General features: G+C 43.9%; 1 protein-coding gene and 1 pseudogene across 1 annotated transcript; one reads left to right on the forward strand and one right to left on the reverse strand.

The window, feature by feature from the left end:
• The first annotated feature begins 3,105 nt into the window (after positions 1-3,105).
• LOC121479504 (UL16-binding protein 3-like) lies at positions 3,106-10,583 on the forward strand. The gene is made up of 5 exons (XM_041735164.1): positions 3,106-3,494; positions 7,376-7,639; positions 7,874-8,149; positions 8,824-8,956; positions 10,208-10,583. Exons 1-4 carry the CDS (start codon positions 3,158-3,160, stop codon positions 8,946-8,948), a joined length of 1,002 nt encoding a protein of 333 aa, XP_041591098.1. The 5' UTR covers positions 3,106-3,157; the 3' UTR covers positions 8,949-8,956; positions 10,208-10,583.
• Positions 10,584-19,622: 9,039 nt separating this feature from the next.
• Positions 19,623-20,698, reverse strand: LOC121477906 (annotated as a pseudogene).
• Between the last annotated feature and the right edge of the window lie 48,669 nt (positions 20,699-69,367).

Here is a 69,367-nt window from a genome sequence, read left to right on the forward strand (position 1 = left end):
AGGATTTGGAGCAAGGCCCTGCCATTAACCATACATAACTAACTACTCTCCTTTTGAAAAACAAATCTTGGTCTGCAGGAAGCCTTATTGGGCCTGAAAGCTTGACAGTGGGCCACCTAGTCACCATGAGACCTGAGCCGCCCATCATGAGGTGGGTGTTTTCTGAGTCATAGAGCCATGGAGTTGGTCAAGCACAGCAGTATGTACATGGTCTGGCCTGATCAGGCCTTCAGGTACAAGCAAGTTACACGATGAAGTTGCCTAAATGCTCACGGTCCCTCCTCCTGCCTCACTGCCTCCTCTCTCCCAGCTTGTACCTCTGGCCTCATGGGAAGTTCCCTACTATCAGTTGACAGAGGAAGAGAAGACTCAGGCCTGGTTTTCAGATGTTTCTGTAAGATACTCGGGGTTGGGCCTTAGCATTATAGCCCTTTTCTGGATTATTCCTGAGTGTCAGTGGGTAAGGGAAATTTCATCAACGAGTACAACTTTAGGCAGTACACCTGGTTGTACACTTTGCTGGGAAGGAGAAATGGGCAGATGTGCAATTATATACCAATTTCAGTGGTTTGGGTGGATGGCCAGGGACTTGGAAAATCCAATTGGAAATTTGGTGAAATTGGAAATCCAAAAGGAAATCTGGGGGAGAGTTTTGTGGATAGTATTCTCTGAAAACATGAAGATATGTATGTTCCATTTGAATACTCACCAAAGTGTGGCCTCAGAATAGAATGATTTTAAGAATGAAGTGGCTAGGATGACCTGTTCTGGGGGTGCCGGTCAGCCTGTTTCCCCGGGCACAGCAAACTGCCCAGTGTGCTCATGAACAGAGTGGTTGTGGTGGCAGGAATGGATGTTATACGTGGGCTTAGATGCATGGAGTTCCATTCACTAAGGCTGACGTGGCTGTGCCCACTGCTCAGGACCCAGTCTGCCAGCAGCCAAGACTCACACTGAGTCCCTATATGGCACCACTGCCCAGGGTGATCTGCCAGCTGGCATGGTGATTATACCCAACCACCTCCAGCCTAGTAGGCATAGCATTCATCTTTTTTGAAATAGATACATATTGTGGATATTGATTTGCCTTCTTTGCATGCAGTGCTTTTGCCAAAAGTCACATCCACGGACTTACATAGTTCCTTATCCACTGTCACTGCATTCTATACCCTGTTGCTTCTGATAAAGGAACTCACTTGACAGGAAAAGAAATGTGGCGATGGGCCCATGCTCATGGAATGTACTGGCCTTAGCATGTTCCCCACCATTCTGAAGCAGCTGGCTTGACAGAATGGTACAACGGCCTTTAAAGAAAAAACAAAACAAAACAAAACACTTCACTTACAGTGCCGGCTAGGTGGTAATACCTTTAAGGTTGGGGCAAGCTTCTCCAGAAGGCTATGTATGCTATGAGTCTTGCTCCTCTCCTTGGGATGCCATTTCTGTCCTTGCTGCCAGAGGTTGCCAGTCACCAAACAAAGGACTCCAGACAGTGGAGGAGCCTGGGGAGGAGAACTAAGGAGGGGGTGGGGGCTCCCCCCAAGGAAGAATTCTGTAAATATGTCATACCCATAACTGTACCCCTCTTAATCTCACCCTCTCCCATGTCCCTGAAGAGTTGTGTCAGCAAAATCTGGCAGACTCTTCCCCAGAGGTTTTCAGAGGGGACCTAATCAGAATGGATATTTGTAAGGTGTTGAAACTAGAGTTCAGATTAATGATTATAAATAGATTATCTGGGCTTGAAAAGAGCATAGAAGACAGTAGAGAATTCCTTTCTGGGGAAATAAAAGAACCAAAATCAAATCAAGTTGTACTCAAAAAGACTTTCAATGAAATGGAATATAAAATGGAGGCTCCAGGGTCTCCTGGGTGGCTCAGCAGTTGAGCGCCTGACTTTGGCCCAGGGCCTGATCCTGGAGTCCTGGGAGCCAGGGCCGGGATGGACTCCGGCATCTGGCTCCCTACATGGAGCCTGCTTCTCTCTCAGCCTATGTCTCTACCTCTCTCTCACTGTGTCTCTCATGAACAAATAAGTAAAATCTTTAAAAAAAAAAAAAACCCAAAAAACAAAACTCAGTACAGTAAAAGGAATGCAGACATGGAGCGGGAATCTTTAAGGCATGTTACATGAAAACTATGATGGCTGATCATAGTTTTATGATTATAGTTTTATGATGGCTGATCCTACTTTATTAGTGATCACAATAAAGATAAAGTACTAAAAAACCCTCCAATTAAAGAACTGAAAGTCACAAGTTAGATTAAAAAATAATCCAGTGGGGATCCCTGGGTGGCGCAGCGGTTTGGCGCCTGCCTTTGGCCCAGGGCGCGATCCTGGAGACCCGGGATCGAATCCCACGTCGGGTTCCCGGTGCATGGAGCCTGCTTCTCCCTCTGCCTGTGTCTCTGCCTCTCTCCCTATCTCTCTGTGTGACTATCATAAATAAAGAAAAATTAAAAAAAAAATAATCCAGTGCACATACAATCACTTCCAAGAGCCCACCCTGAAAATGAAACGTAAAGATTAAAAATAAAAGGCCAGAGAATCAGGGTATTCTAGGTTCACTGCAGAACAACATTAAAAGTTGAGATAGGAGGGTGAGTCATTCCTCTAAGCCCCCCCCTTTTTTTCATTTTCCTTTGTCTTTTTAATTTAAAAAAATTTTTTTATTGGTGTTCTATTTGCCAACATACAGAATAACACCCAGTGCTCATCCCATCAAGTGCCCACCCCAGTGCCTGTCACCCAGTCACCCCCACCCCCTTCCACCACCCCTTGTTCGTTTCCCAGAGTTAGGAGTCTCTCATGTTCTGTCTCCCTTTCTGATATTTCCCACTCATTTTCTCTCCTTTCCCCTTTATTCCCTTTCACTATTTTTTATTTTCCCCAAATGAGTGAGACCATATAATGTTTGTCCTTCTCCGAGTGGCTTACTTCACTCAGCATATTACCCTCCAGTTCCACCCACGTCGAAGCAGACGGTTTTTGTCCTTTCTAATGGCTGAGTAATATTCCAAGCCCTTTTTTTAGAGAGCGGCAGACCGCAGGCCCCGGGTCACCTGACTGAGGCCCCGCCCATTTCCCCTGGGTGCTGCCGGGACTCGGCACCGCTGCGCGCCGCAGAGCCCGTAGCGCGCCGTGGGCAGCGGGTCGATGGGGTCCTTCAGCGGCCCGGCCGCCCGCCCTCGGACCTGCCCTGGCAGCCTGAGCAGGGCAGAGACAACTGGAAGAATCCTTAGCACTGAGTACGAGTCCCTCCCGGAGAAACCTGCAAGGAGCAGGACTTGCGCTCCGGCGCAACGCCCTGGGGCGCCCGCGGGCAGCCCGGCCCCGCTCGGCCCCCGAGCCCCGCGCCGCCGCGGCCGGGGAGTGCGCCGGCGCCCGCCCGGGAAGCCGCTGCCCGCGGCCCCCCGCATCCGGCCGCGCTTTGTGCCCTTCGGGCTCCTGGTCCTGCTGTGCTGGTCCCGGGGGGCGTCAGGCCAGGCGACAAGTGAGTCCCGGGGTTTCGGGAACCTTGGGGCGGGGGGTGGGGGGGGAAGGAGGATGGGGAGGGAGGTGGGGGAGAGGAGGGGGTGGGGGAGGGGAGGGGGGAGGGGAGGGGGGAGGGGCGTGGGGAGGAGAAAGGGGCGGGGAGGGGGTGGGGGAGGGGAGGGGCGTCGGAGAGGGGAGGAGGAGGGCGGGGGAGGGGCGTGGGGAGGGGGTGGGGGAGGGGCGTGGGGAGGAGAAAGGGGCGGGGGAGGAGGTGGGGGAAGGGGTGGGGGAGGGGAGGAGGAGGGGGAGGGGAGGGGGAGGGGCGTGGGGAGGAGGAGGGGGCGGGGGAGGGGTGGGGGAGGGGCGTGGGGGAGGGGAGGGGGGTGCAGCCGCCCGTCGGAGGGACCCCGGGCTCGGCGGCGGCCGCGGGCGCTCGTCGCCCTCCGGGACCTGAAAGAGGCGACGGGCGGCCAAGTCCGGCCAGGCTCTGGGCGCCCGAGGCCCGGGGGAGGGAGCAGGGCCGGCCCTGAGGGTCCGCGCTCGCCCCGGGCCCCCTCCTGCCCCGCGGGGAGCCGAGCCCGAGCCCGGAGCCGCCAGTTGGGGGCAGGACCGGGCGCTGGCGCAGGGCCTGGTCCCCACTCAGCCCCCCGGCCCTGCGCCACCCCGACGAGGTCTCGGGAGCCCCGTCCCCACTCCTGGCCACCCTTAGACTTCCCGGCGACTCTGGCAGCGCGTCCAGGCCTGTGCCGCGCCTGGCGCTCCTTCACCAGCCGCACGCCAGCCCCACGTCCCAGCTCAGGACCGCGGACCTCCGCGCTGCAGGTCCCTGGGCTGTACCTGCCAACTTGCATTTTTACTTTTTAAAGATTTTACTTAGTTTTTCATGTGAAGCGCAGAGAGAGAGGGGCAGAGACACAGCAGAGAGAAGCAGGCTCCGTGCAGGGAGCCCGACGTGGGGGACTCGATCCTGGGTCTCCAGGATCTCGCTCTGAGCCGAAAGCGGACCCTCAACCGCTGAGCAGCCCAGGCGTTCCACCTGCAAACTTTTGTATTTTAATTTTTTTAATTGGAGTTTGATTTTTCAGCATATCGTGTGACACCCAGTGCCCATCCCATCAGGTGCGCCCCTCAAGTGCCTGACACCCAGTCACCCCACCCCCCGCCCACCTTCCCTTCCACTACCCCTTGTTCGTTTCCCAGAGTTAGGAGTCTCTCATGTTTTGTCACCCTCTCTGATATTTCCCCACTCATTTTCTCTCCTTTCCCCTTTCACTATTTTTTATATTCCCTGAATGAGTGAGACCATATAATGTTTCTCCTCCGATTGACTTACTTCACTCAGCATAATACCCTCCAGTTCCATGCACGTCGAAGCAAATGGTGGGTATTTGTCGTTTCTAATGGCTGAGGAATATTAATATTCCATGTATACATAAACCACATCTTCTTTATCCATTCATCTTTCAATGAACACCGAGGTTCCTTCCACAGTTTGGCTATTTTGGACATTGCTGCTATAAACATTGGGGTGCAGATGTCTTTCACTGCATCTATATCTTTGGGGTAAATCCCCAACAGTGCAATTGCTGGGTTGTAGGGCAGGTCTATTTTTAACTCTTTGAGGAACCTCCACACAGTTTTCCAGAGGGGCTGCACCAGTTCACATTCTCACCAACAGTGCAAGAGTTCCCCTTTCTCCACATCCTCTCCAACATTGTGGTTTCCTGTCTTGTTGATTTTCCCCATTCTCACTGGGGTGAGGTGGTATCTCATGGTGGTTTTGATTTGTATTTCTCTGATGGGAAGTGATAAGGAGCAGTGCTTGTTGGCCATGTCTATGTCTTCCTCTGTGAGATTTCTGTTCATCTTTTGCCCATTTCATGATTGGATTGTTCCTTTGCTGTTGAGTTTAATAAGTTCTTTGTAGATCTTGGATACTAGCCCCTTATCTGATATGTCATTTGCAAATATCTTCTCCCATTCTGTAGGTTGTCTTTTAGTTTTGTTGACTGTTTCTTTTGCTGTGCAGAAGATTTTTATCTTAAGTCCCAGTAGTTCATTTTTGCTTTTGTTTCCCTTGCCTTCATAGATGTATCTTGTAAGCAGTCACTGTGGCCATACATACACAGAGATAAACTCAAAATGGATGAAAGATCTAAATGTGAGACAATCCATCAAAATCCTAGAGGAGAGAACACAGGCAACAACCTCTTTGAACTTGGCCACCTGCACACTTTTAAATGTCATTCCCAGCTGCCATCACTAGGGGTCTCTTCCTGACCTTGCATCAAGATGTAAAACTGCACTTAGCATGTTTGCTACTACAATACCTCTGTGTCACAGGGTCTACAGGGTCCTGTGGTCCAAGAAGCAGGTCCAGGCCACACACTCACCCGTGTATGCCTATGGCTGCTTCCCTGCTGGCAGCAGACATGAGTAGTTACAACAGGCCTATGCCCTATTTAATATCTGCAGAGAATCTGTGCACCAGGTTCACACCCTTGAATCCTCAGCTTTTAAGGTCAATATTCAACTCTGTCATTTGATCCAGGAAAGGGCCCTCTTTTACATTGTACTTGGAGAAAAGAGAAGACACCATAAGAATTTCGCACTTGAAATTCCCTACTGCACAGCCCTCAACCCAAACAACTGCAAAGATTTCTCATTACTGCTACAAATAATAATCACTGTGGGTACTTGAACCAAATGACATCAAGTGAAGTGTACCTGGGACACCTGTGTTTTCATGACCTGACCCTCACCCCTCACCATGTACAACACACACATTACCCTGCACTACAGCAGTTACATGAGGCTATATTGACACTTGGATCCCTGATGATGATGTCAACTCACACACTAGGTCGCACTCTGAATGTCCGGATGGCCTCTGCTTCCCACTGTGTACCTACACCTTTAACGAGCACGTGGCTTTTTGGGGAAGGTGAGCAGGAAGCATTGCTCTAGCTGCAGACCTGAAGGGTCCCTACTCATCGGCGCTGGCTTCTGCTTCTACTAAAGGGTTCCAGCTCTGAGAAGCGGCTCAGCTCTGAGACCTGGGCAAAAGACCCAGACTTGCTGTTGGGTAGCTGCCTTCAGCCTCATCCTCATGACCTCTGGGGCTTGGTCTTTGTTTTTATGAAATCCAGTGACCCCTGGGTTGGCTGTCTAGCTATTTTGCCTCTCCAGTCACAGTGTTCTTTGAGTCAAAGGGATGGAGAGCAGTTTGTGGGGCAGGGCCAGGGCTGGCATTCCACCCTCTAGGGTCATTTCAATCATTGCTGTCTCCCTGCTCTGACACTTGAGCACCTGTATCCCAAATCTCTTATTTCAGGATTTATCTCCCCAAATACATGCTACTGGGCATCTATCTCTGCAAAACCGTCTCCTACTGCCAAGCTTGGCCATCAACTACAACCATAACTGAGCTCCTTGACAATGCTGGTGCCTGTCTCACCATGCATTCTTTATGAGCTTAATATAGAAAGTCTTTCAGACCTGTCCATGAGTATAGTTGGTGGATATATTTTTAGTTTTGTTTTTGGATCTCTTACCATATGTTATCTGTCATATGCATGTCTCTGAACCTTATAATCCTTTCTTCTGCTGTCTTCCTTGGCAATTCCTGATATTCGAGACTGTGCAGTGAGGACAACCTTTTTTTAAAGCTTCCAGGTCAATCGTAATGGCAGATGGTCACCATCTCCACAGCTATAGTAAATCCTGTGACCCATCATCGTGACCTCTCACTTATCAAAGAAGGTGCGGTTTTGCAGGGGCAGGCCGTGCCTTGACAGCCCAGCGCTACAGAGATGATGCTATGCTGACGCATGGATGGGACAGAGGTCCTGCCACTCTCCTCTTCCAACTCCAACCACTACCTGCGTTTTTACTTCACAGATGCTACTTCTCTTTTTTGTGAATTCTCCATCAAACCTCAGTCCAGTGCTGGACAACCATGGTGTCAGGTTCGAGGCTACGTCAAAAGAAACCTGTTTCTTTCCTACAACTGTCAGAGCAAGGAGATCACACTTGTTGGTCCTATGAGGATGAGGATGAATGATACAGGGTTTAGGGAGACACAGAAAGAAACTCTGAACGACCTGATGGAAGAGCTCCAAAAGAAAGTGCGTGACATCAAAGCAGAGATTTACCCTAAGAATGGTAAGTGAAAGGCCCAGGATGGAAGCGGAGCAGTTTGGTAGGCCCAGGGAGCTATGGTGTTCATGGAAACCTTGGAAGTTGGGCCTACACGAGCAGCCCAACAGCCAGGCAGACAAGGAGAACAGAATAGGACTGGGAGGATTGGAGGGGAACTGAGGAGAGGAAAGCACAGGTGCAAAGAAAGGATTGTTTAAGACCAGAGGCTGACTTCTTTCCTGTGGGGGGGCGGGGTAGGTTCTCTCGACCTGCATGGTGAGATGAAGTGTGTTCGTGGGGCCAGCAGATACACCAGTGCATCCTGGAAGTTTACCTTCAATGGGCAGGTAACCCATTACTTTGACTCCGAGAATGGAAACTGGACAGTGGTTCAACCTGCAGGCCGACAGTTTCAGGGAACATTGGACAGTGACAGAGATGTGACCAACTTCCTCATGAAGGTCTCCAAAGGAGATTGTAAGAGCTGGATGGAATACGTAATGAACCACTGGGATGAGAAGCTGGAGACAACAGGTAACTCAGAAGATTGGATGGAATGGTGTTCTCTTGAAACGGGTTTGACCTACCCCACTCAGTGTGCCTGTGTGTGAGTGAGAGAGAGAGAGAAAGGAAGAGAGAGAGATTAATCCATCCATGGTGACTTTTCTTGGTGGAATAATGGCCCCAGGTCTGTTCTAGCATCCTTTCTTTCCTTTCTCCTCTCCTGGAATCACCTCCTGGCTGTACCCACCTGTACTCCTCTGGTATTTCTTAGATTTCCTGCTGGCCTCAAACAAGGGGGTGTCAGTCTGGCTCCAGAGATTGTCTTCTTACTGTTCCCTTTTCTGAGAATCACTGATCTTTTCTCGTCACCTGGGGCATTGCTGGAAGTCTGTTAGTGCCACCTGGGCTGTCAGCTCCTGAGAGGTGGTCGCTGTCAGCATCCTCATCCTCCAGCACTTCTGGTCCTGTCACAATGGAACAACTTACATGGCCACCCCTGTTTTCCCTAAGGCTATAGGAGCCCCTAGGAGACAGGATGTGTCCCTTCCCTCCCTCCAGACAGCAGGACTTATCACCCCAGCTGCCACAATGGGATGATAGACACTGTCTGCCTGGTAGGATGGCCTTGGGGCTGCGGGCACTGAGGAAGCTTCTCCCAGTCTGGGTACCGGACTGGGGCTCTCATTCTTGTGTTTTCATTTCAGTGCCACAAAGCAGGCCTCAAGACATGGCCCGATCTGGGGCCTCAGGCAGCACACCCAGCACCTGGATCTTCCTCCTGTTCCTCTACTGTGCCATCCTCCTTGGCATCCATGTCGGGGTCCTTTAAAGGGACAGGTACCGGCAGCACAATGGGAGGGAAGGGAGGGCCCCATGGCCTGGGGCGGGGACAGGGACGGGAATCCCCGGGCTGCACCTGCTCACTCGCCGAACCTTCTCACAGAGCAACGAGACCAAGTGAAAGAGGTCTCACATCACTTGTTAGCAATAACCTGGATATGCTCAGCCCTGAGTGCTGACACATGCTCATGGTTCAGGTACCTGGAAAGAGAGAGGGGCCCCCCAAAATTTAAGGCCTGGGGATACTAAGGGGATTGACCAAGCTGGGCCTGGGCAGACCTGAGTCTCTATGGAGAGTCAATCTGGGCCCAGAGAGGGTGGTGTGGGACAGGAGGGGCCCACAACCCAGGCGGTATTCACCTTTGAATGACAGCAGCCTGCAGGCTCCTTGTGATGTCTCAAGGGGGAGAGGACTCCATTCAGGGGCTTCCAAAGAGAGGGTCCAGAGTCTAAGCCCAGCAAGAGGGAGTGGGAAGGCCTCTGCAGAGCAGCTCTAAGTGCCAGAGAGTAGTGCTGTGTCCCCCCCAGAATGGGGCTCAGGTTTTTGCATGGAAAGCAAGGGTGAGCTGTAGAGACTGAGGAGGACAAGACTAGAAGGGGGCCAGTTCTGCATGCACGGGTAGGAATTCTGGCTCAGGTTGGTGTAGTGCCTGGCAGCCGGCTTCCCGAGGACCTCAGATCCTGAGCCACTGAGCAGCCCCTGCTTTGAGCAGAGCTGACCTGGGAGATGGGGGAACTGAGGCTCTGCATGTGCTCACAGTTGAGCAGCACCAGGAATGGATGGGGTGGGGGAAGGGATCATCATGCCCAGCGCTCCGTGTGCTGCTGGCCAGGAGGTGGGAGGGCAGGAAAGGAAGGATCTGTGCCTGCAGCATTCCCCAAGGTTACAGTTGTCAAGTGTAGGTCCTTGCCTCCTGTCAGATGCCGCAGCAGGTCCCTGAGGGCCTGCCAGGAGAGGGAGAATTAGAACCTGAGTCAAGGGAGCAGATAGATCTATGCCTCACTTTAGCCCTGAGCTCAGACCATTGGTAACACGGCCTGGGCTGACTCAGTGATTTGCTTTAGGAGGGAGGAGGTTTGTGAAGGTGGCCGGGCCCAGGGCTGGGGAGATGACTGGGTTCAAGTGCCTGCCGCTTGGCGAGGGCTGGGCTCGGGCTGGGCTCGGGTAGGAGTGCTGGCAGAGGGCAGCCCCGGGATTACCAACTGAGGATTTCCTCAGCCACTGAGACAAACCTGTTCTTTCTCCAGGCTGGCGAAGCTACCAAGGAGCCCAGGAGAGTAGGGTCCAGCTGCGCAACCCTGCCTTTGTGCAGGCTGCCTTTGGATGAGCTGCTGTTCAATTTTAGACCACTAGACCTCGTGGCCTTACATTCCAGAGACCTCGAACCAGACCACATGGTGCAGCCCTTGGACATTCTGTGTCCCTTCATACATTCAGTGCCTTTCCTGTTCAGCACTTTGCCTTGGCAAATTCCTGCCATTTTTCTTGATGCTAAGTTATAGAGTCTTTTTTTTTTTTTTTTAAAGAACTTCCTCTTTCTCTCTCTCTTTTTTTTTAATATTTGTTTATTTATGACAGTCATACACACACACACAGAGAGAGAGAGAGAGAGGCAGAGACACAGGCAGAGGGAGAAGCAGGCTCTGTGCAGGGAGCCCGACGTGGGACTCGATCCTGGGTCTCCAGGATCGCGCCCTGGGCCAAAGGCAGGCGCCAAACCGCTGCGCCACCCAGGGATCCCGTTATAGAATCTTTGAATGGAAATATCTAAAGGTATTATCAAGAAATCTCAACAAAAAGAATGTTCTTCATCTTGTCCTTTGCTTGTGCAATATCAGAATCTCCTCTGTATGGTGACATTGTTCTTGTACATAGTATTTTTTTTAAGGGGAAGAAATAAAATCCATATTTTATTGAACTATTTTTCTTGTTCGAGGTTTTTTCTAGACCCTGAATTTCTTATAAATCAACCACAAATTTGGGAACATTGCGAATGAAGTCCACTCTTTGATGAGAAAGTTCAGTTCCAACTGGGGAAAGTTACCTGAGTCCCAGCCTTTATAGCCTAACATTACACCTTACTTGGAAAAATAAACCAAACATCCAAGTGCCCATCTTGGGTCAAAGGAAAAATGTTATGTTTTTAGAAAACTGGAGCTACAGAATATACAATGCCATAAAGTCAGAAGGAGCTGCATAAGGAGCTGCATAAGGCATTTTTGCTTCTTTTTCTCTGGGAACCCCCCCCCCCCCCCACACACACACCCATTCTTCCATGCCCAAAGTTGAAGGCAGGTCATACTAGAGGATCTGCCATATTTTCTGGACAGAAAAACCACTTAAGCCACCTTTGTTCCTGTCTTCGCAGCATGGAAAACCAAGTCTCAAGTATATGTAAAAGTCCAAAAAAAGAATGAAGTTATTTGCAGTATAGCAGCCTCTCTCATTTGAAGGAGGTGAACAGGGTTCCAACTGGACTTGAAGCTACCTGTTTTGTTTCCCTTTTCCAACCTTTCAATAAACCCAAGCATGCATTCATAGAGTTAGCAAATGTACAGTGTGATCCTTCCTTAGAAGAATGAAAAATCATTTAAAAATCTCCAAAGACTTCTGAGGTAGAAACCAACAACAGCTTCCTTTTCTAGGAGAAAAATCCCTCTTCTTGTCCAAAATGTAGATTTACACATGTAAAGATGTGTATTTTACAGAGATTCTGTTAACCTCACATTATCTTGTCTTTATGTTTCTTTGTCACATCAAAGGTTTTACTGCAAAATTGGACCTTTGTTCTTTTCCAGCAAATCTACTTCACAGGATGAGTCAAGGTTTAGATATTTAATATCTAGTTTTTAACCATCTCTTTCATTTCATATTAGAATGCACATTTGGAATTTACTCCTTGCAGACTCAACTGTGCTTATGACAGTAGCTGAAAGTAGAAGACATTAAAAAAAAAAAACAAAACAACAAACCTGATGTCATCCATACTTGCTATTTATTTAGTCTTCTTGTTTGGAACAAAAGGTAAAGAATTCACAAATACCAACATCTAAAAGTACCTGTTTCAAATTTAACATCAGCTTCAGCTTCCAAAATAATTTCTTTATAATTAGGCAAAAAAAGCAGAACAAGCAGGTCAGTTGCTTCTTTCTTCTTGGAGAACTCAGCAAGACAATTGCATCCTAGGAGCAAGGTTGAATCTGAGAAGTGGAACAAAAAGAAAAGCAGCCTTTTCTGATCCAAATCATGGAGGTAAAATGTGTAGAGAAGAGAGATCCACATTTCAAGAATAGGAAAAGTGGCTGGGTAAAAGGAGGACTACCTACTCCAGGAGACAACAGAGAATCCTTGCCAAATCCTGAGTTCAGAATTTTGTTTTCTTCTCAAGATGAATACCAAAGCACCTGGAAGCCAAAGAAAATGCTCTTCCTCAAACCCACCAGAAGCCCTGCACCGTCCGGGGGCTTTATCGCCCCGCGCCCAACGGCCGGCTGGCAGCGGAACGTCTCACTCTGCCATCCTCGCTCCTTTCCAAGTCCGCCAACCCTCTTCTCTTGTACATAGTATTACCAGAAAGACACTGAAGGTAAGAACAACTTACCTCAAAAAAGAGAACAAGAGGCAGTACTGACTGGTAGGGACCTAATTGGTATGTATATAAATAAGATCTTAGAACTAGAGTTCAGATTAATGATTGTAAACAGACTAGCTGGGCTTCAAAAGAGCATAGAAAATACTAGAGAATCCTTTTCTGGAGAAATAAAAGAACTAAAATCTAATCATAGATCCTCTATGATGACAAAATAATCCCTCCAGGGTGACAAAAATAGAAAGATGAAATCAGAAAGGGAGACAAACCATGAGAGACTTTCAATCATAGGAAACTTATAAATATAGGAAGGGAAGGGCGTGGTGGATGGGGTAACTGAGTGGTGGGCATAAAGATGGGTCCATGGGGTGATGGGCACTGGGTATTATGTCATGATGAATCACTGAACTCTACCTCTGAAACTTCCTGCAGGCTGTATTTTAATTAATTGAATTTAATTTAAAAATGAGGGCAGCCCGGTGGCTCAGTGGTTTAGAGCCGTCTTCAGCCCAGGGTGTGATCCTGGAGATGTGGGATCGAATCCCACGTCGGGATCCCTGCATGGAGCCTGCTTCTTCCCCTGCCTGTGTCTCTGCCTCTCTCTCTTTGTGTTTCTCATGAATGAATAAATAAAAATTTTTAAAAAATTAAAAATGATAAAATAAATTAAATGTTATTGAATATTGCATCATAAAGAAAAAAGAAAGGAAAGAAAGTCTGTTATGTTTCTGGGTCCGGAGAGAAATGGCTGCATAAAGAAGTGGTCATATCCTACCCATGGCCTGGCCCTTCAGGAATCGTTTCTGGTGTATGCTGTGTGCACTGTGTTTGGCTGCTCTTTCCCTCAAGCCAGTCCTCGGCTGAGTCTCTCCTTGATTGCAGTGAGGAGTGTTTGGACGTGGGCCAGAGGGTGGCAAGTTTTAACGGAATGAGCTCTAGTCTGCTTGTCGAAAGGGACCTGGTGCTATTTCTACCAGAGCTGAAGCTTTGCAGCACTCAGGAGACTTGGTGCATGTGGGGGTTGAGGCCTGTCTTCTAGTGGGGAGACGGGGTGCAGCTCTGGTTCTCAGGCTCACTTGCAGAGTGCAGGGGATGGGGTTTGGTGTCAGGGGTTCAGGCCTCCACTCTGCTGCTCAGTGAAGACAGTCCCTGCTAATGGGGGGCAGGAGATAAAAAGGGCCTCCGCCCTCTCCCTCATCCCTGGAGAGGGGCGTTTGCACCTGCCACTGTCTGGGAAGCCCTCACAGAAGAGTAGATAATCTCTCCTCGCACGTCCGTCAGATCCCTGCCTTCACCCTGTCTGTGTCCGGACTGCTTGCCCACCCGGGAGTGCAGTGCACCTGTGTTCTATCCTGGGCACACCGGCTGAGTTTCAGAACTACAGACTTTAGGGACCTGGCATGGCATGGACCTGTGCTGATCCTCTGGGGAAGAGGATCTCACCACTCTGGGACTCATGAAGCTTTGCCCCAGAAGGGCAGTCACAGCACACACAGGAACTTGGAGTTTGGAGAAGAGTGCAGCAAAAAGCCAGCTTCAAGGTTAGTCACCCTCAGCAGGTGTCTTTGCCACTGTGCTAAGGGGTGGGGGAGCGCAGTAGTGCCCGCTGGCTCTTTTGTCCCCTCAGAGGCCATGCCCCTCTCCAGATGCTCCCCAAGAGGGGAGAACTCTCTTTCCCAGCGCATCCCAGGGGGTCCTCAGATTGCACAGTTGCTCACCTTCCAGGTTATCTGCCCTCCCCATGGGAGCCTGGCTATGCCTGCCGGGCTCCACACCAGACACACCACAGACTTCTAGAACTCCAATCTTAGATCTCTGCTGGTTGGAAAAACTCACTGTAATCAACCCATCTCGTTTTCCCATCTCGTCTTCCCATCTCGTCAGTGGCTTTGGAGAAGTGTTTTCCCTGTGCAGTCGCCTGTGTGCTCCCTTCTCCCTCTGTCTTTCTCTCTCTCTGCCACTTCTCTCCATGGCTAGATCTTCCTCTCCCCTGCCACACTTGCAGTCCTCTTCTCCCCCCAAACCACACCTCCACAAATGCTACCTTCCACCATGTGGCCTCTTCTCTCCCTCTAGTCGTGTAGGTCGTTCCGTCAGTTCTCAGATCGCTTTCTTGGGTGTTCAGAATGATTTGATATTTATCTAGCTGTGTTTAAGGGATGAGGCAAGCCTAGGGTCCTCCTGCTACTCTGCCACCTTAGCTCCACTCTCTAATCTTGTTTTATTTAAAAGACTTGAGGTTGTGTCTCAAAAGAGAGAATCTTTTTTTTTTTTAAAGGTTTTTATTTATTTATTCATGAGAGAGAGGCAGAGACACAGGCAGAGAGAAGCAGGCCTCCCCATGGGAAGCCTGAAGCAGGACTCGATCCCAGGACCCCAGGGTTACAACCCGAGCCAAAGGCCGATGCTCAACCACTGAGCCACCTAAGTGCCCCAAGAAAGAATCCTTGAGGTTCTCTCTTATATACTGTCCTATAGTAATTTTTTTTAAGCAACAAACAGGATCATGATACTAACAAGGATCTGATTTCTGATACCAGATGAGACATTGGACCATAATCTCTTTGTACAGAATTCTTGTTTAAGCAGTTAAGGCAAATGTAGGAATCCCAACAATTAGCTCCAAGAGAAGATAGTATTATTGTTAAGAAAAGGTGCAGAGAGGGGGATCCCTGGGTGGCGCAGCGGTTCGGCGCCTGCCTTTGGCCCAGGGCGCAATCCTGGAGACTCAGGATCGAATCCCACGTCGGGCTCCCGGTGCATGGAGCCTGCTTCTCCCTCTGCCTGTGTCTCTGCCTCTCTCTCTCTCTCTCTCTCTCTCTCTGTGACTATCATAAATAAATAATAAAAAAAAAAAAAGAAAAGGTTCAGAGAAAGATCATCATGTCCCGAAATGAAGGCAATGAGATGCTCCATTCCTGCCATAATCAGGATGATCTGGAGGATTCTGTGTTTGCCATAGGGATTGATATGAAGGTAGAAAGATCACCCACCAATAGGGAGGGTGGATGTTGGAGAGTATATCGTCAGGGCCTCCTTGGTAGCAATTTCAGTCTCTACAAGAGAAATAGGTGTTTGTTTAAACTTTTCCCTCATTAGCACAACACAGAGTCAGCTCCAGGACGCCCACTGGACAATGGGGTTCAGGACTAGAGCCAGGAATGATTAATGTGTTCCCTTTACTTAGATCCTCCTGGCCCACCCTACAGCTGGAAGCCCTACCCAAAGACAGGAACATGGATCCTGGTTCTTGTAGCCCTGGAGAAGGTTGGAGCCACAGATCATTCTTCCCTTTTCTTTGGCTTCTCCTCATCCCAGTAGCTGTCCTTGCCCTGCCACATTCTTTCCTGGCCGGGTCAGGATACAGCATCCAACTCCAAAGCAGCTCAATCCCATCTACCTCCTGAGTCTGCTCAAGGTGGGCAGTTCAATGAGCTTGAGATCTGGGCTCTATAGGAGGCCGGCTGAAGGCAAGAGCACAGGGGCTGAGCCAGGAATCCTAGGGCTCCATGGAGATCTGGCCTCCTAAAGGCCTAAATGGAGAGTCTCTCCATTGGCCTTCTTTCTTCCCTGCCACCTCCCAAGCATTGTTGTGTGGGATGTAGCCCTAAAAGCCAGCCCTTTGGTTGGGTCTGCAAAGGCCTTCCCCCTCCTCTTCTTGGGGTCAGACTCTGGACTCTCCTGTATGCACCACGGAGAGGTCCTCTATCTCTAGGACATATCAAGTGCAGCCAGCAGGCTGCTCTCCCCCCAACCAGAGTGTTGTCTATGCCTTGTGTTCCCACTGCCTCTACAAATGCCCTCACGTGGGCCCCCTCCCCAAGTGAAAAGCTTATTCAGCTTTTCACTCAGACCCAGGTCTGAGCTAAGCCTGAATTTGCTAAATCCATTTAGCATCAACAGGACCTAAACCTTGGTGAGGGCCCCTGTGCTTTCCCACTGGCCTTTGACAGTGAAGAGCTATCAGAACTCAAGGCTGAGCTTGCCTAGGTCATTACTATCAAGCAATGTAAGGTCTTGGTCCTGCTTCCTTTTATATATTAACTTGATTGTGCTAAGGAATGCCCCAATAGTGGGAAAACATTCTTTCTGGGTTTGTCTATGAGAGTGTTTCTGGAAGAGATTAGCATCTGAATTAGTTGACTGAGTAAAGAAGACTGTCCTCACCCAATCCATGAGGGCCTGAGCAGAACAGAAGGCAGAGGAAAGGTGAATTTGCTCTGTTTGCCTGGGGCATCCTAAACCCCCACCCCACCCCCCACCCCCCACCCCGCCCCCAGACGTTGGTCATTAGGACTCCTGGTATTTGGTTCTTTGGACCGGGGCCTAGATTTACACCAGTGATACCCTGATCTCAGGCCTTCATGTTTGCACTGGAACCCCAACACCAGCTTTCCTGTTTCTCCAGCTCACAGACAGTGAATAATGAGACTTCATATACCTCCATAATCGTGAGCCAATCCCCTGTAATAATTATCTACGTCAACATCTACAGCAGCAGCTCCTGATGATTCTCTTTCTTGGAGAACCTAATACAGTCATATGCACAAGGTCTCATTTTCAGAGTGAGAAGGTTCAAGCGATAGGCCAAGGAGAGGCCTGGCTATTCACCTTTCTGTGTGCTTGCTTCAGGCCATCTGCCTTTCACTTCCCATTCAATTCTGTCTACATTACCTGTTGCATAAAGGACTCTGCCTTAGATTCCAAAGAGGATTGAGCCAGTGAGGAGGAGCACAGGGAGGATTGAGGTGATTGGTCTGATGGCTGTGGCTTGACTTGGGCTAATATGGGAGTTGTGGCTGATGCTCCTGACATGGAAACACAATAATGAAAGCCCTTGTAGACAAGGCTCCAAAACTGAGAGGATGAGTCCTTAGCTCCTGCTCCTTCAGGTAATGCTATGATACAGGGCCTCCTGTAGCCAACTTTGTGGTAGCTACTGTGACAGGTGCTGGGAAAGGAAAGAAGACAGAGGGTGGGCTCATACAGATCAAACAGCTAATGGGAGAAGCAAGGGTTTCCATATAAACAATAACTCTTGCCAGGACAGAAGAGGAGGTGACAAATATGGATGGTGATGGACATCTTGTTCAGAAGCTAACATTTCAGTTGGCATTGAAAGATTTCAAGAAATAGACCAGGTGAGATGAAAAACAATCATGATGATGATTGCTCAGAAAAGAATAAGATAAGAAGAAAATCTCTGGAAACAGAATGATCCCTTTAGGATAGGGGCCAATAAGAAATCCACAGTGAGAAAACCAAAGGTGTGTGCAGTGGAGAGAGATGCCAGGAGGAGGGAAGGGAAAGGAAGGATGCTAGAACAGACCTGTGGCCATTATTCGGCCAAGAAGAATTGACCATGGATGGATCAATATCCCTTTCTCTCTAGCTCTCTATCACTTACAATGAGTGGGGTAGGTCAAGACCATTTCAAGAGAACACCACTCTATCCAATCTTCTGAGTTGCCTGTTGTCTCCAGCTTCTCATCCCAGTGCATCAATGGGTGTTCCATCCAGCTCTTATAGTCTCCATTGGAGACTTCATGAGGGAGTTGGTCACTGTCCAATGTGCCCTGAAACTGTTGGCCTGCAGGCTGAACCACTGTCCACTCTCCATTCTCTGAGTCAAAGAGGTGGGTTATCTGCCCATTGAAGGCAAACTGCCAGGATGCACTGGTGTATCTGCCGGCCTCATGCTCACACTTCATCTTGTCCTGCAGGTTGAGAGAACCTACCTAGCCCTGCCACAGGAAAAAAGTCAGCCTCTGGTCTTGAGCAATCCTTTGCCCCATATTCTGTGTCCTCCTCAGCAACCCTTGGCCCCTCCTGGTCCTGCTCTGTTCTCCTTGGCAGCTAGCCCCTCCTGTAGGCCCAACTTCCAAAGTCTCCATGACTCAGGTGGTTAAGGAAGGGGCCTTCAGACAGGAAATACCTCAAACTTCTCTGTATTGGCCTGGAGGTCTGGGAGCCCTGCTGGATCCCCGCCCATTCCTCTACCTGGAGCCGCGCCCTGGATTCTTTTTTTGCTCTCTTTCACTATATGGGGTAAATATAAGTGGTAATTCTGCTAGATTTCCTGTGGACACAAAATTTAAGGATTGCTCAGAAATCAACTTTCAAGCAATCATCTGTCAGGATCCTGACATGCCAGATGCAAACAAATAATCTGGGAATGAAGCATGTGAGAATCTTGATGATTTCCCCAGGCCCCACACGCCTGACTGACTCTTCTGTATCCTTCTTCAGTGCATAGAGAGTCTTTACATCAGAAACAAATCTGCTTCTTAGAGTTGATTTATTTCCCCTTAACAAGGATCGGTATTGGGACAACTGGGCGGCTCAGCGGTTGAGGGCCTGCCCTTGGCCCAGGGCGTGATCCTGGAATCCTGGTATCAAGTCCTGCGTTGGGCCCCCTGCACGAAGCCTATATCTCTCTGCCTATGTCTCTGCCTTTCTCTCTCTTGCCTCTCATGAATAAATAAATGAAATCTTAAAAAAAAAAAAAAAGATCGGTATCCAGAATATACAAGGAGCTCCAACACATAAAAGTATAGTTCTCCTAAGAGTTGGGCAAATTCGTATCACAAGTCACAGTGTATATAAATCTTGGAAATCATGAGTATATGCAAAGTAATCAAAATAACACAAAGCACAATAGGATCCTTACACACACATCAAACTCACAGAACCGGAAAGGTACCTATAGCAAGTGGTGGACAGGAAATTGAATCATAGGATTTCTCTTAAATATTGGTAAGAGTAGAAATGGAATCACTCCTTGCCTGTATTTCACCCTATCCAGACAGTGGTTGATGTGTTCATCCTACTGCATGATAATAGCAGTGTTAGTTTCAGGCTGGAAAACATGGCCATCAAAAAGCATGGAGATGTATGGTTGTTTGCTGTCATCTTGTGTGTCATAGCAAAAAATGAGCAATATTCTATCCAACTGAAGTACAATATATACAAGATGTTAAGAGATTTCTGCTTCTCTCAACTTGAGACTACATAGCCTGAACTAACACCAAGAAATGACACAAGGATGGACCAGTACATGGGAGGAACAAAGCTTACAAATATATATTTGAGGACTTCTGGATACATACCACTTTTCCTAGTCTATTTATTGATCTAATGGCTATTCTTAATTTGCTTAAATCCTTTTCTGAAACCGTTTTATTAATGATGATGATATCTGCCAAGGCAATTTGCCTAGAAGCTCCATTGATAAGGCCATCAGGTTTTTCTTCTTCTAATTGTTTTATTTATTTATTTATTTATTTATTTATGTATTTATTTATGTATTTATTTATTTATAAAGATTTTATTCAACCAGTCATGAGAGACACACACACAGAGAGAGAGAGAGAGAGAGAGGCAGAGACATAGGCAGAGGGAGAAGCAGGCCCCATACGAGGAGCCTGATGTGGGACTCGATTCTGGGTCCCCACGATCATCCCCTAGGTCAAAGGCAGGCACTTAACCGTTGAGCCACCCAGGTGTCCCTTCTAATTGTTTTAATCCATATTTTGAAATCACAACAGTTATGATGCCATCAAGATAAATATCAATTCCTAATTCAGCATCAACCCACACATAGAAGCTCCAGCACCCATAGCTGTTAACCCAATGGTCTCTAGTAGTATGTACTCAAATTTCTCCTTCTGCATCAAATTCTCAGTAGTCCTAAGGCCATCGTCCTTTACTGAACAGCAGGGGCAACTGTTTCTAAGGTCCAACCATTTTCCATATAACTCTCCGCCTTGGCTGTTAGCTAAAGATTTCTCTACTGCACTTCCTTCCCCAAATTCATTTAAAATAACTGCTACTCTTTTACTGTGTTCCTCTGTCAAAATATAGTTCAGAAGTGTTGTCTTTCTAGTACCTCAGAGATATTTGCTGTCTGCCAGAAGGCCCAGATGCCTAAGGTGAAGAGGCACCGGCAGCTCCCAAACTCACAGGATGCCAGCGTTTATGGCATTTTCTGATCAGGATGGTTAGTTACCTAAATAGCCGGTGATAAGTGTGATGGGATCTTAGTGCCAGGACCAGACTTTTCCTCCTCCTCTATTAGCTTCATCTCAATAGGAACCAATTCAGGACAGTCCTCCTCCCTCTGCTCCTCTTCCTCATCTGCAGCACCCATACTTTCCTTCTTAATTTTCACAAGAAATTAAGGTTTTTAAGAATGAGAAAGTCTAATATAGAAATGTAACAAATATTTTTTAAATAGTTTAAAATACATTTAAAAATATGCATAACTGTAAATTGTAGTAAAACTTTGCCTTTGAGGAGAAATCATTAATTTTGGGTTTACCATGCAGGGTGGCGCTATAGGAAAACATGTAAGAGCAGGAGAATTGTACTTTTACCAGTTCAAATGAACAATGAAAATACATATTACCAGAGTTACCATGGGATGCTTAGACACTTCCGTGCAATGTGAGCATTTTTCTCCCTAGAAACTGCATAATTGACTGTTCAGCTACAGCGGGCAGACACCATGTGGCATAGCAACAATGGAGCAAGAAAACTAGGAAAGTTTTCTGTTAGAAATCAAATGATTTCAATTTTTTTTTGCAAAGCATTCTTGGTAAGGTTCCTGCTCCTCCCAACAAACTAACTAGCAAAGAACAGCAGCAACAATGACAAACAACAGTTAAGTCTCTGATTTCTGCAGTAATGGATGAAAATTATTAATTAAAGCAATTAATATTTATCTGTAAAGAAAGATGTATGGACATAATATTAAAAGCTAGTAATATACATTTTCATGAAAATGTTTTGCTTTATTAGCAGAAATGTGCTAAACATTTAATTACACCTGTATTTACTAATCCGATTTTATTTTCCAGTTTTTCTGATTTTTTGTGTATATTACATTTTTCCCACAATATTGAATACTTAAAAAAATTGCTTTTGTCAGAGAATGTCATCCGTTTTAACTATTGTCAAAATATTTCTTAACTCAAAAAAAATATTTCTTAACTCTTTGTAACAGTAAACCTTATTTCAAAGCAATGTGCTTGCTTTCTGTTCGGTTTCTGCTTGAAGAATATTCTTACCCGATGTTATTTGAATTCTCTCTTACTTTTCTTTTTTTTTTTTGGTAAGGACCCTTCTTGGTCTCCATTTTGAGCCAAAAAAGATTAATCTCTGCTATATCTATCTATCTATCTATCTATATCATGTGAATGGGATGGGGGCGGGAAGGACAGAAAGAGAATCTTAAGCAGGCTCCATGCTCAGTGTGGAGGCCAACATGAGGCTTGATCTCATGACCTTGAGATCATGACCCCACTCAAGATCAAGAGTCAGATGCCCAGCCAACTGAGCAACCCAGGACCCCTCATCTTCACCATCTTAATAGCCTCTCTGCTTCCCTCCTAGAAAACATTTAACCAGTCACCGGTATTCCACAAGTGAGTCAAAGTTACTGAAGGTGATGCTCATTTTCTCTCAAAGCCAGGGCTAATCACTTGTTTGGTAGCCATTGGCAGAAAAGAGAATTGATTGGGCCATAGCATGAGTAGTCAGGGACATGCCCTGGAAAAGAAGGAGGAGGTGGAGGAGGGGAGGAAAAAGAGAAGAAACCTGTGGGAGAAATACATGAATTGTAAACAGGGGTGTCAGATGGTGGTGCATTGCTGCTCTTCATATAATGAACATTTGTCTAAGAGTTCTTTGACTCATTTGTCACCATCCCCTTGGGTTCCCTCTAGTATGGGGGAAATCTCCTCTTGATGTTTCTTGAAGACACTGTCTAGGCCTTTCTCTCAGAGTTTAGGATTTTAGGAAAAAGAAAGGAGTCTTTTCTATTTTTCTACTCTGCTGTGAATCTCTCCTGAAGAAAGGAGCCCCCAAACCTACTTGCTTATATGGGGAGAAGGGAAGGGGGAAATATTGAGAAAAATGTAATGTTTATCTTTATGTTGCTATAAATAAATTCCACTCAGCTGACATAGGTCAGGTTAGATTTTATTCCCTTCAAGTTTAACCTGGATAATACCACATGAGAATCATTCATTGATGCTATTCCTATGTGTTTTAACTGGTTAAGATTTAGGATAAATTTATCCGTCTTTAACTGAGAGGTATGGCATTTTAGGTTTAGAGTTTTGGTTCCCCATCTCCAAGGTGGGAGGAATATATAAATCCTTTTTAAAAAGTACAACTAACTGGGGATCCTTGGCTGGCTCAGCAGTTAAGCGCCTGCCTTCCACCCAGGGTGTGATTCTGGAGTCCCGGGATCGAGTCCCACATCAGGCTCTCTGCATGGAGCCTGCTTCTCCCTCTGCCTGTGTCTCTGCCTCTCTCTGTGTCTCTCATGAATAAATAAATAAAATCTTTTAAAAAAAAGTACAACTAACTGAGTTTATATGAGAGGGAAATTTATAGGGGCCAAACATGAAAAAAAATGTTAAAAAGCAGAATGGTAAGCTAAGGGTGGACACTGAGTTTTCCAAAGGTTGGTGGGAAGATAGGTAAGGTGGAGGTTGTTGGCCTCGGTATGCCAGGGGTTTAGATTTTACTCCTAGTCAGGGACAGGGATTAGGCTATGGGCTTTATCAAGGTGAGGAGTTAGAACTGAGACCACATATAAAGCTGAGGTATAGTAAAAAGGTGGGTTAGGAAAAAAAAATCTGCTCAGGTGCACAAGGAGATACTACAAAAGAACACAGCAGGCACATTTCTCTGTCTTGGCCTGGGTTCTGTGTGTAAAAAGAAAATAAACAAGACTATCCTAAGAATGAATAACTATAAGCTATCCTTATTTGGCTTTCAGTTTAGAATTTACTCTGCCTGACTGACCAATCCAGGTATCTCAAAATAACCTAAAAAAAATTCTGGCTGGTAGAGATCCATGCGCATCTAGCAGAATCAAACATAATATCCCTCTAGAGCACAACCTCAAATAGGCTGCAGAGATTTCCTATAGATGATGCTCTGCCAAAGGAAACTCCTGACTTAATTGACATTAATCCTCAATTTCTGGAAACACAAGATATCCCAAGTAGGATATAGAAAAATAAATTCACTTGAAGGTACAATATGGTGAAATTGCAGAAAATCTTTGAGATCTTCAAAGAGAAAAAGGGGAAAAAAAATTAAAAGCAATGATTAATACAGTTATCTTCAGTGGGAAGACAATCAAATTGACAATAGACTTGTAAACAGTTTTGAAAAATTCTCAGCTATTATCTTTCCAAATATGACCTTGTCCCTCTTTTCTTTTACCTCTCCCTTTAGGATGACAGTTAAATGTGGGGTGAACCATTTCATGGTGTTTGCTCTCTCACTCTTCTATATTTTTCTACTCTTTGGTCTTTCTGTGCCTTATTCTGGATAATTTCTTCTGATTCACCTTCCAGTTGACAATTCTCTCTTGAGCCATGTATAATCTGCTATTAAAGGCATTTGCTGAGTTCTTAATTTCAGCTATTCAATTTTAAAATTATAGATTATTCCATATTTCAAATATCTTATTTTACTTTTATATAATTTCCAGATCTACACTGAAGTTTTTCAACCTCACTTTTTTTTAAAGATTTTATTTATTTATTCATGAGAGAGAGAGAGGCAGAGACACAGACAGAGGGAGAAGCAGACTCCATGCAGGGAGCCCAATGTGGGACTCGATCTGGGGACTCCAGGATCATGCCCTGAGCCAAAGGCAGAGGCTTAACCGCTGAGCCATCTAGGTATCCCTCAACCTCACTTTTTAAAAGCTCATTAAGCATAGGTATTTCAACACTCCTGCCGGATATTCTAAAACCTAAAGCTACAAGATCCAATATACAAGTTACTAGCCACATTCAGCTAATGAACACTTGAAACATGGCTAGTCTGAATTGGGATGTACTACAAGTGTAACATGCACACTAGATTTTTGAATAGTATAAAAATGTCAACTATCTCATTATTAATTTTTATGTTGATTACATGTTGAAATAAAAGTTCAGGTTAAATAAAAATTTGAGTTAAAATAAACTGATTTAAATAAAACAGTTTTAAGAACTGATTTCATTTGTTTCTTTTTACTCTTTCAATGTGGTTACTAGAAAATTTAAAGTTGCATATGTGACCCACATTTGTGGCTTGCATTATACTTCCATTTAAGCACTGATCTAGATCTTTGGTGTGTTTTCTGTTTCTGTTGTATGTTTCTGCTGGTTCTTATTCTTGTTATTTTATTTCCTCCTGTGCTTGGCTATCTTTGTCAGTGTGCTGGGCATTATATTTTGAAAACTATTGCTGAAAGAATTAGAAGTCTAGGATGATTATTTCCTTCCTTCATAAATGACTTCTTTCAGGTACTTGGTAGCTCTGAAACCAGAATTGCTTTCATTACATTTTAGGAATTAAGATATTTTTGGCTATATAGACTCTTTGAAGCTGGACTGTAGTCTGTTGGAGGACTGGTTTACTGTAGTTCATCTTAACCTAGGGTCTAGTCTCTCAGGACTCTCACCCAAAGAAGAGGGGGTTTATCAGTGTCCCTGCCTTTGGCAAGTTCTGGACTTCAATGTTTGTTTGCTTTGCCCCATGAGTCTGTCCAGAGCCTGCATAAACCACAAAGAAGGCTACTCCTTCTATGATGAAAAAGCTGCTGGTTCCATTACCATCCTGCTACTGCCACAATTAGGAAGCCGCCAAGACAAGGATAAGAAACTACTGTAACCAGGAGGTCACCACAATCAGAAGCCACAGCTGCTGGTGCTGTCTCCAGAGCCAAACCGTGCCTGTGATGATCTGCACAAATGGATGCCATGTGCCACGTGCCCTGCTCTCAACACGTCAAAGCCAGTGATCAGAGCCCAGGACCTCTGCTAATGCTCCTACAGTAATATCACATGTCTCCACAACCAGGCTTGCCAGAAGGAACAACAGAAGCCTGGCCTCTGCTCCAACTTTGCCACATTTGATTGACAGAATCAAAACTCGGTTGTGAAGGAGTCCTGGGAAGGAGTCTGGGAAACAGAGTTTTTGGTTTTTATGTCTCTATAGTATAGAAAGGCACACTAGAAAGAAGATGGGATGGATGTTAGGAACTGCTTCCTCCCATCGGCCCCAGGTACATGCCATTATGATGTTACCTATTTTCTGGTATGGCTTAGTGAGTTAAATGACTTGTTGTAAGGCAAACACCCATGTATCCACCATCCAGGTTAAGAAGCAGAATTTTGCGAGCCACCTCAGCAGCTCTCCATCACCCCATCCCAACCTAACCTTACCTAAGTAACCGCTTCCTTATGTTTGTGCGTGAGTGCAAAACATTCTCAGGCAGTATAGTGTAGAGTTGCCTATTCAAAAAAACTGTTTGTGTCCACTAAATCCATCTCAATCCATGAATTTCCTCCTTCATCTGTTTCTTTGTATCTTGCCCTTCGGTATATCATACATACATAAGTACGTGCAGATCCATTATTTGTGTCTATATAGCTACATACCTCCAACTACGCATACATTTCTATAAAGGCTTCAAGCATAGTAGTGGTTTCAAGCATAGGTTCTGGAATCAAGTTACCTAATTCAAAACCTATATTTGTGTGACCCCGAGCATATAAGTTTCCTCAACCCCTCTTCCATAGCTTATTTTTCTCTTTCTGTAAAATATGTATAATTATAGTACTTACTTCAGAACATTTGCTGTGAGGTTCAGATAAGAGAATGTATATAAAAGACTTAGCATAGTGTCTGGCTCGTGAAAAGTAGTTCGGAAATTTTAGCACTTTTTATTATATGGTAGCAGAGGATCTGCACGATAAACCTGCTCATTATATTACCTTGGCAAGTCATTTGATTTCTCTGGGTCCTGATTTTTTTTTTTTTTTTTTTTTTGTCTTTTGGTTGAGGGAGTTGTCCTACCTCCAAGTCCACTACTGAAGAGTGTGAGGCACTGGAAGAAGATATTTATCAGCATTTTATTAAGTAAGTGGGTTAGAGAGTCTGGCTTCTAGGCATCTTTCTTTCTTTCTTCTTTCTTTCTTTCTTTCTTTCTTTCTTTCTTCTTTCTTCTTTCTTTCTCCTTTCTTTTTTCTTTCTTTCTTTCTTTCTTTCTTTCTTTCTTTCTTTCTTTCTTTCTTTCTTTCTTTCTTTCTTTCTTTCTTTCTTTCTTTCTTTCTTTCTTTCTTTCTTTCTTTCTTTCTTTCTTTCTTCTTTCTTTTTTTTCTTTCTCTCTTTTCAAGTCTTATACTTTTAATGTATCTCTGGATGCTACTTAAGTATAAAACTCCTGCTATTAAGCACTTTGAAACAGGACACAGAAACCAATGATTTTGGTTGCTAAAATCAAGAGTAACACCAGAGGGCACTTCCATTAAATGGTGAAGTGGAAGACAGCAAGGTTGAATGTAGCCAGTCTTTTTAGAGGGTGAGAAAAAAGTGTGAGCAGAGGCCTGCAGGTGAAAGTAGTTAGTCTTTCATGACAACCAAGTGAAAAAATGTTCTTTAGTCTTCAGCTAGGTGAATGGGCATGGTTTGGGAAAGTGGTTGTAGATGGTTTTGTTACCCTCATCTGGATTGTTCTTATAAAGCTTAATAAGTCACATTAATAAAACAAAACAAACAAAAACAGAGACAAAAAACTTTATTTTTTTGCTGTGGATTCTCATACAATAAGAAGTGCTTCCAGGATTTTCGTATTTGGTGAATGAAAAAATGTTCTTATTTACAGTGTCTGTCAACACTACAGTCTTTCACAATACTTAGGGGAAATGACCCCTGGAAATGAATTAACCTTGGGGCACAATACACACAGTGACTTCAGTGCCCAAGGAAAATTTAGTTTCAGAGAAATGCACATTTGACTATAATAAATATTGGAGATGGGTAAAGATGAATGAGTAATAATTGAAATATAATTAATTAAAATTATATGATTTAATTAAACCATTTTTAACTCTCACAGAGATGATACTTTTTAAAAACTGAAAATGGGGAAGCCTGGGTGGCTGTGGTTGAGCGTCTGCCTTTGGCTCAGGGCGTGATCCTGGGGTCTTGGGATTAAGTCCCACATCGGGCTCCCTGCATGGAGCCTGCTTCTTCCTCTGCCTATGTGTCTGCCTCTCTCTCTTTGTGTCTCTCACGAATAAATAAATAAAATCTTAAAAAAAACCCTGGAAATATAAGCAACTTCATAGATGCCAGGATCTCATGAATGTTCAATGCTACACAGGGCTCATAGATTACCTTTCAGTATCTGTTTCTGTGATAAGGGTTTATATACTGTCCTATACTCTTTTTTCTTAGTTAAGATAATTTCAAGGGAACAAATAAATGTCTTTATGACCTTTTGTAATACACTAAACTGCCCTACAGTTCAGAAATAATGAAAATCTAGGCAAATGAAACATCTCTTAGGTTAAAAAAAGATTTCATTAACTATCACCCTCCATCTTAATCTAAGTGCTGCCCATCTAGAAAATTGAAAAGCTGGAAAGTCTCAGCAGCTATAACTGTAGCTTTGACATCTGAAAATTGACCAAACTGAGCAGATGCCTATCCATGCATGAGGGACTTCCATGAAAGGAAGAGCTTAAAGACAGTTTTAGGATTCCTTTTGGTTACTCAGAGCTATCAAAAGAAGCCTAGATGTTTTTCATAAGAAGTTCACAATAGACTAGCTTAGTGCTTAGTAAGTGATAGAGTAGTGATTCACATCTAATCTGAAGTCCTAGTTGTTGCATGCTACACTGAAAATCAATAGGATAGTCGTTCATTCGGCATGGAGCAAGTATGACTTTCAGGTAGACAACTCTTTACCTGGTATCTGACTGATCCTTTCTCAGGAGATACTTGGGTCCTGGGCCAGGCTGGTGTGGGTAGCGGGGGGTGGGGGGGCAGGTTCTACCCATTGTGGAGCTTATGTAAATGTAAGAATCATTAATTGTTCACTCCTCAATACTCATTATCAAATGTGAGTATGATTTCACACCTTTTTTTTTTTGAAGCCCAAGTACAGGATGATAAGATGTGGGGATGGAGATTTAAGAGATTTATAATTGCCTGCATCTCACACTGAGGTGTGTGCAGTTGCTGAGTGACAGGGAGTACACACACACACACACAAAGCCACAGGAAAAGGCCACATATTGCCCTGGAGAATCTATTTTAGCCAGAAATTTGTATGGGATAAGCTTACTAATATTAAAAACAAATCCAAATATATTATGGAGCAAAATGCAGACCTGCACATGATTTTTTTTTTCATTGAAAACAAGGGATTTTAAAGAAGCTTCTGTCTTGCAGAGCCGTGCCTGGGTTGGATGTCTTGGCCTTTAGATGTAAAGCAAATGCTTGTTCACATTCTTCTGCCATTAGTGATACTTTAGGGGAAACATTTGGAATTCTTGCCTAACAATCTCATTTGACATCCAAGGAAACTGAAGCACAAAGAGAAAACTTCTAATTAATGAATGTGGTTTGGGCTTTATATACTTTCCTTCTTGATTTAACCTTGGCTATTCCTTCCTACTCCCCATCCTAGCAATAGCCAATTAAAAAGTTCAGAAAAACTTGATCTAATGGGAATGAAGAACATTGTGCTGTCCATAATATTAGTTCCTGTTCTCCCACTAATGAACTGTATGATTTGGACAAGGGATTTAATTTCTCAGTCCCTCAGCAATAAAGATATGCACTTAAAAGTAAAGAAATAAAAATACTCATTGTATTTGCCTGGCATGATTGTTAGATCAAACCAGGTAACATGTGAAGTTCAAAGTGGTATAAAAAGAGACACCTGCTTTTCAACAAATGGTACCAAGAAAACTGGGGATCCATATGCAAAGGAATGAAGCTGGATCTTTACTTCACACCATGCACAAAAATTAACTCAATATAAGACCTAAAACAACAGAACCCTGGGAAAAACATAGGACAAATACTTCTTGACATTGGATTTGCAATGGTTTTTTGGATATGACACCAAAGGCATAGGTAATGAAAGAAAAAATAGACAAATTTGACTTCATAAAAATTTTAAAAATTGTGCATCAAAAGAGTAAAAAGGCAACCCCAAAAATGGGAGAACATATTTCCAAATCATATAAATGATAATTAAAATCTAGAATATATAGGAAACTCCTAAAACTCAATAACAAAAAGACAAACAACCCAATTTAAAAATGGGCAAAGAACTTGGACAGACATTTCTCCAAAGAAGATACAGAAATGGCCAGTAAACATTAAAAGATGTTCAACGTCACAAATCAAAATTATGATGAGATACCACATCACACCCATTAGAATGTCTACTATCAGAAGAACAAAAAAGGGGCACCTGGCTGGCTCAACTGGAAGAGCATGAGACTCTTGATCTCAGGGTTGGGAATTCGAGCCTCTGGGTGTCGAGATTACTTAAAAATAAAATATTAGAAAAGGAAAACAGGGGTGCCCCGGTGGCTCAGAGGTTCAGCATCTGCCTTCGGCTCAGATCATGATTCCAGAGTCCCAGGATCGAACCCTGCATTAGTCTCCCTGCTCAGCGAGGAGTCAGATTCTCCATCTCCACCTGCCCCTCACCTCATTTCTGCTCTCTCTCTCAAGTAAATAAATAAAAAATCTTAAAAAAAAAAAAGAAAAAAGAAAGCAAAAGAACCAAAATCAAGTGTTGGTGAGAACGTGGAGAAATTGGAACCCTTGTGCACTGTTGGTTGGAATGTAAAAATGGTATATCTGCTGTGGAAACCAGTATGGCATTTCCTCAAAAAATTAAAAATTAGAGTTATTATATGATCTGGTAACTCCACTTCTGAATATATACCCACAAGAACTGAAAGCAGGGTCTCAAAGAAGTATTTGTATACCACGTTCATTGCACCATTACTCACAATAACTAAAACATGGAAGCAACTTATGTCCATTGGTGGATGAAAGGATAAGCAAAATGTGGTATACATACACACCCTGGAATATTATTCAGCCTTAAAAAAGAAGGAAACACATGAATCTTGAGGACATTATGCTAAGTAAAATAAACCAGTCACATACACAAACATGCACACAGGATATTGTGTAATTCCACCTATATGAGGAAGTTTAGAGTAGTCAAAATCATAAAGACAGGAAGTGTAATGGCAGTTGCCAGGAGCTGGAGGTAGGAGAGAATGGAGAGCTGTTATTCAATAGGTGTAGAATTTCAGTTTTAGAAGACAAAGAGTTATGAGGATGGATGGTGGTAATGACTGCACAGTAAGTGAAGATATTTAATACCACTGAACTGTATAATTAAAAATTAAGACGGCAAATTTTATGTGTATTTTACCACACTTAAACCAAAAGAGAGAGGTGGAGTCCAGTGCTTGAAGGCACTTTGTTAAGGGGTGGATGTGGGCTTACAACAAACAATTCTAGTTTCAAGACTGCTGCTTTGTGGGGCACCTGGGTGGCTCAGTGGGTGAAGGGTGTGCCTTTGGTTCAGGTCATGATCTTGGGGTCTTGTGATGGAGCCTTACATCAGTCTCCCTGCTCAGCGGGGAGTCCGCTTCTCCCTCTGCTCCCCTTCCTGGCTCATGTTCTTTCTCTCTCTGTCTCTCTCAAATAAATAAATAAATAAATAAATAAATAAATAAATAAATAAATAAATAAAATCTTTAAAAAACAACAGACAAAGCCTGCTGCTTTGTCTGCATGGTCTATGACTTAATGATTCATCAGTTTGCTTCCACTGCTAAGCTTTGTTCTATTCCTTGGCTACCGGCTAATTCTGAGCCATGCATGCTAGAAACACACACTCAGACCACCAACAGCAATGGGTAAGAATAAGAAAGAACCTCCATCAATCCACCCCCCACTGTTGGGAACCAGGATCCTCTGAAGCGTGAGCCCTGGGAGTGCTGCATGATTGTCAGGCGTTGTGTTCACTATAGCTCTCTAATTCCCTCAGGAATGTCATTAGGTTGGGGGTATGTCTTCTCTCACTTTATACCTAAAGAAATGGAAGATTACACAAGCTAAGTGTTTTACTCGTGTGTCCTTCTATCTGCAATGCCTCTCCTTATTTTGGCGGGTGAATTTCTGTCCTCCATTTACTATCCAGCTCCTTGTCACCTCTCTGAGGAACCTCTCCTAGGTGCTTCTGTGAGGTAGCACACATGGATTCCTCATTTTTCTCCCAAGTGTTTGAATCTCTTTCTCCTGAGATGCATTGAGAGCTGTGCGTATAGGACTCTGTGTCCCTGTGTCTGGCATGGGGAATGTTGTAAAATCCATGAATAAGTGAGTAAAGGGATGCATGAACAAATAAATAAGTATTTTAAAATAGTAGGTCCTCAAACGAGAAATTTATTCTGGTCTTGATTTTCTAGAACTTCTTATCAAGTCATCCTCTTTTTGGCTATTAATAGTTTGGCCCCATCCCAGCTGGTAGGAGTTCAAATGTCACTGAGACTATATTTAGAAAGGGGAATTTGTTCAGATCCTGCTGGCTCTGGCCCCATCAACACTTTCGAAGTCATTGTTAAGCCTGACGCTGGAAAGTTCCTTGATGGAGCAGTGTCTTACTAAGAACACACAATTTGAGTATGAACAAGCCAGTTTAAAGCAGCTTATCTGTTGGCAATTGCTTTCAGCCCTCCATAATTAATTTCATACTAATTAATTCTGTGTGCTCTTTAGAAAGACAGCAAATTCTCTGGAGATTGTGCTGGTCTCAGAGAAGATTCGATGGCCCCCAGGAGTTCTCTCCTTGTGTGGGATAAAATAACTGAGATGAGAAGGTGACTGCTCTAGAAAGGCCAAGAAACACTCTTGCACACGGGACTTAGTTTACAAGGGTACTGACTTGACTTTTCACCCCCTGCAGTCACACTAGGGAGAGAACAACACAGCTCTGCATCTGGGACCTTAGCTGGTGGCAATGAGTGGGAGAGGGACATGCTAGGGGCGGGGAGGCTCTTTAGTATTTTTTAAGTGTGGGTTATTTCTAATCTCAAAGTTGGACCACTCAAACTGAAGGCATTGTTTTATGGCTGTGCCTCTGTCAGGACCAGAGGCTGATGACCCAAGAGCTAAGTAACACCCCTTGGCCTGCTGGTGGGTCGCACAGACCATTTCTAAGTATCCCCCCCAAAACTCACCTCACCCATGACATGTATTTGATATCAGTTGGGATATCGCAGATGTTTGTCTTTCCCAGATGACTGTTGTCTACTTGTGATGCAGGGCAGGGGCCAGGGCTGGGTCACACATCACTTAATGGAGACTGCCATGCCCCAGGCTTTGTGGTTAGTATGTTATTGACATGTGTCCCTATCTTTGATGCACAGTTAGATTGGGTCCCTAGTCTCCAAACTGTGATGACTGCTATGGCAGGCAAGCACAATATAGAAAATGTGGAAAACGCTGCTTCCTCAAAGAAGCCCTCTCTGATTTCCCGTAAGGTTGAATCTCACTGTCATAAGCCTCTATGTCACCTTGTACTAGACGTGAAGTTCACAGAGGAGGAGCCATTTCCATCCTGCTCAGCGCTGTACTTCCAACACAAAGCACGGTGATTAGCATATCACAGGTGCTTAATGAATGTCTGTTGAATGAATGAGAAGTCCTGAAAAACCTCACCGAGGTGGTGGCATCTGAGGTAGGTTTTGACAAATGAGAAGAGTTTGCCAAGAGAAGAGAATGAATAATTTTATAAAATAATTGCACACGATTCAATGAATGGCCCTCCTAGTTAGCATAGGGAAAATCCCCGATGCTTACAAGTACTCTTGATGACAGGATGAAGAATAGGCAGGTGAAGTGTTTTCAAGGTACTCCTAGGAGCAGAAAGTATTTGTGATTGTTCCTCTTGATGTACTTGGGAAACTGATCTGTGATGTACTTGGGAAACTGATCTTGGTGAGCTGGAGGGTCCCAATCAGGGTGGGAGAGCAGAGCTTGCCATTCCTTCATTCTTGCTCTCTCCTCCTAGGAAAGAGAGTTGACACCCCTTCTCTTCACCCCGTGAGACCATGAAGAATTAAAACTTGAAAGAAATCTTTGAAAGATTGCTGTTCTTTGGTGAGTACTATTTATTTATTTATTAAGGATTTTATTTATTTTTTTGAGAGAGAGATAGTGAGAGAGAGCACAAGTAGAGGTGAGGGGCAGAGGGAAAGGGAGAAGCAGGCTCCCTTGCTGAGCTCAATCCCAGGACCCTGAGATCATGACCTGAGTGGAAGACAGATGCTTAACTGACTGAGCCACCCAGGTGCCTCTGGTGAGTACTTTTTAAAAAGTCTTCCTCTACCTTCTCTAATTGGGATGAAGATATTAGTGACAGGGCATTTACCAGTTGCAATGTAAATTAGGAGTTTTGTTCCTTAAATTCCACATATGAATGAGATCATAACTGTGTTTCTCTGATTGACTCATTTTTGCTTAGCATAATATCCTCTAGTTTCATCCATGTCATTGCAAATGGCAAGATTTCACTTTTTTGAGAAGTAGTATTCTATTATATATATATAATGTGGTATTATATATATACATTATATATAATATATTATCTTAATATAATTATAATAATTCTATATTAATATTATTATATATTAATATTATATATATATATATACCACATCTTCTTTATCCATTTCTTTAATTTTTTATTAATTGGTTTATATAATTGGCTGCTCCCATGTTAGGGGCATCAATATTTACAATTGTTAGATCTTCTTGTTGGATAGACCCTTTTTTTTTTTAAAAGATTTTATTTATTTATTCATGATAGACATAGAGAGAGAGAGGCAGAGACACAGGCAGAGGGAGAAGCAGGCTCCATACAGGAAGCCCGATGCGGGACTTGATCCCGGGACTCCAGGATTGTGCCCTGGGCCAAAGGCAGGCGCTAAACCACTGAGCCACCCAGGGATCCCCTGGATAGACCCTTTAATTATGATATAGTGTCCTTCCTTATCTCTTATTACTGTCTTTGGTTTAAAATCTAATTTGTCTGGTATAAAGATTGCTACCCTAGCTTTCGTTTGATGTCCATTAGCATGATAAGTGGTTTTTCACTCTCTTACTTTCAATCTGGAGGTGTCTTTGGGTCTAACTGAGTTTCTTGCAGACAGCATATCATTGGGTCTTGCTTTTTTATCCAATCTGATATAGGGCAGGGATTTAAACTCATGTTTGGTCTGACTCTGAAACCTCTATATGCCTGTATATACCTGTATTCACTGTGGCATAAATAAGCTATTTAACTAAATATCTTGCAGTGAGGAGAAAAGTGGTGGAATTTTCAGGAAACTTCTTTGTCTACCAGATTTGTAATACAAAATTTTCCTCAATTTCTAAAGCACAAGGTCCACTGCCCAATGATCTGAGGAGAATGAGGGTTTGGGAGAGGTTCTTCTCACTTAGCAGTAGGAGGAATCCAAATGAAAAAAAATTGGTTCATGAACACTATAGAATTGGTTCTTGCTTTGATCAGACAGTTGGAATTTCATATCTGGTTTCTATTTTTTAATTAAAATTTTTTTTTAAAGTGAGGGCTGGAAGAAGGAAAGGAAGAGAATAGTGTTGTTCTCCATAGGAAAGAGGGCGCAGGAAAGAGAGGACCTCTTAATCATAAGCCCAGTGGGCTCAGTGAGCTTGTGGAGCTGCTGTAGTGCAATATGGATTGAGAGCCCTGGGAAGAATGAGCTGGGAATCCAGTTCCCACGTGTAGGATGGTTTCTGATAGAGGGCAAGTTCCCAGTTCTAAAACTGGCAGTCAGGGGCTCCTGCCTGGCTCAGTGGATAGCCCATGTGATTCTTGGTCTTGGGCTTGTGAATTCAAGCCCCAGGTTTCGTGCAGAGATGACTTAAAAATAAAAATAAAAATCCTTAAAAAATAAAAATAGTGGGCAAATGAAAGTTTGACTGCAACCTGGTTATAAGTTGAGGTCATAATAATATTAATGATTTTAGATTCAAAACAAATTTTAAAAACTTGATGAAATATTTATAAACACAAATTAGGGTTGACCAGAACACTAAACAAATGGGTATGTCTGACAATGAAAAGCTAATGGTCTTACAGAGTGGAGATTAAAGATAAATCCATGTATCTTTAATACAAATTAAACTAAAATCTATCACTGCCAGAAATAGCTGTCTCCCAGCCAAACAATTTCTGACCTGTCTCGATTAGGTAACCTTTGTTTGTCCTGGTTTGGTGCCTTTGATGGATCTCCCCTACCATGTAGCAAGTTGGGTGGTAATAAATTAATTCTTGCTGTATACAGCTGGTATAGTGGAAGGACACCAGTGTCAGAGGTGGATGGGTCCCTTTTCTTCCTTGGTCACTATTGCTAAGGGACCTGTTGTAACAGCAATCTGTCTGGTCGTAAGGGTTGACTTGCTTCAAGGTAACACACTCCTTGCTTGCTGACTTACGGTTTCTGATGTGGAAGAGAACTAATTTACTTTCTTTGAGATTTGCAGACCACTGGCCTTGGGGAATAAAGGGCCAGAATGTACCCAGGCCACAGAAGCCCAGCAGTCTGTTCACAAAATGTTTTTCTTTTTTATGGTCACAGAAATGACTTTATTGACCTCCCTCTGTGCATCTGTAGACTGCACTGTCCTTTGCAGAAAGGACAGAGGACTCTTGCACAACCCCTGGGTATCAAGGAACCAATCCTTCTTGCATAATGTCCCCCTATCCCTTTCCCAGAGCCACGAAACCAGCACTTCTCATACAACCTCCAAGCTCCCAGATAACTCATCAGTCTGCCCATAATGGGGGAATGTCACAGACCCCTGCACTCCCTTAACTGATTAAACCCCTTTAAAAATCCCTGGGTTAGGCAGAAAGCACAGAGTAAGGTGGTCTTTGGATAAGAGTTTGCTTTCTCCCCAGGTGGCTGGCCTCCTGTATAAACCGCACATTCCTTCAGAGCCAAAACTCCTCTCTTGAGTGTTGGCCTCTTGAGCCCCGGGCAGCTGAACATGAGTTTCGATAAGCGCTGGGACAGACCATTTGACTGGCACAGATCAATTTGCTCATCCAGGTATGAGATGAGGCTTCATTCGGCTCTGAAAGTCACTGATCCTATGTATAGAGCAAAGTTCTATAGTAGAGCTTCTCTGAAGATGATTTATAAAATTATTGCTCAATGAGTGATTTTTTCCACAACTCTACATACTGTCTTGCCAGAAACAGGTCATTGTTTATTCTTAAAGTCTGGGTTTCGAAAAGATCCATAGTTTGTGTTTTAAAAAACCTACCTGAGTGGCAATGGATATCCAGTAATAACTGTGGATCTTTTGTTTTTCTCTCTTTCCTTTCTGACATTGCAGCTGGCAAGTTATCTGATTCCAGTAGACGAGATAGGAGAAAATGTAACTAGGAAACTTGCGTCTTGGAATTAAGAATGTTGCTGGCTATACAAATTATAACTATTTTTTAATTCAAGAATTGGACTTCTGAGAAAAGAGGTGGCCTGAAGTATCTTAAAAGGGGAAGAAGTATCATTTCATTCCACTGTGGTGCATACTTAGGAATAGCTAAGCTGTTTCTCCATTGCAAATTCGAGCTGTCATTCATTTTTTTTTTGTCATTCATTTTGATCAAGCTACTTTCAGCTTCAGAAAGAAGCAGAACCTCGTGCTGTGAGTTTTTCTTCTGTAAACACGATTGCTTCACTCCAGGATGGGGTGGGCGAAGCAGAAGTTCATTCTTGCAAGACGATCCCTCTATTTATGTGCTAACGGATGAGAATATTTGTGGTCATCTGGGATGAAGTGTGATTTCTCTTATAGTGTGTCCACCACATTAGCTATCCCACAGTGAGACCCAGGATGATATATATCTGGAGTGAAAGGAAAAGAAATAGCAAGAGGATACATTTCTTTTGTTTAAGCTTATGAATCAGGACCAGCTCTGCAGGAAAGCTCTGCAGAGAGAGGGAACCTAGCTTTAAGAAGGCAGGATTCTGCACAGCACTCCGTTTATACGGAGAAAGAAGCCTGTACACGCAGGCATGCTGGGGGCACAGGGCCGGGGAGACCAATATCAGATCTGCCTTTGGCCAGAGCAGAGAAAGGTGGGGTGGAAGCTTCGGTGCCTTCCATCTCTCTGCCCTTCCCTTATGCAACCATATTTCTACCCTTGCCACGCCAGACTCCTGTTTGGGCAGCATTTTCCATGGCAACCACTTGGCTCCTGAGTCTTGCAAGTTGGTCAGGAAAATTACTTCCTCCTTTTCTCCGTTTTCTCCATAGAAAGGTGAATTGAAAAGTAGATACGTGCGTTCGAGACCTTGGGTTTGAACTCGCTTGACTTGAAACCAAATGCAATGCTCTCTTTGCATTCCTTGTTACTTCCGAAAGAAATTCTCAGAATACTTCCTGCACCGATTTGCTGCCTTTCTGTTATTAAACTTCTAGCAGAGTGCTAATAACATCCTTTGTGATGGGTGGTTTAACACTGTTCAGAGGCTGTACAAATCTTACATCCTGCCACCCCGGGAAAGCAAACCCTCAATCCAGCAAAGAGAGGGCAAGGGTCAAGAGGGGATGGCTCTCTGTCAACCAACTTGTTCTTTGCAGAGGCTGGCTGGTGGCTGGGCTGTTTGCCAGTCTGGTAGACTCAGTGAGCTTCATTAATCCTCAGGGATGGGGCTGGGAGGAGAAAGGTGGGAAGGGAGCTAACGTTTATGGGATACCTGCGACCTATCCAGCTCCATAGTGGGAAGAGTGTGGAATGTGAGGAGAGTATTTTGTCTTTCAGTTCCCTGGCAGCGAGGTGGCAGGCTTCAGACCTGAGCCAGGTGACTAATGCTTCGGTCTTAGAAATAGAGGCCCCAAGTGCATTATTCACAGCAGCAGTGTTGGAGCGAGTGCCCAGTGGGGTGAGTGTGGTTTTCCAAGCAGAATGTTCTATGGGGGATCCCAGCTGGGACTTGCTCGCTCTGGTCTCTGCGGTGGCAAGCCTGGATCTCCAGCCCTCCCATCCGTCCTGAGGGACCCCCTTTCAACAGGCTTTTCCTGCTAGAGATAGTTTCTGTTATGTGCAGCTGGAAAACCCACTGATGTGGCCAGGAGGTGGAATCAGAATTCAAACGAGTCTTCCAGATACTGTAAACCATTGTTTATTCTTCTATGCCCAAAAAAGTGATTGGAATCTGAGTGACTCCCAAACCCTGTCTAGTTTGTGCCTTTGTGAGAAAAAGGATTTCCAAGTACCTCAGTGGTCTGAGAGATCAGTAGTGATCACACACACATATATATTTGTACACACACACATATTCATACACACACACTCAAATTGACTGGCAAGTTTTCATGAAAGAAGGTGATTAAGCTTTCCCTTGCTGGCAGTTCCGTGGGGAGAGAGCAGACATAACATGTACTGAGTGGTTGTAAGTGTAAGAGGCTATGGGTGGGCCACAGAGTCGGGGTATTGGTTAAGAACAGATTTGAGAGTCAGATTTGATTTCATTCCTAGGTCTGTTATTTAATACACCTTTCTTACTTTGGACAAATTATTTATCTTTGAATCTCTGTTTCCTTATTTGTAGAATGGGGATAATAATACCTATTTCACAGAAATTGCATCAGCACACATAAAACACCTCACACGGCGCTTGGCACATGGCAAGTGCTTAATAAATGAGAGTTATTATTATTATTATTATTATTTTTAAAGATTTTATTTATTTGTTCATGAGAGACACAGGCAGAGGGAGAAGCAGGCTCCCCATGGGGAGCCTGATGTGGGACTTGATCCCGCGACCCAGGGATCAGGACCTGAGCCAAAGGTAGATGTTCAACCACTGCACCAACCAGGCACTCTGGAAGTTATTGTTTTTATCTAAATATATTGTCTAGTTTAGTTCCTACAGCATTTCTGGGAGGTGGATGGTTGTCCTTTATTGAATAAATCTAGGTATCTTACTTGCTAGCACATACTTTTGCCATCTTCTAGAAGGGGAATGCGGGAGTGGTTGAAAAGCAGGTAAGATGAGGAGGAAGACTAACAGATTTTTACAGAAGTTCTGTTTGAGCCTTAAAGGTAAATTGGGTTATCTTTTTTCAGGTTCATTATCGAACTATTTGTTCACAGCTCATTTGACTTGTTCATTTTACCTGCCAAGGCAAATTTAGATTTAAAAGAGGCTGTCAGAAACCAAGAGCCCTCAGAAACCAAGAGCCCTCCAAATTTTATGAGAGACTATGATATAATTCCCCTGAATTGAGTTACCCACGTTTCCCCTGGCTTCCCAGCATTTCGGGTGCTTGTTGCACCCCAGGGTGCACCCCGAGCTCCTAGCATCCCCATCGTAGGATGTGGCTTATCCCATGAAGTGGGAGCCACAGGCAGGATTTGAGCAGTTCCAGTCTAGAAGCAGGCCACTTCACCAGCAAAGGGATGATGGATTCAGGGAAAAGAACTGAATCCACTTAGAAAATAAGTTTATTTGGCAAATTGAACACCAATAAAAAATAAATTTACAAAATTAAAAAATAAAGAACAACTTAAATCTAGTACTTCTCAGAGGAAAAAAAAAGAAAATAAGTCAATCAACACATATTCACTAATGAATACTTAGTAGTAATTCACATTGTTATTCTATTACACAAGGCAACCTTTAGGAAAAGTCTTTGTTAGTATGCTTGCAAGTAACAGGTATTAAGAGAATGTTAATTTCCCTTCTTTCTTCTCCTTTCTTCTTCTTCAAACTATTTGTGGGCTTGTAAAAATTTTTTTATCTGAATTAGCTTATTACAATTCTTATAATGATTTTAAGAGATGTGTGTTGTTTTTAGTTCCTGTTTGATAGAGGTGGAAATTTGGAATTTGGGAGGGTTTTTCTAGGATTGTGCTGTCTGGCAGAGGTAGAGCAGGGACTCAAACCCTAATCTTTTGACTCCAATCTTGTTTTCATTCACTCCTTATTTGTGGATCATCTTCCATGTGCCTGGAGCTGGGTTGGGCACCAGCCATAGCCCCTGCCGCCAAGGACCTCCTGCTTGTTAGGAAAAGTCTTTGCTTTTTGCCATAGTGTCTGAGACAGCACCATTTTGTTTCTGGCCCTAATTAATGATCCATTCATATCCCAAGGCCCACAGATGAATAGCTATATTCAGATTTCCAATTTATGGTAATTTTCTTTGGAAACCAACCAGTTTTGAGTCTCCATTTCAATCTGCCCACACATTTCATAGTTAAACTGTCAAAAATGACATGGAACATGGAAATATTTTTTATAAGGCCCCAAAGAGGGGCATTTTAGGAGTCTGTGACACCCTGACTCTCTTCAGTAGGGGAAACAAGGATGCCTTAGAGTTAATGCACACCCAACTGTTGTGCTTTTTGTTTTGTGTTAAGTCTGTTTTATTTTTCTTATAAGACAAAACTGGGTTTATTGCTTACCCTGGAAGGGAGATAGCTACTCCAACCAAGGCTTGCTAGCATCTCAGATGGGTAGATGTAAAGTTATTTATTGAGACTCTGAGGTCTAGTTTAATGCAAGGCTTTTAATGTGGTGCTCGAATAAAATTGTGTTATTTTAAAACTTGTGAGTTAGCACCTTGAGAAGAAAAGGCTCAGAGAATTCTTTAAAGGTTTGGGGCTATTGTCCAAGTCAGTCTTCCTCTCGTCATACTGTAAGATAATTAGTTCTGAGAAGTCCAGCTGTGCAATGTAGGGACTGTGATACCAGTGGCTGGTATATGCGCATGTGTGGCCACTTTGATTTTTTTAAAAAATATTTGTTTATTGAGGTGCCTGGGTGGCTCAGTCAGTTAAGCATCTGCCTTTGGCTCAGGTCATGATCCTAGGGTCCTGGGATCAAGTCTACCTGGAGCCCTGCCTGGAGCCATTCCTCCAAGGACTCAAGCTTGCCTTCCCCTGCCTCTGGGCAGCCTCAGCCCCTCACCTGGCCTTGGCCCTGCCTTGGGCTCTGTGCTCAGGGAAGAGCCTGCCCTCCTTCTTCCTCCCCACCCCCACTCTTACTCTCTCTCTCAAATAAATAAGATCTTAAAAAAATATATCTATTCTGGAGAGAGAAAGTAAGTACGCATGCATGTGCATGCAAGCTCAGGGAAAGAGGCAGAAGGGAAGGGAGAAAGAGTCTTAAGCAGACTCCATGATGAGTGCAGAGCCCCACAAGGGGCTGAATCCCAGAATCCTAAGATCCTAAGATCAGACCTGAGCTGAAACCAAGAGTCAGACGCTTAATCAACAGTGCCACCCAGGTGCCCCTGATTTTTCTTAATTCACTGCTACTTCCCAGTTTAGTCCAAAGACAAATCCTCCCTCTTTTCTTTTTTTTTATAAAGATTTTATTTTTATTTATTTATGAGAGTAAGAGAGAGAGAGAGAGAGAGAGAGAGAGAGAGGCAGAGACACAGGCAGAGGGAGAAGCAGGCTCCATGCTGGGAGCCCGATGTGGGACTCGATCCTGGGACTCCAGTATCAGGCCCTGGGACGAAGGCGGGCGCCAAACCGCTGAGCCACCCAGGGATCCCCTCCTCCCTCTTTTCAACCTGCCACCCTTCCCCTTCAAGGCTGGAACTTCCAGGGAACATCATATTCAGGATAAAATAATAACCATAGCAAACATGATAATACTAACAGCCAACATTTGTTTACCTTGGACTTTGTGCAGGCAACTCTGGGCTAAGTACTTCACATGGATTCCTTGCCTTAAAACCTCATGACAATGCTGTCAGGTGGGTACTATTTTATTCTTATTTATAAACTGGGATAATGAAGCTTCCTGAGGTTTAATAACTGGGACGAGTTGTAAAGTAGTGCTGGAGCCGGATTCAAGCCAAGGCTATATGAGCTCTTGTGCTACAGAAGCTCTCTTCCCTTTTAAAATTTATTGTTCCTATAACGGATTTCTCTAGAACAATGCCAAAATGTTTGCTCACCAGGAAGAAGACTGATTCTCTGGGTACAGAACTCCTCCGTTCTTTCAGCCTGGTGGGGAGCTGAACATTTCGTCCATGTTTGAGTGATTGAATGATCCTCCCCTTCTTGGGGGCAGAGTCTCCCCCCTTTTGAGCCATTCTGCTCAATTCCCTGGGAACCCATCCAGGTAAAAACAGCTTCCTTAGTAACTGCCAGCCCACCCACTGGCCTCTCTGACAGAGTGAATCCGTTGCTTTGTGACTCTTGGTTTCCTAAAGGTGTTTCTCTTGGGATATTCCCAACTGCTTTGACGTGTGTTATGACAAATCAGTGATGGAGGAGACACTTTGTTGGGCTGGATGGAATGGTTATTCAAATAAATAAGAGAAAACTGTCAAAATAAAAGGTGGCTGCTAAGAAGTAGGAGGACTCTGCACAACTGGTTCCTTTATTTCCCTGGCTTTGGGCAGACATAGCTAATTGTTCCAGAGACATGAAATTCTCCCCGTTTAAAAAGCTTCAGGGTGGGGTGCCAGGGTGGCTCAGTTAAGCATCCAACTCTTGACTTCCACTTAGGATCTCAGGGTTGTGAGATCGAGCCCCACACTGAGCTCTGCACTGAGTGTGGAACCTGCTTAAAATTCTCTCTCTCCTTCTGCCCCCGCCCCTCCTTAAAAAAAAAAAAAAAGCTTCCTGGGGAAGGAGATTTTACTCTTCCCTGTAACCAGTGTGTAGCAGTTGAGTGATTATTTCTAATAAGAAATCGAATTGTCCCACCTGGCAACTGTGACTTCATTTCTAATTATTTTTTCTTAAGTAGAAATGGACAAAGGATTGTCCGCTTGATAGAAGGGGTCATGGCTGTTCCACTTTACTATCTTAGAAACAGGGGCAGTGGTGAAGGCAAGGGCTTGTGGGCCTTCATGGAAGAGAGGAGGATGAGGGGAGAGGTGAGCCCCAAGCTCAAGCTCAGAAGTGGAGGGCTATGTCCCAGAGATCAGGAACCATGGCCATAAGAACTTCTGGAATCTCTGTGGTTGTTCTGTGTTTGCTTAGCTAGCACCTGTTTTCTCATTGAGAAAACACTTTTTTTTTTTTTTTGAGAAAACACTTTATAAAGAAAGGCTGTCTATCTATGCTTGCTTCCTGGGCAGCAAAAATGGTGATGATGAGGAGGTGGCAGGGTGATGCTTGGCTCTTAGGCATCTGGGGGAGAATAGCCCTAATGGCAGGTGAGAAGGGTCACTCTGCCAGGGGAGGAGGCAGCCTGAGTCTCAGCCACCTGAACTAATAAAGAGATAGCAGCATGCCGACTGAGTTAGGGTCTCAAAAAGGACCCTGATAGTCAGCAGTGGGAAGACCAGATTAGAGGTGACATGAATCCCACCATGGTCTTCAACACACTTGTCGATTCTTAGTAAAGTTCACAGCATCTTGACATGATGTAAAATCCCACCTCCTCCTGAAATGTGGCTTTTAAATTTCTTGTATTTTCATCTGTTCTTGTCCAAGATTGTTATTTTATAGGAACTAAGATGGAGAGAAGAATGAGACAGATTTCTTGGAACAGGTGGACTTTAAAGATGGAGCTTTGGGAATGGAGGCTATTTTAGTTTAGAAGGACGACACCACAAGTAAATAAGCAGAACAAAGGAAGAAACAGTAAAGAGAGAACACAGATATGTTATTCCAGTGCTATATGTCTTTTCATATGCAATGACTTCACAGTCTTCCACTTGTTCAATAAGTATTTGTTAAATACTCCACCATGCCTAGTTACTGCACTGTTTGCTCTGGAGGAAGCATATAGGAATTAGACTTGGAGAAGCTGGGTCCTTTAGGTGAACTGAATTACCTAATGGGGGCAAGTGGTGACAAGTGAAAGATGGAGGTCCAGAGCTGGTGCCTTGGGGCTCAGAGAAGGCAGGATACATCTTGGCGGGGACAGTATGAGAAAGGCATGAGAGAAAGGAAGCCTGAGAACTAGGCCTTGAAGCATGGCAGATGGAATTTGGTCATATCAACCTGGTGGGATGTCCTTGGTGGGGAAAATAGCAAGGACTAAGGTGCAGAATGAGACAGTGCAGGGCTCAATAAGAGGAGAAAGCCTGGGGTACCTGGGTGGCTCAGTGGTTGAGCATCTGATTTTGGCTCAGGTTGTGATCCCTGGGGTCCTGGGATTGAGTCTTGCATTAGGCTCCCCACAGGGAGCCTGTTTCTCTCTCTGCCTATGTCTCTGCCTCTCTCTCTGTGTGTGTCTTTCATGAATAAATAAATTAAAAGAGAGAGAGAGAAAAAAAAAGAAAGCCTATCTCAAAGGGGGCCTGATATAGACTGGAAGAAAATTATGTTGGAATGTAGTTCCAATGATTATAAGGAGGTCTTGTTTTGTCTTGATCCATCCTGGTCACACAATTGCTTTTTCTGGTATCGATGTACTGTGAAATTATTTATGTCCAACAGAAGAACCTCAGAGCCTAGCTGTGCATGTGGCCAGCTTCTGGAGGTCAAGAGTGTCTCTCTTTCTCACCAACAAATCATACAGAACTGAGGGGGAGGTCACCACCATGATTTGGATGACCTATAGGACCCAGGTGAATATTTGAGAAGCACATAGAAAAGTCTCCCCTCAAAACTCTCGATACTAAAGTGTAGGCTCCATTTTTAAAACATAAATATTCTTTTGTGAAGGTGAAATTTGCATTTAACGTTTTAGTTGATACTGCCTCTATGGAAACATAGAACAATTTTTCTCCAGTTTTGTACAAAAAATAGGTTTACTTAAATGTTGACAAGAATGATGACTTTTCAAGTTCTCTGCTGGTTCCAACCACATCAATATCTTTGTTGTGCATCAAGAGGGATTTCTTTTCTTGGGATCCAAACACCAGAGTTATTCTAGGTGACAGTTATATCCATAGGCTGCAGACCTGGAGGTCAATAAACACGCTTGAGATGGATTACAGTTGCATGCATTTAAGGAAAATTGCTTCCTGTTAAAACTCAGCAGAAGAAGCAGAAGTGTCCTAACAGAGGCAGGAGCATTACTGTTTAAACTCAGAACTTGAAGTTGGGCAGAACCCTATTTGAGGCCTCCCAGGCCTCCCATTGACCTGCTGTGTGACCTTGGGCAGGTTATCCAGTGTCTGTAACTCTCAGTTACTTCCATTATAAAGTGGTGATAAATATACCCATCAGTTTGTTGAGAGGAGTAAACCAATCATGACCATGGGAAACACATTACTTGCATATAATATGTGTGTAACACGTGGTAGCTTTATTTACAGTGTCAGCCTTAAGAATAAATAGCCCGTTAATTTTTCAGCAAAATGCATTTATTCAGGAATTGCAGAGGAATTGCAGATCAGGTTGGCAAACTGTAGTGACCCATAGGGAAGTCCAGAGAACAAAAGAGAGGGACTTGCCTTTATAGGGGAAAGGAGATAGGTGGGAAGCGATGGTTGGAAGAAAAGTCCATTGAAGGAGAGCAAGAGTTTGGAGTTTTGGAGACTTCTCACTGGCTGAATTATGGCAGTTTTAATTGGCTGGGTTGTTGTGGGGTCAGGAGAAACTATCCCTTCTTCTCAGTGAGAAATGCAAGGTAGGTTTCTTCCTGTTGGGTTCTGGGCAAGTGCATTAAATCTCCTCTTCAGGGCTTTAAATGAGGTTTCACTTTATTCATTTTTAGAGTAGTTACCAGATAATTGCCAGTCATCAATCATTCCTTTAAATAAGAGTCCAGGGAGAATCAGGGGGAGATGACAATGAAAGCTTTCCTAGGGTCCTTGCATTCTTGGATGAAGGTTGTGGAAGGATTGTTTGATTTGGGTTCAGGTGACCAACGTGTAGTTCTATTTGGTCATAGGAGTTCTGTCATTTGAATAAGTCTTTTCATCTCTTTGAACCTCAGTTTATTTATTTATATAATCAGAATGAGAATGCCTGACTCTTTGCACCATGCAGAGATAAGGTGAGGATGGAATGAGCCAGTAACAAGCCATGCATATTTATGTGAGGGGACCACAGGCAAAGCATGCTGCAAAGGTACATGGCACTATGAAGCATGAGATGCTGTTAATGAAACTTAAGACTGATCATATACTTGCTCCTAAAAAGTTGCCTTTAAAGTGAATTCCTTTAGAGCATATTCCTTGTGTTTTTAATTTTGGGGGGGGGGATATAATGTATAAAAGTACACAATTTTATATACATTCATCTCCATGTAACTGCTACCAGATTAAAATAAATGTTTGCAGCACTTGGAAAATTTCATCATGCCCCTTCTGAGTTCTTACCTCTCTCTAAACAGAGGTCACCACTGATTTATTTTTGCCTATTCCGTAACTTCATATAAATAGGATCATACAGTGTGTTCTCATTCGTGTCTCGTTTACTTTGTTTTCATAATGATTATGAGAGTCATCCTGGCTGTGGATGCCAGTAGGTTTTTTTTGTTTGTTTGTTTTTGAAATGATGAGGAGTATTCCTTTGTTTATCACAATGCTTCTGTCTATACCAACCATTCTTTTTTTTTAAGGTTTTATTTATTTACTCATGAGAGACACACACACAGAGAGAGAGGCAGAGACACAGGCAGAGGGATGAGCAGGCTCCATGCAGGGAGCCTGACATGGGACTCCATCCCGGGCCTCCAGGATCATGCCCTGGGCTGAAGGTGGCACTAAACTGCTGAGCCACCCAGGCTACCCTATGCCAACCATTCTAATGTTGATGGACATTTGGGCTATTTCCAGTTTTCAGCTATTGTAAGTAAAGCTGCTGTGAACTTTCTTATCTTTTAATATTGGCTTCTATTATATAATTTCAGATGTGTTTCCTGGAAGACACTTTGACCATGGCAAGTAATGGGAAACATCAAACATTTAAATGAAGGCTTCCACATTTCAAGGACAACAACGATTTCAAATGCCATCATTCTTGTAAGTAAATCACAATATTGTAAAGTAAGTGCCTGGCATTATTTTTCACTTTGGCTCACAAGCAGAATAGTTCTCAGCAGCATTTTGCATCCTGCAAATTGGGAACCACCAGTGTGTTGTAAAGTAAGAAAAAAAAATTTTTTTTTTAGGAAATTGAAAATAAGAGGAAAACTCAAACTCTTTTTGCATGGTAAGGGCAAGAATCATTATCTTTAGACTTCTGTTTCAATGATGCATGCAAGAATTTTCTGGGTTGTAACTATAAAGAGAAAATTGTTCAGGATCCCAAAGTGATGGAGTCTATGATTTTTTCTGGGAAGAAACTAGCATTCCTGATAAAGCTTAAAGCATGGAAGATTTTCTGAAGTTAACAGTATTAAGACTTGTTCAAGGAAACTGGTTACCTATCCACTCAAGTTACTGTCAGGGAGTGTCGTTAAGAATCTAGTGACCTTTATCCAAACATTCCTTTTCTTTTAGTTGTTGATCTAACAATAACCATTTTCTTTTTCCATAAAATGTCCCCACCACAAATACACCTTTGAATGGCTTACTATAGCTTGTGGTTTTTGAACAGCAAGATTGTAAAATAACTTTGAAATGTGTTTGTAATTAGATTGGTAAGAAGTTTCCTTAATACTATGTAAAATATTTTTCTTTCTGTGAGTCAAGATTTAGACAAAAAATTCTGGAAGTTACTGATTCCAGGGGACAGGACAGGGGCAGACTGGTGGGACAGAAAACATAGAAGTTGGTGGTTTCCCAGATTGGGACCCTAGGTTTCTGCTGGGTGACAGAGGCTCTCATCCCCAGACAATACCTTCTAGAGAGGAGACCCAGTGTGGACTCACCAAGGGATCTCCGAAAACAGGATCTGTGCCATGACATTGCTCTGGGCCAGTCCTGCCTCTGTGGGAGTGGGCTGAGAAGCCTCTGATAGGGCTGACTGATGTGGCCAACAGGTGGAGGTTGATCTAAAGGACAAGGAGTGAGATGCTGGAGTCTACAAGAGCTCTTAGAATAATCACCTTATGGTCTTATGCCTTCTTGGAGGCCCTGGCCATGAAAAGCAGCATCATGTGGCCTTACTAGATGATAAAACCTACAAACACATGAAGTTGTCTGTCTTGGTCTGTGGTGCATCCCCTAGGACATAGTGGGTATGCAATAACATCTGTACAATGAACGAGTGTGAACTTCCTGTCACCAAGGGGTCTTGATGTGCCTCCCTCTGCTCAGAAGTCCTCTCTACTTCCTTGGACAGGTCAGTGCCCAGCCCAGAGCTGGTTGATAATTGCTCTCCTTGGTCCTTGGGTTTCTAACTTAATCTGCTTCTTTCTAAAAGGGCCAGGGGCTGGAGCCTGACAGATGGGTTTTGACCAGGGCCCTCAAAGTATGTGATTACCTGGATCCTATTTAGGGACTTTGTGCAAGCTGTTGGCTCTGAGTATGACCAGTTGGAGGAAGGAGGAAATTAACAGAGAGAGAAAAATAAAGTATAGACAGTTATTGTAAACAGGACAACAAGGGAAAGAGAAGGAGGGTATATTTACTGTAGCAATGTACAGCAAATGAACTATTAGATGAATAAATTACTGAAAATGCTGGAAGATACCTTAATATTCTATAAAGGGGGTTATTTGGCACAATGTACTGAATTAGTTGTCTGATATATACATTCTGAAACCATGAATTTTATTTTTTAAGATTTATTTATTTGAGAGAGAGAGAGAGACAGAGAGAGAGCGAGCAGAGGGGAGGGGCAGAAGGAGAAGGAGAAGGAGAGTGAATCTCAAGCAGATTCTTCACTAAGTGTGCAGCCTGATGGGGGCTCAATCTCACGACCCTGAGATCACCACCTGAGCCAAAACCAAGAGTCAGATACTCAACTGACTGTGCCAACCAGGTGCCCCTGGAATCATGAATTTTAGAATATAAAATCTAAAATAAACCATGTTGCATATCTCTCAGTTTGTTACTCTGCTGGAAATAATTTGATCTGGGTTATAAAAACCAATTTTCAGAATGAGGTAGAAGGCAGAAGAGGAATGGAAGGTTTGTTGAGGATTTTACCGGGGAGTGTGATCCCCAGGAGAGAAGAGTGGCTGTGTTATTGAGTTGCCTGCAGCCATGTTCACTGGTCCCCGGATTATGGGGACCCCTGAGGAGCCATCTGAAATGCATCTTGAGAGTACTCATCAGGGGGAGAAAGGGGAAGGACTGCCCACCAACTTCTGTGGGTTTGCCTGTAAGATGTTAACTCTCCCATCTTCCAGATTAGAGATTTGAGGAGCACCAAGTGGTTCCTAAGGCATCCCACTCTACAGCCACAGAGAGGTGCTGGTTTGGGTGGTAAGAGCCTTGGGTGTAGGTAGAACTGACTGGAGCTGTCAGCGGATGCCCCAGTGGAGGCTGAAACAAAAGACAGGTGGGGTTGAGGGGGTTCAGAGTGGTAAATAAGAGACATCCCATACAGGTGGTGAAGCAGTAGCACCACACAAAGTTATTCCTTGGGACAATGTTTTGGGCAGCAAGATAGATTGAAAATATTTAGACATTGGCTTCAGTCTTGGGTTTTGTTTCTTCCTAGTAGTAATCTTAGTACTGAAAAGTCTCCTTAATATATCTGCTCAGAGCTAGAAAAACAACAAAGGTCCAGTTGAAGATTTACTGACAGACCTCACTTCTGAATGCCTTACAGGGTGGTGCCTTACAAGGCACGTATTGACCTCCAAGATCCTATTCACAGACTGGATGTCTGTATGAGTTCCATCTTGAAATTTCCATTTTAGCTTTCTCTTCTGAGCCAAGGGTCTATTTACTTTTTCACCTTTAAGAATCTTTCCAGTGGAGGGGCACCTGGCTGGCTTAGTTGATTGGGCACCCAACTCTTGGTTTCAGCTCAGGTGGTGGGATTGAGTCCTGTGTTGGGCTCCGCACTCAGCATGGAGTCCGTTTGGGATTTTCTTACTCCCTCTCCTTCTGCCCCTCCCCCATATGCTCTCTCTTTCTTTCTCTAAAATAAATAAATAAATCTTAAAAAAAAAAAAAAGAGAGAAAAGAATCTTCCCATAGGAACTTGCAATATAATCTACTGGAGAGAGAAATCAATACCAACATCTTGCCCTCTTGCCTTGTCAGTGATATGACTGGAAAACAGAGGGCTGGGACTGGGAGGGAGTCCCAGCCCTCTGAAGGGCTCCATCTCTGAAGGATCAGAGATGTCGGATCCTTCTTTTTCCTCCATCTTCTTTCTTATCCCATGGTCAGCCAGATGTGAAATCCCAAGTCTACCCCTTCCTAGCTGCAGGCTGTCCTCTCTTCTCTTTTCCCTTAGGTGGCATAGTTCAGGCCCTCATCTCCTCTGCTCTGGATTGCAGCCACAAATGGCCTCCTGACTGTTGCTCTGCTTTTAGTCTCTTCTTCCAATTGTTTGGGAGGACATCACTAACTGCCTAGAGACCAGAGGGGACAGGAGAAGTCATGTAGTCTGGTGATCCTCAACCAACAGAAAAGAAGTCGTCTATGTGGGACCTGAGGTTTTTACAACTACCAAAATTGGCTCTTGCTTGTTCTCCAAGCCTACCAGTATTTGTGATGTGATTCCCACTCCTTCCTGCCTTGGCTTATCCACTTGTAACCTTCTGGGAGGTGGGTTCTTGGACACTCAGTACTGCTCTTGGTCCCCCATTAGCAAGTGTTGATGACATACTGAAGCATGACCATAGATATACATGTAGTGGTGGTTGGAGGTCTGGAGGTGATACCAGACCTACAACACAGAGCACTCTTCACAAATACCACAGGAAGGCATACCCAAAGAAGATAGTCACTGTCCAGCAGGGCCTTTCTGGCTCTTAGCCTGGTCTTAATTTCCTGTTTCACTTTGCTGGTTAGGCGAAGAAAAAGATGATTTTGGTCTAGCTCCCTTGAAGGGGTGGGGATTTAACTGAGTGACTGTTGGAAAGCATTTAACACATAAACTCTTGCCTAATGTTACAGTAATATGGATATCCCACAGGCCAGCTATATTCAGTCTTAGCAGAGGCATTGAGAAACCTAAAATGTGGAAGATATGTTCCTCTCAAAACACAGGAGACAATCTATGTACATGGACCAAGTACAAGGTCAGAGAGCCCAGGGCTGAAATGTAGGGGGCAGAGATAGAGGCTGTTGGAGATTTTGCAGCATCTTTAAGAGCCAGTCAAAAATCTACAAATGAACCACTTTGGCCTAATATTGTATTTTAGAATTGCAGCTCACAATATATCCAGTGTATTTATTTACCTGGTTTTCCTAAAGTAGGATATTTTACCCGACTAGAGTTTCACTGAAGGTTCACAAGGCACCTTTTCTTATAATTCTAGTTACCAGCTATTTTTCTCTGGTGCCAGAACAAGTGAATGAACAGAGAGAAAATCATCTGTCTGGTTTTTTGCTTACTTTGCATGATTGAATTTTAAACTGTCCTTTCAAATGTGGGTAGCCTGTAGACTCAGACATGGCAAATCTCTGCTAGAGATTCCAGTCATGAGTTAATGAAAGCCTTAAGGAAATAAGCGCGGACGTGTTGCCTTCTGTCAGTGTTTACTGTGTGACATGGAGATTAATTTTATTTTAATTAGAATCATCAGTGTGGCCTCAATTTCTTTAATGAATGCCAGGTTAAATCCATTGCTTATTTCCCAGCTGTGAATGAGTTTCCATTCTTCTATAACATGTGCCTATTCCACAGGTCAGATTTTTCTTTCTTTACGTAGCAGAAATTTTTTCCTTTTGTTTCATGGTTAGGATATTTAACTTGTTGGTTCTGTCAACAACTGAACAGAAGTAGAAGTAACATTTATGATCACTGCTTCTTAGGTTGAATGGATTGATTTGACTAAGGGTAAAACTTTCCAACATCTAATAAAAATGATTTATTGGGATCCCTGGGTGGCGCAGCGGTTTGGCGCCTGCCTTTGGCCCAGGGCGCGATCCTGGAGACCCGGGATCGAATCCCACGTCGGGCTTCCGGTGCATGGAGCCTGCTTCTCCCTCTGCCTGTGTCTCTGCCTGTGTCTCTGCCTCTCTCTCTATCTCTCTGTGACTATCATAAATAAATAAAAATAAAAAAAAAGATTTATTCTTAAGACAAATGTTAGATGCTTCCTTCAGTTAGGTCACACTCAGCACACCTGTTATGGGTTGAATTGTAGCCCCAACCCCAACCCCAACTCCAACCATTCATATGTTGAAGCCCCAACTTCTCATTCTTCAGACTATGGCTATACTTGGAGATAGAGCCTTCAAAGAGGTGATCAAGTTACAGTGAAGCTGTTGGGTGAGCCTCTAATCCAACCTGACTGGTGTTCCTGTAGGAAGAGGAAATTTGGACACACACAGAGACACCAGGATGGGCACAGAAGAAAGACCAAGTCAGGACACAGCAAGCAGGAGGACATCTGTAAATGAAAGAGAGAGGTCTCAGGGGAAAACAAAGCTACTGGCACCTTGACCTTGGGCTTCGAGCCTCCACAATTGTGAGAAGTAAGTTTCCATTGTTTAAATCATCCAATCTTTGGCATTTTCTTATGGCAGCCCTAGTGGACTAATACAACATCCAAAACCAAGTTTATTACTTTCTTGTTCAAACCCATCCATTCATCCTGTGGCAAAGGCATTTACTGCTCACTGAATATCCATGTAATTCCCTGAAAGCCCGGTGGACCCACAGTTAGGTGGGGCCATGCACTAGTTCTGGACTGTGAGTGACACCAATCTTATCCCCTGTTACAGTGACCAAAGAGGCTACTATTCCAGAGGTGGAGCTCCAAGATGGTGGGTGTTCATCAGGTCCCTGGGAGACCCAGTGGAGCAAAACCTCCCACCAACCAGTGTAGGGGATGTCTGCCAGGTGAGAAATAATTCATTACTGTATTAAGCCTGGATTTGGAGGCTTTAATTTGTTTCTTCAGCTTAACTGTGTTTATCATGCATGACCAGTACAATCTTCATCCTTATAGTTCACCTGGGAATATAAATTTAACTGTGTGTTTAGACTCCTCTCACTTCCTAATCTCACATCCGATAGGTCATTAGTCTTTTCCATTCTACTTTTGCAACATTCCATGGTCCCTACCTTCCAGTCACAGAACAAATGATAGTGATGATGATGGTGATGATGGCCCATTGTTCCAGGCACTGCTGTGGTACATTACATATATGGAGTCATTGACTCTCAAACCTATAACATAGGTACTATTATCATTCCCTTTTTCAGGTGAAAAATTGAGGTACAGAGAGTTTAAGTAATTTGTTCAAGTTCACGCAAACTGGTAAATGACAGAGTTGGGATTAGAATCTTGTCAATTTGGTTTCCATAGCTTTCGCATAAATTCATGGCATTAATCATCCCTTCAGGTTCTAAGCCCAATGTACACTTTCACTCTCTTCTCCCACCAAGGACAATCCTCCACCTTGATGACTTCCAATCTCTTAGTCTAGAGACAGTCTAGGTTGTTTCTGCAAACCAATCCTGCATTTGCCAACCTCTGTTTCATTGTTCAAGTTCTTCACCAGAAGCACTCTATTTCCCATTCCCTCTTCCCTGTGGTCCTCCCTATCTATAGCCTGTGCACTCTGCAATGCCTTATTCATTTGCTACCTCTTCTGGGAAGCTTTCCTTGGATCATCTTCATTCAATACTCCCCAGATCCCTTGCCTATACTTTCCTTTGGGCGTTCATGGTTCAGTTATTTGTGTATGTGTTTATCTCTCTCCCTCCTGAGCACTGGGACCACATTTTCTATTTTAGATCTCTTCTATAGGTAATGAGTACCAGTGCATTGCACATAATCATTGAGTTATAGATGTCAGTTGCAATTAATTGAAACTTTCCTTGAATGCATTGCCGCTTAATAGAATGTACTAATGTTACTCCTTCTCACTTTGGCCACCATAGCTTAGAATTTCCAATCACACTGAGTGTAAGTGACTTTGTTAACATCAGAACATTTTTTCTTCATTCCTCTATCTGCTTTCATTTCTCTGAGTTTGATGCTATCGCTTCTCATCTGTGTTATGTTAGCAAATTGCTCCTTTGGTTTTTATATTGGAACTGAGTTTCAATGGATCTCAATTATTCCTGAGCTTTGATTTATTGATTAAGAGCAGTCTTTTATCCTTGTGGTATTTTTTCAAACATGTGGTGATATACATTCCAGCAAATTGAAAGAAAAGAGAAGGATGGTATTCCTGCCTATTTCCTCTCTGCAGTCACCTTTGAGTATTTTATGAAGCCTCAGCCCTCTTCTCTCACAGGTAGGCAGGAAGCTGAAAGGATTGTATGGTTTGGTCACTCCTGCCACAAGTGTAACTTGAACAAAATTTCTGAAGACTTCAGGTGATCATTTTCCCCCAAGAATGTATTTGTGTTAACTGAATTCTTACATAGGCATGTATTTTCCATGGTATGGCAGCCAGCCTCTAAGAGGCCTCCAATGGCTCTTGCCTCCTGGTATTTATGCTTTTGTGTTGTCCCCTCCCACACTAAATAAGAGAGCAATCCCATGTTAAACAATAGAATATTGCAGGTGTGATGTGGTATAACTTCCAAGGCTATATTATAAAAGACATCTGGTTTCTACCTTGCTCTATTAGATCACTTGCTCTGGGAGAAGCCAGCCTCCAGGTTGCGAGGACCTGGAAAAACCCTTTGGAGAGCTCCATGTGGCAATGAATTGAGGCCTCCTGCTAACAGCTAGCACCAACTTGACAACAATGTGAATGAACCCTCTTGGAAGTTGATGCTCCATTCTTAGCCAAGTCTTCAGATGATTGCAACCTCAGTTGATGTCTTGACTTTAATTCAGGAAAGACTGGAGCTAGATCAGCTCAGCCAAGTTGCTCCCCAAATCCTGACCTACACAATCTGTGTGAGATGAAAAATGCTTATATTTGTTTTAAACCACTAAGTTTTGAGGTAATTTGCTGTGCAGCAATAAATAATACACATGGCATGTGCAGTTTGATTTTACTGGTTCTCTGAATCTACAGTCTTATGTTTTCAGTTCTAACTATTTTTAGCAATATATAGAGTATGACTGTTCATATGGTAGAAGTAAAAATCAATGATATAAAGGAAAAACCATCATGGTTTGTTCAAATGCTTAGCATAGAGAGATTGCCTCAGTTTCCTGCTTCACTTGTGCCTGGACCCCTGGAACTTCTTCACGGCATGCTCACCCTACCTGCTTCACCCCAAGACTCCTTTTGCTCCCTCCCCTTAGCCACCCTCACCCCCCTCCCTCAGGTGCATTATTACTGCCACCTACGTCAGGTCAACCTGGACCTCCACACTTCTTACATTACTATCATGCCTGATTGCTCTGCTGGGGAGGTCATGACTTTGAAGAACCTTGCAGAAGACATTCTTCATCAATCCTAGAAGGAGAGAAAATGTGCTGAGAAGTCCATACAAGGGCAAAACCACCAAAAGCAGTGAAGTCTGCATTTCAATGAGGTGGTGGGGTAGGTGGGGGAGAACATGAGTCATTCACAACATCTATAGACCAAATAGCCCCAGACACACAGACCAAGAGACCAAAGTAACCCCAGACACACACCATCCCACACCGTCACCTGAATGAGCAAGTGAAAATGCCAAAGCTAACTTGCACAAGACAGGTCATACATGCTGAAAGTGGGGAGGAAGGGGGTAGGAAGTGGGGAGAACACGAGTCATTCACAACATCAATAGACCAAAGTAGCCCCAGACACACAGACCAATAGACCAAAGGAACCCCAGACACACACAAGCCCACGTGTCTAGCCCAAGACACACATGACCTCACGTGGGGAACCTCTTTGACACCATTACCTGAATGAGTAGGTGAAACTGCCAAAGCTAATTTACGCAAGACAGACCCTACATGTTGACAAAGCAGAGTATCTCCTGAATAACCTGGAGACAAACACAGCTAGAATGAGGTCCTGGGCTACCTCCCTCTGGCCTTGGAAAAGGTGCCAGGCCCACTGCCATCTGTTTTCCCTGGCTGGCCAGGGAAGTTTGCATCACCTGCCTGAGACCCTGCACCTTCCCCCTCTCCTCTTTTTTCCTTTCTCTAGCTTCTTCTTTCTCTACACTCTCACACACTGGCATGATTATAACATGGATTTTTACAGTTCTAAATAGTGTATTTGAAGCATTTAGTTAATCAGTGGAAATTCTGCATTGCTTTAGAGGCAAGGAGTATGGAAAACACTGCCTGAAATTCTGGAAGGATTAATCCTATGACTCTAGAAAGATAAAAATTGAAACAATTACTTTAAGCGTATGCACATCTCCTATAAAATGTTTGCTAACACAAGCCATCTCTAATTTAAACATTTGCCATGCATCTATATGATTTAGAGAGAAATGAAAGCTAAAATCTGTATGGTTAATGTATTCAGTGTTCAAACCAGACGGGGTAATTTAGGCAAGAAAATGTACCTCATTTACTTTGAGTGAATCTGCAAAATGCCATAGTTGCCAAATTTTCACTTGGCTCCACGTATTGCATGAATAAATTTTTGGGAAAGTGATCAATAATTCCAGTATAAGGGTACATAAAACACCTATTTCTGCTCACCTCAAATCACTTAGGATTTTAGTTTACTAATGCTCCCGTAGCAGGTGAAACTTGGCTAAGTGTCTGTTGAGAGTGGCCTTAGGCAGTCTGAAGCAGTGCTGGTATCTTATCTAAGCCCTTAGGGTCTAAGGGGGTCTTAGGGTCTAGGTTCTTTCAGTCCTCCTTGGAAGCTCAGATGTTCTCTGAGGCTCATGCTCAACTCCAGGTCTTAGACATGGCCCTGACCTCTCTCTTCTAATGTCCGACACCCCCCGGTCTGGGTTAGAAAGCCCCCAGCCTGAGCCCACAGGGCAGGGTCAGCTTGCCCTCTAGCTCCTGCCCTTTCTTCCCCGGTCTCCTCAGGCTGGCCTGCTCAACAGGCTCTTAGTGGCACAGCATACCTGTGGGACACAATGGTGCCAGCCACCTTTTCCTATTCCTGGTGTCAATCAGGTGTCTTACAAACTTGTCACCCCCATTTCCATTCTTCCCACACCTCAACAAGAGCTATTGTGTTATTGAAACTGCCATGGGCACTTCCTGGGAATGAGAAATTAATCAAACAGAAACCCACAGTGAAAGAATGAACACATTCTAAAGTGTTTGCTCCTCCTGGGGCTGCCAGGTAGGAGAGTGTTCCAAGCCTCTTACCCTGAGCAAGAGGCTGGGGGCCCCCAGCCAGCAGCTAGCAACACTAGCTCCCAATCAGGAGTCCCATTCTTTTTTTTTCATTTTTTTCAGGAGTCCCATTCTTGATCTTGAGAATCAAGATAGGGAACCTCTGGGAGGGAACACTGTTCTCCAGGGGCGCAATCCATCTACCTGGAGCCAAAAGGCTCTTCTAGTGACCAGGTCTCTGATGTGGCCTGGACACCCACAGATGGCCTTGGGGAAGCCCTGAAGTGCGGCTTGTCCTGTGCTGTCTCTCTGCTGAGGCCTCTCTGCACAATCGGTCCAGGTTTTCTCATCCTCTGTCTCATGCTCTTGTCCCCGGCGCTACCCCTTCTCACCACGCCCCCCCCCCCACCTCCCGTCCAGGCCAGCAGGCTTCATCCAGGCCAGCTTCCCCGGGGGCTGTTAGGGCACCGCGGGCTCCACCTTCCCCCCTTCTTCCTTTCCCAGGCTCCCCAGACTCACCTGCCAAGCAAGGAGGCCGCAGCGCCCCCGGCCTCCTCTGCTCCCTGGGCGGGGGGGGGGGGGGGGGGGGCACCCGGCCATCGTAAGACGCTCGGTGCACAGGTAAGACCTGCACTTGGCGCAGCCCGCCTGCGGCACGGGGGGACGCCAGTGTGCCTGACGGGGGCAGGGTGTGGGCAGGGGTGTGGGCAGGTGACCGGAAGTGTCTCCGAGGTGGTTAGGGTCCGCGGATAGGGTCCTCGGACCAGAAGAACTTGGAGACCAGAAGTTTCAGGCTCATAGATGTCTTCTGTTCTACCTGCCGGTTTCCTAAACTTTTTAATATATTTTTTAAAGATTTTATTTATTCGTAGACACACACACACACACAAACACACACACACAGAGGCAGAGACACAGGCAGAGGGAGCAGCAGGCTCCATGCAGGGAGCCCGACGTGGGACTCGATCCCGGGTCTCCAGGATCACGCCCTGGGCTGCAGGCGGCACTAAACCGCTGAGCCCCCCCCCCCCCCCCCCCCCCCCCCCGCCCCCGGGCTGCCCGGTTTCCTAAACTTTTATTCAGTTGTCAACATTTTAGAATTAGGAGATTTCACATTAAGAAAAAAAAAATCTGTATGTCTGGATTCTCCTGAAAACCTGAAGACGTGTCCTTGCGGGCTGGAATAGACCTTGGTGGATGTGAAGCGCATTCTCTGCACTTACTGCGCAGGTGGGCGGGCGGCCCTCGCGTCCTTGGGCCCTGGGGCCTGCAGGTCGGGAAAGCTTGCTGCCAGAGGTGAGGGGCCCCCCGGGCCCCTGGGGAGCCCGAGCCTGGTGCCACTTTGAAGGGAGCGGGGGTCAGGTTCTCTGCTCAGAACCCAAACGCCTGAAATCAGAAGAAGGTGACAGAAGTAAGCCGTGAACTTGTTCCTGACTACCGTGGTCTCACACTGTGAAGCTGATGTCAGCCCTTCTAACCAACTCAGCCACTGTATTGCTGGGGGAATTCCTAATCAGTTCTGGGGAGGTGAGAGGTGGAGCTCGGGGCAGGCCTTAGGGCAGGTCACACAGCACCTATGCTTGGAAGGGCCTCATGCTGGGTTTAAGGCTCTGCTGATGTTGCCTTGCAATTATTACTACTCTTTGAACGAGGGCTCCAGAGTTTCATTTGTACCATGCACCCTCCCCATGTGATACAGCAGGTCCAGGCAGAGCTTAACCAAAGCCCCCCCTCCTCCCAAGAGGATATTTTTGAGACTGGATGCTTTCAAGAGATGTAAAGTGTTGATGCATGCTTGTGCTGTTACACAAAGCAGAGAGTGACTTTGTGTAACACTGTGCTAATCAGAGAAATGAGAGAATCCTGTCAATTTGTGTAGAACTCCCAGGAGAATGTGGGAGCCATTGTACCAGGTCCCACATTAATCACTCTATAACACAGAGTCAAACCATATGATCTCATTTTATCCTCATAAGACCTCTCTATGTGATAGCTACTATTCTTGTACCCATTTTACTGAGGCTAAGAAAATTTAATATTTTGCCCAGATAACCAGCTACTAAGTGACAAGGCCCATATTCCAATGAGGTTTCTTCAACTCCAGGGCCTAATATATGGCAATAGTTAAGAGTTTTGTCAGTTTTTATTTGTCCAGAAAAGCCCTAAATTGGAACTTTAAAGTAGTAACCAAAACTCTTCCTGAAGCCTACAGTGTTCAGAATGGAACATCTTTATTGCAAGTGGGAAATAAGGTTCAGCATTTACCCATAATCTCACAGTTTAGACTATTTTTTAATAATTTTTAAAAATATTTTATTAATTTATTCATAGACACACACACAGAGAGGCAGAGACACAGGCAGAGGGAGAAGCAGGCTCCATGCAGGGAGCCTGACATAGGACTTGATTCCGGGTCTCCAGGATCACACCCCAGGCTGCAGGCAGTGCCAAACCGCAGCGCCACCAGGGCTGCCCAGTTTAGACTATTTAATCTCATAGTTTAGACAGTTTAATCTCACAGCAAGACTATTAGTGGCTCATCAGAACCTGTGTTCCTCTTTTTTCCCTGGAGACTTCATGGCTGAATTCTATTTCCCAGGTGTCCTTGTCTTGTGGGTTCCTGGACCCAATTCCAGTGCGTGTGTCTATGTGTGTGTTTTCCACAGAACACCAAGAAATTCTCTCACTAGCAGGTGAGAATTCAACTCAACTCAATTATGACACTATCTACCTAGATATAGTATCAGATCTCACAGGTTAAGGATTTAGTTGTATAAAATTATCCCCACTTTCCACCCCTACCCCAACTTCAGATGCCAGTTTCAAGTTCAGGTTGTCACCAGTATTTCTGACAGACTGGCTATCAATCAGAGGTTTCCATTCCTCCTTGGGTTTGATTTATTTTCTAGACTGGCTCATGGGATTCAGAGAAGCATTTTACCTATGAGATCACTGGTTTATTAGAAGGGGATATACCTCAGGAACAGACTGATGGAGGAGAGGCAAAAAGTAAGTTGTGGGGTAAGTGTGTAGCTTCCATACCATCCTTGGGGCTCTACTCTTCCCAAATCTCCAAAGTGTTTATCAACTTGGAAGTTCTCTGAACCCTGACCTTGGAGTTTTTTACAGAAGCCTCATTACTTAGGCATGGTTTATTAAATCATTGGCCATTGGCAATTAATTCAACCTCTAGCCTCTCACTTCTCCCCAGAGGTTAGGGAGTGAGACCAAAATTTCCAACCTTCTAATCACAGGACTGGCTCCATTGGCAACCAGTCCCCATCTCCAGGTGAGATTCCCAAAGCCATCTTGTTAATGTAATAAAAGATACCTTTACCACCCTCAACACCTAGGACATTGCAAGGGCTTTGGCAGCTATGAGACAGGAACTGTGGAGTAACTCCAAATATATATGAGAAATATATTTTGGCCATCTAAATAACCAAATATATATTTCTTATAAATCAAAATTTCACACCTTGCAATTAGGAGTGGCCCATGTGACTTAGTCCCACCCAATAGAATGTGATGTGTGTCATTTCCTGGTTTGGTCTATGGAAATCAACTCCATGCTGTCTCCAGGCTTTCCTTTTCTGAAGGATTGAATTCCACACCTGAGACTACCTAGAAAGTCACAATTGAAGATGATAAAGTTTTCATAGTCTGAGTCTCTTTTAAGTGACTGTATGGAGGGGTCTGCTATGGAGGAGGGCTGTTACTCTGTCCAGAATTAATATGGGAGCACAGAACAGACTTCTATAGTGGTGGAACCATTATGTATTTTGGGTTTTTGCCATAGAAATGGGGTATTCTAAGGAACGCATACTGCATTACTGATATATAAGCAGATACATAAGCAAACATTGTGGCTTATGGGTCAGATGGGGACAAGTGTCACATAAAATTCATGCATAGTGTCTATTTCCCCCGAAAATAAATGTGTTGATTAAAGTTTTTCTAAATAGTTTTAAGATATCATTTAATGTCAATAAAGACTCAGCCAACTAGTGATAGCCTAGGAGGTGTCCTGCAGGGCAGTTCAAGGAGTCCATAAATAACACGAACCACACATTATCTTGGCCACATCAGGTAAAACATCCCCATTAGCAAAAACCCCTCATTCCCATTCTAATTTCTTCTTTGCAATAAAAATATTTACTAGAACTTCCAGGAAGTTTGGCAAAAGGAAGTCATCACTTGATCCTGCAAATAGAATCATCACTTCTGTGCCCTGCCTGTCTGTTTAAAATTTAATTTCAGTCTGGTCATTCTAACCATGTTCAGGGGAAAGATGACATCTGGAAAGATATCTCTTTAAGCAAACAAACAGTTCAGCTTTTTATATAAACTAAATTAATTTATTTGCAAACCCTACCTTTCCCTTGTGGGAAGACAAGCCACATTTCCAGGTCCTTTCCAATTACACCATGATTTGTATCCTGTTCATGACGTGTTACATTGGAAAGGATCCGCTATACTTGCCTGACTCGGTAGGGAGAGAGAATTGAATAAGTGAAAGCTTGCTGAGTTTGAACATTAGCTTTATGAAGGATGCTGTCAAGTGTCAGAATCTTGGGTTTGCAGGAATGTGAGTGTGTTGTGACCAGGAAGAATTTTCCCTGCAGAGGTTCAGTGGTGCTTTTTGTCTCAGTGTAATGGCCAGACTTGCATGGAATGAGTATTTCACAAATATCTGCTGGAGGAATGACTCTGATCAGCGTGGCTCTTACTAGCTGTGTAATTTGAGCAAGTTACTTGACCTCTCTGTGTTTCTGTTGCCTCATCTACAAAATGATGAGTTGTGAGGATTGAATAGTTAGTAGATGTAAAAGAAGCAATCATGACAGTAGCTGGCATTTAGTAGCGTATGTAAGTATTGCTGTTGTTATTACAGTGATAGTATTAATATTCTCCTTGAATATGGACTTTTAGAACATTGACATGATTCTCAGTGTTCCTTCTTAAAAGCTTGACTGGAAGAGCATAACGAGTTACAGCTTATTAAGATGGTATTTTTATGTCCAAATAGCATTTGGTATTAAAATATATGTTTTTTTTAAAGAAAATTAACATATGTAGTCATATATTCACTATTAAATCTACTACTTGCCAAATATCATGCGAGGTAGTAGTGGTACCAAGCTAATATAGTAAGCCAAATCAATCTTTGTTTTTCTTCTGAGATTTTATCATCTTTTTTTAAAAAAATATTTTATTTATTTATTCATGAGAGACACAGAGAGAGAGAAAGAGAGGCAGAAACACAGGCAGAGGGAGAAGCAGGCTCCAAGCAGGGAGCCCTACGTGGTACTTGATCCCGGGTCCCCGGGATCAGGCCCTGGGCTGAAGGCGGCGCTTAACTGCTGAGCCACCTGGGCTGCCCAGATTTTATCATCTTAATCCTATTGGTTAGAGACCATGTTTTTCCAGCCTCACAAATTTTATGGAACCATCTTGACTTTGTACATTATATATTAAACTTCTATAAGCTGGTCCTTTCTTGCTAGGCCTTTCTGCAACATTCTTTTGTCTATTAACTACGTATTGGATCTGGTTTCCATGAATTAAGAAATCAGCTGACATTCAGTTCATTTGCATAAGAATTAGTAATTCCACCTTTAAAAAAGGATTAGATCTATTTGAAAAAGTTAACATCTACTTGTGTTATTTTGTATTTATTTCTTTATTTTCCTATAAAGTGAAAAACAGAAAGCTTTTAAAGATGGTAAGCTTGTGGTGATTGTGGGAGTCACTGTCCAGAAAATGTGGGCTATGAGCCTGGGAAGTGCCACCAGCAGGGCAGGCATGAGCTGTCACTCTCTCTTTGGGGTCCATGGCAGACAAGGCCAGTAGCCAATGTCATTCTTCCTTGCAGAGCCTGGACATAGCCTTACAGCCCAGCTCCAAGCCTCATGCTAAGTGGCTCCATGAAGCAACAGCTGCCATTTGAGAAGAAACTTATTTTCCAACTCAAGTCTGCAGGAGGCTATAGTTAGCTACCAGGTACACACTTACTTTTAAAGGCTCTGTATTAGTTCCAAGGGGTAGACGAACAAAGTGGTGGCTTGAAAGCACAGAAATGTATTCTTTTCCTGTTCTGGAAGTTCAAAGTTAAAAAATGAAGATGTTGGCAGGGCCATGATCTCTTGGAAGGCTCTGGGCAAATATCCTTCCTTGACTCTTCTAGATTCTAGGGGTTCCTGGCAATCCCTGGTGTTTCTTGGCTCGGAGATGCATCGCTCCAATCTCTGCCTCTGTCATCCACGGTCCTCTGCGTCTCTTTGGTCTTCCTCTGTGGGTGTCTGCATCCCTGGGTCTCTTTTCCTCTTATAAGGACACCAGACATGTCAGATCAAGGGCCTACCCTACTTCGGTATGACTTCACCTTAGGTAATTACGTCTACAATGATCCTTTGTCCAATAGAATCACATTCTGAGGTTCTAGGGAGGATATGAATTTTGGGGAGCGTGGACACTGTCCAATTCAATACAGGCATGTTGCCTTGTGTCATTATCATATGACAAGTTTATCCCAGTCAGTAGTGCCACCTTGGTGCCGAAGGATGAGGGAGAGGGCTGGTGGAGGATGGAGGTAGGGAGTAGGAGATGGGTGGGTGGGGATGGGGGATGGCAGTTGGGGGTGGGGAGGATGTGAGGAATGGGAGGCATGTGACAGGGGAAAGCCTTGTGAGAAGCTCTGCCGGTGAAGGGTTGTGATGGAGGGAGAGGGCACTTGGAATATGCACCTGGGAGAGGTAGGGGACCCAGAAATCAGGAAGAAGGACACAAGGCTCACAGCCTGGAGCCCACCCACAACTACACACCAGGATTAGCAAATGCAGATGGCCTAGCTGACCTCCCCGGGTGTGGGGTCTGCCCGGTTCTTGTCCAGCTTGACAGATTTTACAGGATGGAATAGGGGATACAGCACAACAAGTAAATTAGATTCTTACCCTCTTCCCAGAAAGACTACACATTTCCTGGTTCACCAGAAGCATGAATTTACTAGCATTTTTATTTTCTGAGACGATGGCTGTGATTATAATTGCAGCCCTACGATATATACAGTGACAGTTTTGGAAGTACCTTGAGGCTTATCTTCATTCATTATGCTCTACAGCATTTCTAGGCTTTTCTATATAAAACCTTCAGAAGGGTTCAGACAGCCAAAGGGCATTTGTGGAATTTTTAATAATCTTCTGTGGGTTGGGCAGTAAGGGCAGAGGAGGTTAATGCCATTTATTACTTATTCTGCAGCTTATTGCTTTGCTGTCTACACTGAGGGCATTATGCACACTTCCTGCGTGGTTCATTTTCTGGGTTGCAGCATTATTCCTGCACCATGACATATAACATTATAATTTGGTCTGTTTTTCAAACATTATATATGCAACATAGTGCAATAGATTTTTCTGTTATCTAAATAAGAAAGCTAGAAAGAAATGCCGTTTTCTACTTTTCAACATGTTATGATTTCTTAGGATCAGTATAATTCTCTACACGAGGTTCTGAGAGACCATACTCTGTGAGGTTATTGTTTTTTTTTTTCTAGTTAGGTAATTAGATTTTTTGGTGGTATAATAGATTTACTTATATTTATAGAATCATGTAACTATATCTGATCTCTTTATTATTCTATAATCAAGGTGTTTTGTCTGTCAATAAATATCTAATCTTTATATTTCAAAAGAGTTGCCAAATTGCTTTACCATTTTCAGATTGTACAATGAAACTCACACTGTGACCGAATAGCACATTTTTAAAAGAAATTGACTTATTTGATTAAGCCCTCTTGGAGGGTTGATGATGATGATTCTGAGGTTTTTGTGGAGTAAAACTACATAGGAGAGAGTACTTAAGGGTGGGAAAGAATGGAAGAATATTGAGAAAGTTGTCACATGTGAGATTGTCCCCATATGGTCTGCAGCAGTGGTCCTCCACTCTAGTAGCATAGAGGAATCACCTGGGAATGTGGAATGGTGCACCAGCACCCAATTCTGGCCTCTGGAGCCTTTGGCTTAATTGGTGTGGGGAGGGTGCAGCGTCGGGTTTGCCTCCCACATGTCAGGGAACATGGGACTGAACATCCAGCAGATGCTATATACAATTGCTGATCTATTTCAGAGGTTGTCAGTTTTCAAAGCAGAGAAGGGGAAAGGGAAAGTGCCCTCATCAATAAAAAAACAAAACTCGGCTCCTCTAGATTTGGAAGTAGACTCGCAATCTTAGGAGGGATGGGTTCATGCTCCTCTAAGGCTGCCTGTCCCCTGAGGGTCCCTCATGATGACTCCAAGCCAAGCCAGAATGGAAGGAAAGGGGATCCTTTGTGCCCATCACCTTGTGGCCTTGTCCTAAACACAGCTCTGCCCTAACACCCCTTCATCGAACTGAGGGCAGCCTGGAGACATTCAAGTCAGATTTTACTATCAACGAGGCTGGAAGATACAAAATAAGATCTAAGCTCCATTATAAAACTTTAGATTGGAGGTAGGGGTTACTTAGCTTCTCGTAGCTTGTTTTTTTTTTTTTTTTAATCTTTCAAATGAACATAGTCATCAACATTGCAGGTAGATTATCACGTGGGATTGTGAAAAGTTTAATGAGAGAGCATTTATAATAAAATGCCTGACACCTAGTAGATGTCAGTGATGGGTGGCTTTTGGTATTGTTAGACTCAAAATATTATCACCCTGGGTCATCTGCTCCAGATAAGACTAGCGACCTTGTTGTGGGTCCAATTCCCCATGGAGGACACCTGTAAGCAGAGCAGAACTAGGTGGAGACATCTTCTCCAGTGTAATTACAAAGCCAGGGAAAGACCTTTTTCCCCATCTCCCTCTGCAGCATCTAAAGAGTTCAGTTTCCAGAAGGTCCTTCTGGGTCTTGAGACAATTGTCACTGGGAATGTCAAGCCTTTCATGAATAACCTGCCTCCTGTCCACTGGGATGGAGCTCATTGTAACACAATGCAGCAGACAATACAACACAATCAACACAACATGATGATCTCCACAGTCATGAGAGACACATATGGGAACAGGGATGTTGATTTCTAACACAAGGGCTCTCGCACCGTCCTCTACAGCAATGGTGTGCAAATAGATCTTTCTCATATTTTCTTTATTCATCAGTGGCCACTTAGCTTGTTTTCATATCTTGGTTATTGTAAATAATGCTGCAATAAACATGAATGTGTGGGTATTTTTAGCTAGTGTTTTTGTTTTCTGTGGATAAATACCCAGAAGTGGAATTGTGGATCATATAGTAGTTTTATTTTTAATTTTTTGAGGAACCTCTGGACTGTTCTCTCCAGTGGCTGCACCAGTTAATTCCCACCAACAGCTCATGAGGGTTCCTATTTCTCCACATCCTCATCAACACTCACTATTTCTTGTCTTTCTGAAATTCTCATTTTAACAGGTGGGAGGTGATATCTTATGGTTTTGATTTGGATTTCTCTGGATTACTGACGTTGAGCATCTTTTCATGTGCCCTTTGGCTGTCTGTATGTCTACTTTGGAAAAATGTTCAGATCCTCTGCCCATTTTTAATTTTTATTCTGTTTAAAGATTTTATTTATTTATTCATGAGAGACAGAGAGAGAGAGAGAGAGAGACAGAGAGAGAGAGAGAGAGAGAGGCAGAGACACAGGCAGAGGGAGAAGCAGGCTCCATACAGGCTCCATACAGGGAGCCTGACGTGGGACTCGATCCTGGGATCTCCAGGATTACGCCCTGGGCTGAAGGTGGCGATAAACCGCTGAGCCACCCAGGCTACCCCTCTGCCCATTTTTTAAATTGGATTTTTTTTTTTGTTCTTGAGTTGTATGAGCTCTTTTTATAATTTAGATATTAGCCCCTTATCAGTTATATGTTTGCAAATATTTTCTTCCATTCAGCATGTTGCTTTTTCATTTTGTTGATGATTTCCTTTGGTATGAAGAGGTGCTTTATTTTGATATGGTCCTACTTATTAGGTTTTGCTTTTGCTGTCAGATTAAAAAAAAACACACACACACATATCACCAAGACCAATATCAAGCAATTTACTGCCTATGTTTTCTTCTAAGAGTTTTTTAGTGTCAGGTCTTACATTCAAGTCTTTAATCCATTTGGAGTTAATTTTTGTGTGTATAAGACACTGATCTTGTTTCATTCTTTTGCATGTGGCTGCCCAGTTTTCCCAATGCCATTTATGAAGAGAGTACTTTCCTTATTGTGTATTTTTGGTTCTTTTGTCATAAATTAATTGGCCACATATATGTGGGTTTATTTCTGGACTCTCTATTCTGTTCCATGGATCTATGTGTCTGTTTTTATGCCAATATCATACTGTTTTAATCACTTAAATCACTTTAATCACTTTAGACTCAGCTCGATTTTTATCAAAGATTTCCAGAGGAGGAAAAAAAAAAACCAGTGTCTCATTTTCTCTAGCTAAAGGACAATGCTCAATTATTATTGTTATTATTATAGCTATTAAAGTTTATACACTGTCCATAATTACAAAATGGCACAGGCTTTTCAGGGCATGGTTCCTGAACTGGTGCCAGCTGGTGAACTGTTTGTTTCTGGTCCATGCCGAGGTAAGTATAGAGCTCAAGAATTGGTGTTTAGAAAATTTCTGGGGCATTTGACACTGCCATAGGACCGTGGTATGGCCTGGTGTCAGAGGGCAAGCCTTGGACTTGCTCGTTGGGTTCTCAGACTTGCTCGCTGTGTCGAAGGCGGCTCCAGCTGCAGCTCAGTTGTGTGTTGCAGGACTACACCTCTGTCTACGAGGTCCTGGGGAAAAACAAAATTGGTGCTTCCTCGCAGGTGGCCTAAGCTGGTGGCCTCAAGGCTCAGTCCGACTTTTGAAAACAACTGAGAGAGATTATGTCCAGCTGATGGCAGAACCTGATAAGAGCAGAGTTGGAATGACAATTTGAGCTTACACCAGATGCTTCAGCCATGTCTCATAACAGCCTCAAACCGACAAGGTGCTCAAAAGCTGAGACTAACTGCTAAAGCAAGAGGTGACTAGAGATCCAGCTCAAGATCTTGGGAGGTCTGGGTGGCAACCGGTGCCTTTGCTTACTATGGAAACCTAGTAAGATCCCTGGGAGTGTCTCTGTAGAGGGGAGAAGTGTGACTTCCTATGACTTACAAGAACAGCCAACACCAGACTGGGCCTGGACTGAGGAGTGATGAGATCTGCAGTTTTGTATATTTATATTGGAGAATCAAGAAAAAAATGTGTAGAGGCAGAAAGTAGAGAAAGTTTCTCTCATGTACTGTTTTGGGGTGCCCACCATATTGTAAGCATTTTTCTTGGTCCCAAGAATACAGACTCTACTTGGTTACATACTTGTCTTTAGAGGTTTATAATCTAGTGGGAGGGACAGATGACCCAATAGACACCTTCTGTCATCATATAATATATGCTGTTATGGAATACAGATGTAATATGTAAAATATAATATCTGATATAATCATATATGTAATTTTCAAGTGGTCCTAAGAGTAAGGAAGAGAAATAAAGAGAGGGGACAGAGCTGCAGAGAGAAGGCTGTCTGAGGAGGTGAAATTTGAGCAGAGCAGAGACTTGATCACAAAAGGGCTTGATGGAAGGTGTGATAGAGAGGTGGTGGCCAAGGGGCAAATATGAGAGTGACACATTGTTAGGAAACCAAGAAGAGCTTAGTCAGGGAAGTGACTAACCCCAGGGGTTAGGCTAGGTGCCATGGGGAACTGGGACATGAGGTTGTAGGCACAGACAAAAGTAGACAGGGAGTGTTCCATATTTGGGAACCCCAGGCTGTGTAAGGTATTGAGCAGAATGAGGTGTAT

This window comes from Vulpes lagopus, chromosome 2 (assembly GCF_018345385.1).
Source record: "Vulpes lagopus strain Blue_001 chromosome 2, ASM1834538v1, whole genome shotgun sequence".
Classification (NCBI taxonomy): Eukaryota; Metazoa; Chordata; class Mammalia; order Carnivora; family Canidae; genus Vulpes; species Vulpes lagopus.

Bases quoted from the DNA above. Each gene is read 5' to 3' on its own strand.
- LOC121479504 (XM_041735164.1), top strand. From the start codon at position 3,158: ATGGGGTCCTTCAGCGGCCCGGCCGCCCGCCCTCGGACCTGCCCTGGC. The intron at 3,495-7,375 runs GTGAGTCCCGGG...TTTACTTCACAG, and splicing joins GGCGTCAGGCCAGGCGACAA to ATGCTACTTCTCTTTTTTGT. The intron at 8,150-8,823 runs GTAACTCAGAAG...TTTTCATTTCAG, and splicing joins TGAGAAGCTGGAGACAACAG to TGCCACAAAGCAGGCCTCAA.